We start from the raw sequence: 72,089 nt of genomic DNA on the forward strand, positions 1-72,089 counted from the left end.
AATAAGATTGGTTGATTTAATGGTCACTGTCCAATGCATACAATACATAGTGATATAAATTAATGTACTGAATATTACTTAACACTTTATTTTGTTTACTAATAATCATGTACTGACAACGATAATGGTTGTTTTAACTAATTGATAGTAACTTGTGTTGCATGCATCCTGACTAGGTATATATAAAAAGTATTAACAACAACAAACAAAAATGTTTCAGTACTTATTACTACAGAGCTTCACATTTCGTGCATACATTTAAAGAAATTTTCTCAATTTGTAGTATGTATGAATGGTTTTATTTAATAGTGACAGCACTTAGATGCCAAATGCCACAGCAAAGCTACCACAGATTACATGGTCACAACACTCTCACCACACCAAGCAAATGACAATTAAAACATTAAATGGAATCTTTGTTGCTCTGACAAATTAACTACATAGACTTTTGAATTAATAATAGCAGCAGTTTGATATATACTTATTTCATCATATTCTCATGTAACACTAATATTTACATATACAACATGTTACAACTATGGATTGGTTAGATCAGCCCAATCTCTTTTTTACAAGTTATGTTCATTGTTATACAATCACTATCAGTAATGTGTAGGTTAGTGGTGTTTCCTACTTTATTTGCACTTTATTATGTACAGGATATATATTATTATTTATTGTCAGGTTTAAAGGTTCTGTGTACACCATAAACCATACACCCTTTTTTATGAACAACGTAGTCTATTCCTTGTTAAGTTTTCCCCTTCAGTGATAATTAATGGGTGGGTCAATCTATTGCTATTTCTTGATAGGAAAATTATTGTAGTATATAGTAATTAAAAGAGGGTATTCTTACACAAACTTTTTAATATCTCATATGTTCTGATTGCAACACAAATCATAATGGATTGGTTAAAAATCAACCATTTATATTTACATTGGTTCATTGTTTATGTAAATACCTTTAGTAATGTCTGAGTTACTAGTCACATTTTCCTACTTTATACTATGTGTAGAGATTATTGTCCAGGCTTTAATATTCTTTGTATAATGTAGACAATAACACCTCTATATGAACAATGCAGTCTATTCCTTTTATGTTTGCATTGTAGTAACAAGGTAGGGTAGGGCATCTGTTGCTTTCTCTTAACAGGGAAATCTATTGCCTAATGGTTTACACCTTACACTATTATTATCTGTCAGGGCAACTGTAGTATATTAGTTGTTAACGACGAGTAGGGTGTTTTTACAAGTTTTTAATATTTCATTATTTGGTAATTTGCAGTAAGATCACAATGTATTGGTTACATCACCCAATTCATTTTACAGTGGTATTGTTATACAATAATCACAATCTTAAGGTCTATACTAACATTTACCTGACTACCTCCAAGTGCTTTTTACTCTTCCGATTGAAATAACACGATCATTCATATGAATCTTGGGCATGATTGATCACCCACTCTAGAGATGGTATTGTTCGCGACCAGTGACCAGTTTTTTTAGGATCGGAAACTATTTGATTCGCCCATGACACACAACCTCCTCTTTCAAGGATGAGGACAGTGTATCCAGCATTGGATAAATCTAGCCGCTACAATGAGCCTGCAGCTCCACCTCCGACAATTATAATAATCATAAACGACTTCACTTTCTAAAATATATCTACCAACCGATCTTTGTAGAAATAAAATAGACCGAAGAGTAGTACAATTGGAAAGAAATCACTGACAACAAATCCAGCATTTTTATACGAGGGGTCTGCAACTTCTTGGAAATGACACACACCTTGGTTGAATTATCTGATGTAATTCCGAAATCTTTAAAATCTCGAAATTGTCTTGAGAATGTAATCGGAAATCTTTATATTAGTCAAACGTTGTCGTTACTTTACGTCACAGAATCTTGCTAGCAAGCGCACTCTGAACTTTAGTCATAATTACGAAACGCAATTTGCGGCGAAAAGAGAACTACTCGCGCGCTTCCCGTTATAATTTAGAGTTGGGGTTCTAGCTGTGAATATCTTTTTACACTATGCGCGTGCGCTAATCACTAAATACGTTGTTTATATAGACTAGATCTTTCTATATATTCATCCAGGAGCCCATAAAATCGTTTTAGAGCATTGATTCGCTCTACAATAAGGGGTCATTCAAGATGCATTGTGTTTGACGTATTGATGGAGACTCTACAACTATCTGCCTTCATTTCTGTAGTAAAGAAATTTACTATAGAACACTCACTCAGCCATTGATGACAGCCCAAAAAACCCTCTAGCTGCCCCATCCGAGGGATCTCCATCTTGCAGTTTGCAGATCTTTTAGTCATTGCTTTTTTGCCAGAGATTTATTGAAACGGTGGTTCTACCACATCATGGTAGACATCTGATAAGAAGTGACCATTTGATCCATTAGATTTGTGATGATTAGAGACATTGTCTTAACCTATAACTAAGTCATTATAATGAAGGGATTGTCATAAAAAAAATATTGCAAAGAATTGAAAGGTTTTGATCAGAGTTAAGTGAGATATTTATTTTTTTTCTGCCAGTACCAATTCAATGGCCAATCTGGGTACTGCTAACCCCTTGCTGAAAAATATTAATAAATACTTCACACCCATTACAATCTTTGTAAGGGTGGTTCTGATGTTAATAGTAGTGTTGTTTAGTTTAGCTTTTTATAATTTTAGTTAGTTATATAGTTAGTTTTTCTGTAAGAGGGATTAATTTTTAGTTAGTTATAGTTAAATTTAATAAATGTATTATTAGTACTAAAGGTATTGTTTGTTTGTTTTAAGAAGTATTTCATACTCTAAGTTTGTATCTGCCAATTGGTTCTTCTACCACTTGATGCATACTCAACTTTGGAAAAAAATCTTGCGATGAGGCAGGTATAATGAGAATATCCTGAACCATATGTGCTAAAGTTGCATATAACTTTTATTTTTTACCCAAAAAATCTAATTAGGTAGTTGTCATCTGCTCACTTGCATAGTAGTAACAGCACTATCATTATTGTCTTCCTTTCTACCCTATTATACACCCAAGGTGAAAGATATACATGTGGTCTTACTGATCCTTGTTTGCTTCCCTATATATGGATGTATTGAATTTGCCCATCTTTAGTTATCCGTAACTTATCACTTACAAGTTATCATCTCATACCTTAGTTTATCTTTGTGCAGTTCTGACAGTTATTTATTGAGTACAGGTATCTGTTGTTTTAGTTCAATACTAGTTAGTTATAGTTAGTTTTTGCCATTATTGCATTAATTTTAGTTAGTTTAAGTTAGTTTTCTTGGTTTCAAAAAATTTATAGTTTGTTTTTAGTTAGTTAATTGTCAGATGAAAAGATTTATCTAGTCATAGTTAGTTAACTAAATGTCAAATAGGCTAAACTAAAAGGTTTTAGTTTTAGTATAGTTAACTAAAACGACACTAGTTAATAGTATGTTGTTTTATACTTTTAGAAAACCACAGCTGTTTAGTTGTAAAATTTATGTATAGACTCACCTATATACTGAAGTTGTATGTTACTGAATTGTGTATAGCTGCATCTAATTATCCTGTTTTAATTTATAAGCAACTCAAATGACCATGGATTGGTTGATTACTGATCTATTGGCCATTTTTAGTTGCATATAATAATAATAATAATAGTAATAATAATAATACTGGATAAGATGCTGGAATTTGTAACCATCACATGCTGTTATTGCTAAATCTACCTATAGAACTGTCATATTTAATGACGATTGTCTTATTAGTAATAGATAATGCATACAGGCTCTGTCACTATATTGTGTTGTAGTTTTGCTGTGTTTTTGTGTGCAAGGGCTTCACATTAGTATTATGCACTTTCCGTTAGCTTTGCTGTGTTTATGTGTGTAAAAAGCTTTACTATATTTATTCTTGGGTGGTAGCTTTTCTGTGTTTCTGTGTGAGGGCTGTCTTTACAATTTTTAATATATGCACTGATAAATTAAAAGTGAACATCATGCCCTGTAAATTTTGTAGGTGAAATGTTTGTCACAAGTTTTATTACTTTTCTGCAGTGAAAATCACTACTCTTAGGTTAGCCTCACTATTTCATAGAAGTAATTATCACTAATTAAATCAGCGTAACTTTGGAGGTCTAATAAAGTGATAACTTGAAACAAAGACATCATGTGCCCAATAAGTTCATCTCATTTGATCAGTTGGTTAGTTGAATTGTTAAATCAGCTATCAACTATCAGGAATTTTCGTTTGCATGAAAATTTTTGCAAACATGAAGTAAACAATTGTACATCCTTTAGGATAATGGAGATTACATGTGAAAGATCCAGAATATTTTCTTCTTGAATATTGGATACATAAGAAGACAAACTGTGCACAGTTTCATCAAACACAATATAAGGTCATTAAAGATTTATGATTAATACAGTTTTAAAACTAATTGTATATTTAATCTAATTCAATATAAATAAAAGACAACTAGAATCAATGCCTGAATGAAATATTTAGAGCATTTGTAGTTTATTTACAAATAATTGAAGAAATAAGCTATAGTGGATACTATTTTAACTGAAATATTAAAAATATTTGGCAATTAACTATGAAGACTACTTTTAGGGTGTCTATATATATATATATTGTAATTAAACTAGTTTTGGTTTTATAGTAACCAAAGTATTAGGGGTTACATTAGTTAATGTAAACTATTGTAATCACATGCTATTTGATAAATTCAACATGGCTGCCTAAATGACTGATTATCCAGTAATTAGCTGTGATATGTACATCAGTCAAATCAAGTAGTTAACAAAAATAATATTATCAAGAGATAAAAGCAATAAATAAGACCCATCATTCATCACAAAAGTGTATTTATTTTCAGGAAAACATGTCATAATAAATAAAACAGACTCTGTTAAACCATAACCATTACCAAAATATAAAAGATACATATATGATATTTTTATACTGCATATTATAAATATATTACATAAAATATATGTAAATCAATCTTTTTCTTACCATGTCTCTCCAGTGCATATACCAAGAGGAAGTGATGTCACAGGATATAGTTATATAGCATCCGGTCATCTTTGATGTGTTAATGTCGTATATGAATGTTAACACAGTACACAAAGCTTTGTATATAAGTACATGTTGTTTCCGCTTATGAATTTGTAGTTGTAAGCGCTCTAATTTATATTTTTTATAACTTTTGCTTTTTTGGTAGCAGCTGTTGCAGTTACAGTCTATTTTATATCTTTTAGAAAAGTTAGTAAACCACAAGTGGTTTGGTCATGGAGCATTACTGACTTACTACTTGAAAAATGTCCACATTTGCAGCAGAGAGATATTGGCCCACATGGTGGGCTTTCACTGGACACCTAAGACAGTGGTCAGAAATGTTGATAAACAGACACAACATGTGAAATACAAAAAGTTTGTCATTTTTTACTTACCAAATGAACTAATGAATATTTATTTAGGGAAACATATTTACAACCTCCGACAATGGAGAGAACTTGCTTTAGATTGGTACAATGCTAGTAGCACTGTGCTGATTCACAGCTAAAGGAGGTGAACCAATTTTTTGTTAATATTACAGGATATGTTTTTGTATGTTTAACTCATCATATATCTTCTATATTTATATATATAGTATATTATATATATATAAATATAGCAAATAGTGAAGGACAGTTCAATTAAATGGCTTGTACATGAGGTGTGTAACTCAAAACTATCTGACCAGTAGTGATGGAACTACAGAGGTGTTGGGGGTGTCTATTAAAGGTATTTTCTAATGATTTTTTTACTAGTTGTTTTTTGAATTATATATTTTTTTCCTGTTTCCTAGTAGACTTTTAAAACTTATTTCATAGTTGTTTGTCCACATGTTCCAATTGTTGCAGTAGGGTGTATCGTTTTGGAGGGTATGTAAATATAATATCATAAATTTGCTTATCATTATATGATGTATATATACTTCTCTTTTTAGTATGATACTGGTACAACATGTTAGTTAAAAACTCAAGAACATTGTTGGTCTACTTGCTGCAGTGACAATTCATCATCACCATGGAATCATTGTAATCTTCTGTCATGCTTAGAAAAGGTCATTATTAAATTATTTCATCTATGACCGATATTTAACTACCAATTATATATATTAAATATATATAAATGTAAGTGCTAGATACAAAGAAAATTAATGTCTGAAGTCAATATTAGTAGCTTTTGAATCAATTTCTATGGTTCTTTTTTTTTTGCCTTTTCATTGCATGATATGATCTGATATGTACAGTAAACCACACATTGTTATTGTTTGTCTAATATATTTATGTGACAGGTCATTTAAATGAATGTCAGATTTCAAAAGCATTCTATGTAATCTTTTATTAGACAATGGCCACATTCCTTTTTTAACACAATGTGTACTAATTTATTTGTATGTTTGCTTTAAAAGGAAGGGTAGGGCATCGGTTGCTTTCCTTAATATATTGAAATCTGCTATGTACTACAAGAGTTAAACTATTTGGAGGTTTAAATCATATATTATATAATATATAGTAATATATATATGTATATATATAAGCAGATATGCTAACTTTTGCCAGTATATTTAGGTATTTATTTTTTTCAGTAATAATTTGGGAAGTCTTTGCTGCAATTGGTAAGGTTTGACATTAATTTTGCAAACATATAATTGAAAAAAAAACACGTAATGTAAGTTTTGTATATAAATTTTATATATATAGCTAGGTTACTTTATAACTACTATTGCTAGAAATGATATTACTAGCTAGAATGTCTCTTTCCTTACATAGCCGTGCTGACTTACATTTTGAAAAGATTATAGTTAGCACTAATCAGATATTCATACCAGTACATGAACTTTTACCGTCTTAGTGTCTTAAGACTGATTCCAAAATAAGAGGCCTTTTCAATTGTTCTTATAACAACCCAATTGGTATAGGATTTAGATTAGTCACGCTATTTTCATATTACCTATGACCAGCAAATAATAGGTATATCTCATTCTAAAGGTATAAAATAGTGGGATATTAATATATAGATTCATTTTTTTGAGGTTTAGAGTCCTAAAGATGTCTTTATTCCTTATGGAACAATGGGTGATCACTGACAGTGACCCTGAAGATCCAAGGCTGTTCATGGTGTGTTGTTTTAATAAAAGAAGTTGTTAATTCGTTGACTCTCTCGCACCTTGTTACATTGGCGCAGTGGGTAACTACTAGTTTCTCAGAACACTATGGCAGTTGCTAAAACGGTTTATACTTCATGACACATTTAACGATGAGTTGGAATTGGGACGATTGGGCTACCCATTTTGACAACTGCTCCGAGGAAATGGTTGGGATGCACGGCAAAAGCTCAAATTCTTAAAGGTTAGACTAACAGGGCGAGCACAGTCGGTTTTCAGCGTTTACCTGATGATCAGAAAGATACTTTCGCTCACGCTACCACGGCTTTACAGAAATGGTTCGAACCCGTCTCTAAACAGCAACTGTATGCTATAGAATTATCAACAAGGAGGAAACGGCCCCAAAGAGAGTGGGGCAGACCTGGCCGACTATTTGAGGAAGTTGGCTTCAAAAGCATACCCTGATCTTGCCCGAGAAAGGCACCCGACCAACTAGCTCTCACACATTACTTGATGAGTCTTACTGATGTTCAGACGGATCTGCATGTCAAGCAACGCTCCCTGGGACGTTAGAAGAAGCTGTGAGTTGCATGTTACAAGTAGAAGTCATCTATGTCTACAGCCAGGTTGCAAGATGGCCGTGGCCAATTGCAACTACACAGGAAGAGAACTCCCAACAGCTTGTCCCGGACAGTTCACAGAATGACAAGCTTCTAGCCCTGGTTTCAGAAGAATGAAAGCTTCTAGCCCTGGTTCAGAAGTTAGACACAGAGGGCTAGGTACCCTTGTACCTGAAAACCACCTTCCATGACAAGACCCACCCAGAGGGGACCAGGGCCGCCACGTCGGCAACCAACCGAAGTCGTGTCTTTCAAGTGTAAGCAAGTGGGTCACTATGCTGTGGGGGGCTGTGCATCATTTCTCTGCTAATCAATCGGGAAAACTGAGCGACCCTCAGGTGGATCGGGGTCATCTACTTGAGGTTATACATCATGGGCCCATGTTTCAGGTAATCATAGTATCTACTATTAAAATATCTCAATTAATGCCAATGATACTTTGACTGTAGAGGTGCAACTTTTTGGTCAGATACATTTTCGTTTCTTTTGTAAATACAGGAGCTGCTGGTATCACTCATAGAGTCAGTACTAGGAAGCAGCGTGTGTCCCTGATTCACAGATTCTCGAAAACCCTCCACTCAACGTCTGGTCAGTGTTCCCAGGAGCACCTCAGGCCCAAGTAGAGGTACCACAACAATTGTGTTTGAACGTTCAGGGCAATGTCTTTAGAAGGCCAAGGTTTTGATTGTTGAGGGCCTACCAAAGATGGGATTTTGGGCCTAATTTTCTCCAGTTTCATAAATGTAGCATCAACCTCCACAAGTGATGTCTTTATTTTCAGGGGTGTGAGTAAAGAAACCAATACCACTGTCATCTCCCATATCATGTCCACTGGGGATGTTTCTGTTTCTTGCTATAGCAGTCCCATCACCACCAGTTACCCGCACATTGTGAACAAGAAAGATTTTGGTAGAGAACAAACTCAGCGGTTGACGGTACATGGTTAATGGAAACAACTTACAGAGCTGCAATTGCAGGGGGGGGTAGGAAAGAGTCTTCAAGGTCGCCGATCTTTAGTTCAAGGTGGTGGTGACAACATATATGGTGGCTTCCGTCCTCAATTTGAGTGACCAACCAATAAACCTTACCGTAAGGGTTCTAAGGTTTGCTGTACTTCATAGTGTGGAAAAGGATGACATCTATGACTCACCCGTCTCAAATCCCAAAGACACCACTAATTTGAAACCCCAGTTATTATGGGAGATGGTTTTAAGGCTGAAGGACTATCTAAAAGGAGCGCACTTCTTTGTACGATTTGATTCTCTCCTATGAAGACATTTTTGCAACCACTCCTAATGAGTTAGGCAGGACACTCTTATACAACACTCGATTGATACAGGCACTGCACAACCAAATACGACAGCAACCCCGCGATACCACCTCACTATGGGCTGCAAAAATATCGCAAGCTTTGATCAAGGGATATTTGCTTCAACGAGATATCATTCAAACATCTAGTATGCCCTTGGGCAATCGTCCTATTGTTTTGGTCAAAAAGCAAGAGGCTCCTTTCGATTTTTGTTATTTTGACTTTTTCCGAGAAGGTAAATCATATCACAAAAAAATGATGCATACCCTTGCCTCGTGTGGATGACACACTTGGATACTCTCTCAGGACTCCAAATGGTTCACTACCCTAGGACCTCTGAGTGGATATTGGCAAGTACAATGAACAAACTGATGTCAGAGAAGACAGCCTTCACCCACTCAAGAAGGGCTGTTTGTAGTTTCGGCTAATGCCATCGGGTTGTCAATGCCCCCAATTGCAAGCATTCCAACGACTTATGGATTTAGTCTTGGCAGGTTTGCCAGTGAGGGTCACATTGTTTGGTTTAGTATCGATGACAGAAATTAGGTGATTGTCTTTGGGAGACTTCCAAGAACATCTTTCCAATCTACCAGATGGTTTTTGAACTGTGATACGCTCAAGCAGGTCTTAAAATTAAACCAGCAAGTGTGACCTTTTAAAGAAAGAGGTACAAATTCCTTGGTCATATCGTTTCAGAAAAGGGATTGCAGCTGATCCAATGAAATCAGAAAAGATGTTCAAACTGGCCACTTCCGCAACCCGTTGCCAAGTTCAGCAATTCCTGGGCTGGCAAATTATTATCGTCATTTTATTTCACATTTTGCTACCATTTGTAACCAAAACCCCTTCATTATTTAACTGAAAAGAAGTCTCTTTTAAGTGGACCACAACAATGCCAGACAGCTTTTGACACTTTGTGTGAACAGCTGAGTTCTCCACCAGTCCTAGTTTTCCAGATTTTTCCAAATCTTTTATCGTAGATACAGATGCAAGTGTGGTGGGTCTTGGTGCAGTGTTATCCAGGTCCAGGATGATGGTGCTGATAGACCGTGGTGCTTACTGCTAGTAGGTGTATTGACCAAAAGAAGAGAGACAGTATAGTGTACCAGGGCGGGAAACTCCTAGCTGTTATTGTATTTCTCGACCATTTCAGACTAGTACCTCTTGGGAAAGCCTTTATTACTTAGATCTGATCATGGCTCTCTTCATTGGCTACAGAATTTTTCAAGAACCTCGAAGGCCAGTTAGTTTCCACGCTGTTTTGTTATTTGGAGAAATTACAGAGTACACGTTTACTATTCAGCATCGACCTAGTACCTAAGCATCCTCAATGCTGATGCCCTCTCTCGCCTCACCAGAGGTTGATTCAGGAGCTCTGATTTGACTTAGGTCTTCTCAGTCGCGTGTTATTAGAGAAATTTCAAATGAAGCAACTTAGATCTCTGGCAACATGAGGACACAGAATTGATTGACTCTCCAGTTATTGTCGCCAAAAAGAGTCAGATGTATGTCCTACTAAGGAGGAAGTTCGATGTCAGAGCCTTAAAAACTCACGGAACACAAATACAAATTTGGGGACCAGTTGGACCCTGCAGGAGGGATATTGCTATGAGAGAGATTTCGTGATGCTAACACTGATAGGTTTTACCAGTTACCCAATGTAGTGGTTCCTCATTGTCTTCAGAGAGAGTAGTTTCGGAGGAGCTACATGGGGGTATAGTAGTGGTCATTTAGGGTGAAAGAGAAAACACTGGGGAACTTTAATAACAAAGATTCTATTGGCCAGGCCATTATCGTGATGTACATCAATGGTGTGTGAACGTGTACTTCTTGTGAATACTTGAAAAAGTCAGACCGGCAACTCCTCTACATCAAACACCTTTGGGAAACATGACCGTTGGATAGCTTGGAAGCTAGCCCCATGCAATTTGGTTTCAGTTGATATTGTTGGTCCTTTTCCGGAGAGCCAGGAAGGCCAATAAGTATAGTTACTTGTAGCTGTTGTTGATCAGTTCACTAAAAATGGAGCGAAGCATGTCCCTATCCCGATCAGGAAGCTTCTACTGTCGCTAGTAGAGTAGAGCTGCTCCAGTCCAGAATGGTTTTTCGTTATTACTCCTCCTGAGATTCTATCCATTCTGACCAGGGTCGTCTCAATGTCGAATCACACCTGATTCAGGAATTGTGCAAAATTTTGCAGGATCTTTAAAAAGACCCACACCTCACCTGATACCATCCCAAGGTGATGCTACAGCTGAGGTGCTTCATTATGAGAAGCTCTTCTCTCAATGCTTGCAGAATTATTGAAAAAATAAATCCTTTTCAGTGAGAAGAAAGTTCATTCGACTGTTTTGTATGGTCCTACAATTTCCATTGGTATTTCTTATACCCACCACTCCACACGGATTTATCACGATTTTTTTTTTTTAATGTTTGGACCGTGAGGCCAGGCTTTCTGTAGACACTCAAATTGGAGCGGATACCACCAACACTCTTTCCCCCATGAATATGGTTTGCCAGCTCAGAGAGTCCTCTAGAGGTATGCATATGATGTCACTCGATTTCATTTGGTTGGGGTATGTCCAGCAACGGAACAAGACGTTCACTGCTATATGATCAAAAAGTCCATGGAAAGCCATTCAGTTAAGGGATGACAAAAGTTATGGTTACATACAACAGTTGTTCCTCTAATAGAGTCACAAAAATTGCATCATCCATGGATTGGAACCGTACTATTGTAGTGGAAAATTGTGCCGTGTAAACTATCGTATTAAATCAGAGACTTGATCCAGAAAATTTCACATAGTTCATTTTGAATTGATTGAAAACCGGCATACCCAACATCGCTTTTTCAACCAGCCCTCCTGGTTAGAAATCCGATTTAGTACCGATAACTCCACTTCCCCACCAAATGGGTGATGGTGCTATCTTCTTGAAGATGAGGAGAGAAATTGAACCTCCTGCTGATCACGCTGGAGCCCCTCAGTTAAATCCACGCCGGGGAGTTGACGTGAACCGGCTCGATACTTTCACCCTTATGTGAGATATGTTTATTATACTCGTAACCCTATTACTTACTTTTATTATTTTATCTTATCTTATATAATTTGTTGGTACTTTACTGTACTTTTTGTTTTGTTTTGTTTGTTTTACTTTTTGTTTTTTTTTGGATGGGGGGGGTGTTTATTAAACGTGGGTTACAATGTGAACAGTGACGGGAGATCAAAGGTGCTTCATTGGTGTGTTTTTTTTAATAAAAGAGTTGTTAAATTCGTTGACTCTATTCACTACTTGTAATTACACTATATACCTTTCTAAATTAATTATTCCTCAAAAATATGAACGTTCATAACTTATAAACAATAAGTGAGCTATTAATATTTTAACAAATTTGTGTCTCTTGCTACTAGAATACCACAATGCTTACCTTTTGCCTATATTATTGTAGTAATTAAATCAATTATTTATCCATACAAAATGATGTTTCAAAAAACAAAGATTATTATATTTATTTATCATAGTGTTCCACCGTCAGAGATGGCTTAGGTATGCTATATTTTGCTGTTCCATTGTTTGGATTACAATAGGCCTAAAGAATACTATGACGAAGACTAAAATTTAATGGAAAGATTCATTTGGTAAAAATACCACTTCTCAGTTGTCTCTGCTAATAATGGATCCTATTAGTGTCTAGAGACTGTAAGTTTATATGGATTATTATTATATACATCTTTTTCTATATGTTTAATAGTCTCTGGCCAGTTACTGCAATTTGAAGGTTAATTCTAATACAGTGCTTTATGTATTACTAATAGACGGAGGTCATATTAGTTTAAATTTGAAAGGATGGTTGTAACCTAGCAGACATAATTTGGTGTGATGATGAATTGGTTTCCATAATACCTTATGCAGCAATAGCGTTGTATCAGGAAATAGTAAATCCTTAGGGAATAAATCCATTTGATGAAGTGATTTATTATAACTCGATTAATTTGTAATTTGGCATAATGATTCCTTTATTATCTGATGAATGACTATGAGAATTTAGTTCGTTTCGCTATTCTTTTGTAGAATTTTGTGACGTTAAGTTATCTCCTCAACATTATTACACATTTCTTAAACTTTGCATTCAATTTAGCAGTAACAATTTCTCCTACTGTGGGTAAATGTCTATATAAAAACAACTAATGGTTCCTTGACATAAGGATACCCCTGATTTCTACTTGCCATCCATGTTTGGAACATATGCAACCTGAGCTTTCTCTTCCTGATTTATCTTCCTTATGTCCAACTTCGAGTCGACAGTAAGACACTGGAGCTACGAGACTTAGCGTTATTTCAAAACTACAAAGTATTGGGATGGATGATTGTAATCTTTTAATATCAAATCACCCAGATATAGTTGATAGCAGCGTCTAGGCCTTTAAAATGCTTCTGGGTTGTATCATATCATTAGTTTATGGAATAGTTTTCAATGCCACTACCACTTTGGATTCAGAGGTAGTATCATATCTGGGGTTGGTTACAACTGATACAACTAGCATAACACCTTAGAGAGGAAGGATATTAACGCCTCCAGATGTGTAAGCAAGGCAGCCAGGCACAAATAAATTCTTTTAGAACGGCAAATGAGCTTAAGGCAAACTTCATTCTTTTTATGATTGCCATGTTCGGAATCACAAGACTTAACGACTGAACCAAAGAATCCGATGGTTTCCATTCAAAAACGCCAGGAGAATTCTTTCGCCATTTGTATTATGCGGCCATAGATATAACAGCAATGAAATTCACGACGATTTGAACAGAAGAGTCTTAATGAGATAGAAAATATTTTAATACCGTCTTGCAATGGCATTCTTACAAACCCATCAAATGAGTTCACTGACATGGATTGTAGATTTGGAGAGATTGATGCCAACAGCTTCAATGCTACCGGAACTGGTAAAAGTTGCGAATAGGGTACATTTTCATATTATTACAGTCAAAGAAGTGACGGCTATGAGCACAATATGTGAATTAATGAACAGGACATCAATTGGAAAGGCTAGGCAATGTGGTTTCAAAAAATTCATTAAATTTCTTGACTGTTCCCATGACTTATGTTTTTTTTTTGTTTTTAGTCTGAGCATTACATTTTCAACCTTAAGAAGATTGAAGAACTACTTGCCACTTCAAGATAGTCACAAGAGTGTTTGAACAATGTCCTCATTTTAGTGCTTATCTCACCACAAATTGCACAAATAAGATTAACTTGGAAGAAATAGCAGATAGGAATTTTGGGTAACTTTTAATGGTCATAGACTTTCTGATTACTTTGGCATTTTTTTGATCAGGTATTAGTCATGTACTTCTGATACTTAACCTAATAAAACACTTTGATTAACTGCATGAAATTAATTTTTTTTACTTTTACATGATTTTTAGAATTTACATCCCCCCCCCACCCCCACTTTTGAATCATTCCTACCCTCTGATCAACAGACAAAAAAAAAGACCATCATCATCACAACAATGTATTATATTTATTCTGTTAGGAAAAACACGTTATAATTAAAAGGTAGACCTGTTAGATGCTTATTATATCACCATTACAAACATAAGAGATACATATCTGATATTTTTATACTACATATTTACAATTTAAAACTATATGCACAAAAAGATGTAATCTTTTTCTTCCCAGTCTACTCACTTTCCTCCAGTGTTAAAGCGTATATACGTAAAAGAATGGGTATGTCGCAGGATATAGTTTATATTTAGATCCGGGTATATTTTCTCGTATAAATGTAAACAGTACACAGAGCTGGCAATTATTTCCCGCTTGTTTGGGTTGTCAAGCGCATTATGTAATGTATTTTATAACTTTTGCTTTCTTTGTAGCAGTGTGCAGTTACAGTCTATTTTATATCTTTTAGAAAAGTTAGTAAACCACAAGTATTTGGTCATGGAGAGTTATTGAGTTACGTACTTGAGAAATGCCCACATTTGCAAACAGAGATATTGGCCCACAGTGGGCTTTCAATAGACCACCTAATGACATTGGTCATGGAAGAATTCATACAATGGAGACCACATGTGAAATACAAAACGGTTGTGTTATTTCAACTTCAAAATAACTAATAAAATAATTATTAAGGGAATTTTCACAACTCCTGGACAGTGGAGAACTTGCTTTAGATTGTTATGATACTATATTCTGTGCTGATTCACAATGAAAGAGATGAACCACTTTTGGTAATATTACCAGGACACGATCGTATGTTAACTCGTCCCCTGATATATTTTATTATTTTTTATATAATAGTCAAGTAGTTGAAGAGATTGATTATTAAATGGGCTTGTACATGATGGTTGTATCTCTCAAACTACACGCCAGTAGTAGTATGAACTACAGAGGTTGTGGGGATGTGCTGTTAAAGGTATTTTAAAGGAGATTTTATAGTATTATCTTTTAATTATATTTTTTTGTTTCCTAGTAGACCTTTTAAAAGTTATTGTGCTAACCTGATGACATAGGTCCAGTAATAAACATATTCATAGTGTTTTGTCCACATGTTCCAATTGTGTTGTAGTAGGTGTATCTTTTGGAGGGTATGTAAATATAACATCATAAATTTGTATCATAGATTAGGTAATAATACCTTCCTTTATAGTATATATTGTATAACAACATGTTAGTTAAAACTCAAGAGCAGTTGGTCTACTTGCTGCATGACATATTCCATCACCATGGAATCTTGAGTAATCTTATCTCCTGTTTTGAAAAGTCATTATTAAATAATTTCATCTAATGACCAAAATTTCCAATCCATACCATTAAATATATAGAAACGTAAGTGCTAGATAACAAATTACCCATCTGAAGTCCATTATTAGTAAACTAATCTATGGTCCGTTCATTTCTATAATACATGATAATGATTTTTGATATGTACAGTAAACAACATTGTTTTTGTTTCTAATATATTTTATACAGTTCAATTAATGAATGTCAATTTATGACATTCTATATAACCAGTCATTAGACAACCTAGTCACATTTTCCTGCCATACACCAATGTAACTAATTGTTTCCTTTTGGTATGTTTGTATTGTGTAAAAGGAAGGGTGGTGTATTTGTTCTTTTGTCTTAATATTGTAAATTGCTATGTACTACAAGAGTTTAAACTATTGCAGATTTAAATTTAAATCTATATATATGCAAAAAATGCTAACTTTGTCAGTATAATATTTAGGTACTTCTTTTTACTACTAATAAAAGGAAATGTACTAATTGCAACTATTGCCATTACATATTTTTTTTTTCTTCTAGTAATTTTTGATATCTTGCTGCAATTGGTAGATTGACAATGACGTTTGCAAAAAAATTAATTGAAAGAAACACGTAATGTGAGCTCGTATATAAATTTTACTTTATAACTAGGATTGCTTAGAAAATGATATTACTAACTAGAATGTGTTCTTTCTTTAACTGTCTGCTGATTTACATTTGAAATCGTCTTACATTTAGTAATGATCAGGGTATTCAATCCCAATACATGAATTTACCTTTTTAGTGTCTCAAGTCCAACTAGCTGACCAACTATATAAGAGGTCTTCAGTAATTAGTTTGTTTCTTATATCAACCTCAATTGCCCCTTATATATAGGATTAGATTAGTCACTCTATTTCTTATTACCTATTATAGAAATGACCACAATAATAGGCATCTTATCTACAGATATCAAACCTATAGTGATATTAATCGTGTTTTTTTCTATATAGATTCATTTTTTCTCATGTTCTAAAAGATGTCTTTATTCCTTATATACCTGCAATTATCGGCATCAAACTACAACAGTCTTACCTAATTTATAAATAGTAATGAGATATTAATATTTTACAGACTTTGTTGTCCTTTGCTACTAGAATACCCCCAATTGCTGCCTTTTACATTTAACCTTTAATATTGGAGTAATTAAATAATTATTTATACACTACAAATTGATGTTATCAACAAACAAGAAACATTATATTCTATTATCATAGTGTTCCTCAGTCAGAGAGCTTGATGCTTTAGCTGCTGTAGCCTTTTGGATACAATACCCTAAAGGAAATACTATGATGAAGCTGAAAATTAATGGAAAATTCATTTGGTAAAAATACCACACTTCTCAGTGTCTCTGCTATTATGATCCTATAGTGTCGAGAGAATGTCAGTCTTTTCCATTATTATCTATATACTTGTTTATTTTGTTTAAATAGCTCTGCCAGTTACTGAATTTCAAGCTAATTCAAATACAGTTTTTTGTAGTACTTCCAAGATATGATGTCATGTTGGTTTCATGAAAGGATGGGTTACCTATTCAAATAGACATACTTGGATTAGATGAATGGTTCAAGAATACCGAGCAGCAATAAAACTGTATCAAAATAATCAGCCTAGAGAACAAAAATATTTCTTTGAATGATTTAATAATAGCAGATGCTTAATATAATTATTATGTAATGATAAAATATTGTATAATGTTGAAATCAGACAGTTAATGTCTCAAAAACAGATATTCGAACATAGCACATTATAACCACCCACCAGTGTTTAAGGTGGAGTTGATTTGCCTATACACAATAATACTCAACCAGACTGATGAACAAGTAGTATAACTGAACCCCACCCAAATTATGTGCAGAGTTCATGGCTTATAGTGGCTAATTTTCGAGCGATAACAACTCTTGTGAGTTATCTGATCATAACAACCACATGTAATTTGGTACTAATTAGCAATTAATAATGAAGACTACTTTTCTTTATATAATATTAAATTAGGACTGGTTTAGATTTTATAGTAAGCAGTATTAGTTTTACGATAGTTGATCCAACTATTGTAATCACAGAATGCTATTACTCTGTGTTGTTAAATAAGCATGGGCTGCCTTATACATGGTGACAGTGTGCTTAACAAATGACCTGATTTCCATTTTGGTAATTAGCTGTGTATGTGTACATAAGAAGAAGCAATTAGTTAATAAAAAATATATATCCCAAGATGAAAAGCAATAATAAGACCAACCATCATCACAAACTATATATTATTCTTCAGGAAACACTGATCTTTTCATAGCTGCTGTCACTCTTGTCAAGATAATATATTACAATACCAACAATACACATCCCTACCAGTATAACTAAACTTTTCAAAAATTATTTGTAATTTCAAAAAAAATGTAACAATTGTAACATTATGTTTTTACGTTATTAATAAAATTGGGTAGAGTGCTTTGTATTAAAAGACATACCACATACAAGTATAGATAAAGCTACTTGAATGAAAATATGGCAGTCAATATGGTCTATAATTTCTAAGAAAAACTAATTTGAGCTTTCTTTAATACTTTTAAATATATATTATATATAGATATATATATATATATATATATATATAACATTAGTGTATAAAAACATGTTAGGAGAAAAATAAAGCACTACTTATTATACCCTTATCTAACACCATTACAAATGAGAGAGATACATAGAATGCATATTTAAAAAACTATATTAATTGTTATCAACCTTTTTCTTACCTCACTCTCTAGGAGTATGCACAAAGAAGTGATGTGACTGAATATATTTTATATTAACATCCGGTATGCTTCTTTCAGTCTTATAGTTATACACAGCTTGATTAAGCAGCTAATTAGTTCCGCTTCTATTGACTTTACATAATCAGAGGCCTCTAATGCTGTTCTTTATAACTTTTGCTTTCTTTGGAGCAGTGTGCAGTTACGTCTATTTTTATATCTTTGGAAAAGTTAGTAACCACAAGTATTTGGTCATGGAGTATACTGACTTAACTACTTGAGAAATGTCCACATTTACAGCAGAGATATTGGCCCACATGGTGGGGCTTTCAATGGAAACTAATGACAGTGGTCAGAGCATTGATACCACAGGCACCACATGTCAAATACCAAAGGTTTTGTGTATTTCAATTTTTAAATATTGATAAAATAAATATATGGAAATATTTACAAACCCCTGACAATGGAGAACTTGCTTTAGATTGGTATGATACTAATAGCTGGCTGATTCACAATTGAAAGAGATGAACCAATTTTGTTGATATTACCAGGATATGATTGTATGTTAACTCAACCTGATATCTCCTATTATATAGTATATGTATATATTATAGCAAATGTAGAAGAAAATTCTATTAAATGGCTTGTACATGATGGGTGTAACTGAAAAAACTATTGGCCAGTAGTGATTGATCTACAGAGGTCGTGGGGTGTGCTATTAAAGGTATTTCAAAGAAAATTTTAAATGGTATTGTCTTTAAATTATGTTTTTTTGTCTGTTTCCTAGTAGACTTTTAAAGGTTATTTGTGCTAATCTGATGACATAGGTCCATAATAGAACATATTCTAGATGTTTGTCCACATGTTCAATGTGTTGCAGTAGGGGTGTATCTTTTGGACGCGGTATGTAAATATAACATCATAAATTTGTGATGTATATAATACCTTCCTTTATAGTATAATACTGGTACAACATTAGTTAAAACTCAAGAGCAGTGGTGTCTACTTGCTGCAATGACATGTTTTCATCACTATGGAATCTTGATAAGGTTCAGTCCTGCATTGAAAAGTCATTATTAAATAATTTGATCTATAACCGAAATTTCACAATCAATATCATTAAATATATAGAAAACGTAAGTGCTAGATATGCCAAATTATACATCTAAAGTCAATTATTAGTAACTTGTGAATCATCTGTGGTCATTTCATTGCACATACAGAATGATAGGATATTACAGTAAGCACCACACTAATCTTATTACTAATATATTAATGACAAGTCATTTAGTCAGTCGATTGTCAGATTTATAATATTCTATATAACTGTTATTAGATAAATAGTCACCTTATACTGTATGTACAATGTAGTCTGTGTTTCCTTTGCAATGTTTGCACTGTATTAGGAAGGGATTCAAGAAAGGATAGGGCATCTGTTACTTTATCTTACTATATAAAATGTGTTGTGCACCTACAAGAGTTAAACTTTTGCAGGTTTAAATTTAAATGATAATATAGATGCAAATTACTACCCGATTGCTATCACCACATACATTTTTTTTTTCTAGTAATGTGAACATCTTATTGCTAGTGGCAAGGTTGACAGTTGTGTTTGCAAAAATATAGTTAAACAAGTACGTAAGGTAAGTTTCATGTATAATTTTAATTTTATGACTAATATTGTTATTGCTATACTTTTTTTTGCTATATAGATTCATTTTTTCTCATGGTCTTAAAGATATCATTATTCTTTATGTACCTGCAAACCTCACCCCTCAAACTATGACATTCACAATTTTCACAAAAAAAAATAATGACATATTAAAATTTTGAACACAAACTTTATGTGTCCCTTACTACTAGAATACCCTAATTTGCTGCCTTTACTTAACCTTTAATATTGTAGTAATTAAATAATTACTCATACCCTACTAATTGATGTTATCAAACAAATGAAAGAACATTATATTCTATCATCATAGGTGTTCCACAGTCAAGAGCTTGATGCTATTCTTGCTGTACCTGTTTTTTTTGGACTACAATAGCCTAAATGAATACTATGATGAAGTTAAACTTAATGTAAAATTCATTTGATAAAATACCACTTCTCAGTGTCTCTGCTATTAACGATCCTATAGTGTCTAGAGAATGTAAGTTCATAGATTATTATATATATATACTTGTTTTATTTTGTTTAATAGCTCTACCAGTTACTGAATTTCAAGCTAATTCAAATACAATTTTGCTGTACTCCAAGACGGAGGTCATGTTGGTTTCATAAATGGATTGTTACCTAGACATACTTGGATAGATGAATTGGTTCAAGAATACCTAGCAGCAATAAAACTGTATCAAAAATAGTCAGCCAAAAAAATACTTTTTGAATGATTCAATTATAACATATTCAATAGATTATGTAATGATATAATGCTGAAATATACAGTTAATATCTGAAAAATTGATATTGGTACATGTACCGTTACTATGGCTTACAACTTTAATACAATCAATTAGCCTCGTACACAGCGTTCACGAAAGAAAAAGAATGCCTGGTAACTACTGTTTGCGCATGCTTTAATTTCCATAGATTTCTTGGAAATGTATACTTTGGCACAACCGACAAACTCGACTAACCATGCTTTAAAATCGTGTAGTGAATGAAACATCATCAATGTAAACCCAACCCATTTATTTCGTAATTTAATTTAAAATGTTGTAATTATGATGTCACTATAATTGCATAACATTACAATAAATACGCACATGCACAAGCAGTAGTTACCAAGCTTTCTTTTCTTTTGCAAAAGCCTGGGTACAAGGCTATACAATCAATAAGAGTATAGTCAAGTGATCAAATTGAGAGAAAGGTCTCAATAATAAAGTATCAACTACATGAACATTGTATACAAAGTAGCTTATAGCTAATGTAATGTACATGTAAGTGTTACAGTGACTTTCTAACCTTTTTATATAAACAATGCCTCCTGCTGTCTGCTATGATTGTGTTAATAGTAATCAATCTCATTTGTGATCCTATAACAAACTGATAGAGATATAAAATAACACATCAATAAAATAATAACATTAATAGAGACTTAGACTATAGAAGCCAATTTGTCATAGGTAATAAAAGATTGCATTTAATTTAAGTATAGCTAGCTAACCTACTTTATTACTTATTAAAACTGTTTAGCAGCTGATATTTTAGTCATTAACCACGCCCTTACATAAAACTCTTATTATTGTATACATAATAATACATTGGTTATAATAACGTATGGCCGCTTTAGTGTAGAACTCTACCTTGCAAATACACAACATAGCATTGTACAAGCAAATATATAACAATTGCAATCTTCTAATCTTTTACATCTATTTTTTCATTCTGGTATATCCTTCGATGGTATATATTAGCCATAGTGGTAGGAAAGGGGGGAGGGGGCGGGGGGGATGAAGCCCCCCCCCCCCAACTTAAAGTCAGGAGGATTTGCACTCAAGACTATGTACACAGTAACCTCTTGACTTAAGTTTGTTATTGTGTTAATTTGTAGTACATTAACTGTGAGACAATATGTGATATGATGAATGAGACATCCATTGGTAAAATGATGTTTTCCGAAGTTCCTAACCTAATTAGACTGTACCTAGCCGTACCAAGACTTCTGCTACAGTGGAACATACTTTTTCAACCTTACACTACTAAAAATTACATATGAAGTACTATAACTCAAGAACGACTAATGCTGTTACTACACATAAGGACTGTACTGATAACATAAACTTATTAGAAATAGCTTAAGAGTTTGTTTTCTTTTAATGACAGATGAATTAATTTTTTTGGTCATTTTTGATGTTTAATAATATAATGCAACTAATATAAGGTCAGCCCCCCAACTTCATTCCTAGCCCTCTGATCCTAGCTATCACCTTTAGACACCATATACACTGACATTAACACTCATTGCATAACCATGACACCCTCAATGCTCTCCTGACACCATAAGTCTATTTGACACTCACTGTGTTGAATAACATTGAATTTTTTGCACATTACAGCCATGCCAGTTGTTTTTAAGGTGGAGGCAATTTGCACATGATCAATAATGTCATCCAGACCTGTTAACAATGGTACAACCTGAGCCCACCCAAATTTTGTGCAGACTTGTGTCTAATTTTTTGAGTGATAAACTGACTCTGAGTTATGTGTGTTACAAAAGTGGCAATTAATTATGATGACCACTTTTGTGGTTTATTGGGGTTTTACATTTATGATCAATGTAATGTAATCACAAGCTATAGCTATGTTTGCTGAATTCAACATGTCAACATGGCTACCTTATACACGTGAGTTACAGCAGTACACATACTATCAGTACATATAAATAAAAAGTTTGAAATTCTTTAATTTCTAATTAAGAATAGTCCAACAAGCAAATATATTATGTTTTACAGTTTTATTACGTTAAAATGGTAGAATGCTTTGTAATAAAAGACATACCAGCATATAAAAGTATAGATAAAGAACTACTTGATTGTAAAATATATGACAGTCAACATGCTTATAATTTCTAAAATTAATTTTGACATTTTTAATGCTTTTAATTATACACACACACACACACACACATATATATATAACATTAGTGTATAAACATGTTATAAACAAAGCACACTTGTTATACCCTGACCATTACAAACTTAGATATACAATAATGCATATTTAAAACTATATTACACAAAATAAATGTTAATCAACCTTTTCTTACCATACTCACAAGCACAACAGGAAGTGATGTAACGGAAATAGTTATATTAGCATCCGCTATGATCAGTCTTATAATATTCAAACATCGTACAAAGTTAGTAAAACCATAAATATTTGATTAATTAAGCAGCTAATTATTTCCTCTTATTGACTTGTAATTAATTAAGGGCGCTCTATGTTGTTCTTTATAACTTTTGCTTTCTTTGTAGCAGTGTGGAGTTACAGTCTATTTTATATCTTTAGAAAAGTTAGTAAGTTTTAGTATTTTACAACAAATAAAAACCGTATTACGTAAACGCGATTTAATTATAAACCGCACGAGCTATTCGTGGATTTTACGTATCAAAGGAATCATAATTATTACAGTGAAACATGCCCACTTAATGACTTCTAAGGGCCTATGTCATGTTCTATATAACTTCTGCTCTTCTTGTAGCAGTGTGCAGTTACAGTCTATTTTATATCTTTAGAAAAGTTAGTAAACCACAAAAATATTGGTCATGGAGCATTACTGACTTACCTACTTGAGAAATGTCCAACATTTGCAGCAGAGATATTGGCCACATGGTGGGCTTTCACTGGAAACCTAATGACAGTGGTCAGAGTATTGATACAACAGACACCACATGTTAAATACAAAAGGTTTGTGTATTCAATTTTAAATTAAACAAATAAAATAATTATTTAGGGAAATATTTACAACCCGGACAATGGAGAACTTGCTTTAGATTTGGTACAATACTAATAGCTGTGTTGATTCACAACTGAAAGGAAATGAACCAATTTTGTTTAATATTACCAGGACATGATTGTATGTTAACTCATCATGCTATATCTTCTATTATTTATATATATATATATATATATATGTATGTATATAGCAAATGCAGAAGAGAGTTATATTAAATGGCTTGTACATGATGGTATAAATCAAAATTATTGGCCTGTAGTAATGAATTACAGAGGTCGTGGGGGTGTGCTATTAAAGTATTTTCAAAGGAGATGTTATGGTATTATCATTTAAATTATACCATTTTTTTTCTAGTAGACCTTTAAACCTTATTGTTTTAATCCTGATGACATAGGTCCAGTAATAGAACATATTCATAGTTGTTGTCCACATGTTTCCAATTGTTGCAGTAGGTGTATCTTTTGGAGGTATGTAAATATAACATCATAAAATTTGTTATCATTATGATGTATATAAAACCTTCTTATAGTATAATACTGGTACAACATTTAGTTAAAACTCAAGAGCAGTGTGGTCTACTTGCTGCAATGACATATTCATCACCATGGAATCTTGATAATCTTCTTTATTTTTGAAAAGTCATTATTAAATAATTTGATCTATAACCAAATTTCGCGACCCAATGTCAATAAATATATGGAAACGTAAGTTCTAGATATAGAAAAGTTCTATAATTATGTACTTCATCTAAAGTCAATTGTTAGTAACTTGTGAATCAATTTATGATTGTTGTCATTACATATAATAACATGATATGATATGTACAGTAAACACCACACTGTTATTATTACTAATATATATTAATGACAAGTCATTTAATTGAATGTCAAGATTTATGATATTGTATATAATCTGTCAATTAGACATTATCCACCTTATATTGTATGCACAGTGTAGTCTTTTTTTTTTGTTATGTGTTTGCAATGTAGTAAGAAGGAAGGAGGGGGCATCTGTTGCTTTGTCTTAATGTTCAAAATCTGCTGTATTCATTAAGAGATAAAACTATTTGCAGGTTTAAATTTAAATGATAATATGCCAGCAAAAAAATATTAATTTTTACCAATATTTTTAGTTTTTTCTTTTTCTAGTAATTTTGGAAGTTCTTGCTGCAAGTGGTAAGATTGACATTACTTTTACAAAAATTTGATGGAAAAAACACGTAATGTAAGTTTTTTCATTTATAACTACTATGGTAGAAATGATATTACTATTTAGAATGTGTTATTCCTTTACACCTTTTTCAGACCTTCATTCTGAATTATCTTACATTTAGTAATGATCAGATATTCATAACCATACATGAAATTCATATTATCTTTTAGTGTCTCAAGAACCACTTAGCAACCAAACTAAGAACGTCGTTTCATTAGTTCTTATATCAACCGCATTGCTCCTTATGTATAGGATTATATTAGTCACACTATTTTCTTATTACAGATATATATAATAGCCAGCAAATCTAGTGATAGTAATTACTTTTTTTCTATATGGCATTCTTTTTTCTTATGGTACTATAGATGTTTTATATCCTTATATGCCTGCAAAATCTCCCCCTCAAACCATGACATCCGCACCTTTATAAACTATAATAAGATATTAATATGGAAAACCTTTGGAGTACCTTTTGCTCTTAAAATTTTCCATTCCTGGCTTTACATTAACCTTTAATATTGATCATAATTAAATAATCATTCATACACTACTAATTGATGTTATCAACAAGAACATTATATTCCATTATCCATAGTGTTCCACAGTCAGAGAGCGTTGATACTATTCTTGCTGTACCTGTTTTTGGATACAATAGCCTAAAGGAATACTATGATGAAGCTGAACTTAATGGTTAAAATTCATTGGTAAAAATACCACTTCTCAGTGTCTCTGCTATTAATTGATCCTATAGTGTCTAGAGAATGTAAGTCTTTTCATTATTTTATATATATACTTTTTTATTTTGTTTAATAGCTCTGCCAGGTACTGAATTTCAAGCTAATTCAAATACTATTTTTGTAGTATTTCAAGATGGAGGTCATGTTGGTTTCATCGTTACCTATTAGATATACTTGGATTGATGAATTGGTTCAAGAATACCTAGCAGCAATAAAACTGTATCAAAAAATAATCAACCTAGAAAAATCTTTTTGATCATTCAATATAACATATTTAACAGATTACATAATGATTACAGTAATGAATAATGTTGACATAGATAGTTAATATCTGCAAAAATCGAATTTTAAAACACAACACAAAAGCACATTATAGCCACGCAGGTGTTGAAGGTGGAGTCAATTTGCACATGCTCAATAATATTCATCTTGATCTGTGAATAATAGTACAACCTGAACCCCACCCAAATTCTGTGCAGAGTTCATGGCTGTGTCCAATTTTTGAGTGAAAAACCAACTCTTGTGAGTTATGTGAGAATATCACCAAGTAGTACGAGTTTGGTTTACTCCTCAAGTTAGATACAGATAAGCTAGATGATATCAAAGTAATGGATGGAGATGTTAATAGTGAAGACTTTCAAGATGTTTCAAATTTGGCTGAGTGCTAGTACTAATGGCTCAATGGAGAGAGATATTGAGACATTGAGGAAGCAAACCATTGACAAGAATACAATAGCTGATGAATATAAGAAGACATACTGACTAAAGGTGAGTGTTGCAACTTATACATAATTATTTTGTTAACTTTACAGTGGTCCAAAAAGAGCTCACAAAGGAAACACTAGAGAAACATTCTGAAAAGTCTCTCACAGTATGTTCTCCTATGGACGGTGATACAAATGTTGTATACAGAAGAAGTGATATTTGATGACTTAGACAGATCAAGAGGCTTCTTAACTGATGGTGCATTGAAGGCAATATCTAGTGTAGTTAATGAGGATTTCTAACAAATTAAGAGTACTTTGTACTATTTTACAACAATCGAAGAAACACTTTGTGTAGCAACAGATATGCTCAGAGAATATGGTAAGTGGTACATATCTATATTGATAGTGTTGTCATTTTATTTCAGATAAAAACTTACTCAAAGTACTTTTGCCATTACCTTTACCCCCCCCCCTCAAGATCATTCTGGTATGAGTAAATACATATACATAAATATTAGTTTTTTATTGTACGTCTCCACTAGCAGATAATAGTGATCTCAGCATTTCAACACTGAACACTACTCCAAGTACCACACAAAGTTAGTCTTTATAATATATATTTATTTTCTTAAATATAACATATTTATCAGCAAATATATAGATCTCTCACTTCTTCCAGCTAATGTACAAAGTTTCAAATGAAACCATTTTTGACACCCTTATTGATACCATTACACCACTTATTATTAAGAGTATTCCTTCCATCAAAGACCTTAAATGTTCTCTTCAAAGATATTTCACAGAACTTAAACCACAGTTGTCTATAGCTGAATCATTTGATGACGTTATTGATACAGTACAAAGCAAGCTTACAATAATCATGTTACTTGTTTTGAAGCTATTGTTGAGCATTATAATATTGAAGAAGCTAAATGTCACATCACAGCTTACAAGTTAGCACTCGATAAGTTCTTTGAGGAGGTCAAACTCATTGAGTTCAAAAACGAGCTATTATTTCATAAGTTCCCCTCTCTTCTCAAATGTGAGACCGTCGTGTTTGCATTAGAATGGAGAGGTAATGACTACCATTAAAGTAGGTAACATCATTTTGTGACCTGCTATGCTCCACGACATATAATGGATGTTCTTATGATAGAAGGAAGGAATAGTCTTGATGTACTGGATTAATTACGCTAACTATTAGCTATTATACTCTCTGGGATGAGTATACAGAAGATATGGTAAGAGTTAGTAGTATGTTAAAGTTTATTTGTTGATTTATAGGAAGTTAATAGTCTTGAAGAAATGGCTATTGTGCAAAGAGAAGAAGAACAAGTTAGGAGGTTTAAATCCATGATCACGTGAGCCATGTTGAATTCTGCAAACATACATGTGGTTACATTATACTAATGTAAAAACCCAATCCTGAGTTACTACAAAACCAAACTAGTCTAACTCAAAGAAACCCAAAAAAAAGTAGTCATCATAGTGAATTGCCACTTCGTAACATTGTTATATCCTCACGTAATTTGCAAAGAGTCTGTTTATCACTAAAAAAATTAGACACATGCAGCCATGAACTCAGCAAGAATTGGGTGAGGCTTAGGGTGTACCATTGTTCACATGCAGGTCCAGATGAACATTATTGATCATGTTGCTCTGCCTTATAAACTAACTGCTTGGCTATAATATGCAACTCTGTTAAAAAGCAATGTCATTCAACACAGTGAGTGTCCAATAGACTTATTGGTGTCAGGAGAGCATTAAGGGTGTTCGTGGTTATACAACGAGTGTTAAATGTCAGTGTATATGGTGTCAAAAAGGTGATAGCTAAGACATACCATCAACAAAGAATGAAAAATAGATGTAAGAGATTAGAAGATTGCAAATTGTTATTGCTTGTACAGATGCTTTGTGTGTATTGCAAGGTAGAGTTTACACTAAAAAGAGCCATAGGTCATTATAACCAATATATGCATGTATATATATGTATGTAATAATAAGTGTTATTATGTAAGGGCGTGGTTAATGACTAGAAGTTCTAATAAGTAATAAAGTAGGTAGCTACTAAGACTTAAAGTAATGCAATCTTTTATTTCCTATGACAAATTGGCTGTCTATAGTCTAAGTCTCTATTAATGTGACTATTTATTGATGTGTTACTTTATACAGTTGTTATAGGGATCACAAATGAGATTGATTACTACTTATAACAACCATAGCAGACAGCAGGAGCCATTGTTTGATATAAAAAGGTTAGAAAGTTATTGTAACACTTACATGTACATCTAAAAAAACCTTGCCAAACTTCTTCAATTTATTGTAAGATTTGGTATATAGTTAGCTAATTCATTAATCTGTTTACAATCATTGATTCCTGCATCTGCATGAAGACGCTCAGAGCCAGATTTTTTCTATTTGTAGAGCAAGACTGTTTTTTTTCTGACAAGTTAGAGTATCCCATGACATCTAATTTGCATAACATGCAACATGATTACTACTACATTTGTTGTAAAGATCAGAGAAAAGACACAAGCAGTATGACTATAGTTGATAGCTGCTTGGGTACATCTTCATCTGCAGAGTTGAATTTGAAAAAAGAATATATAGAAGATTCAAAAACTAACAGTATTATAATTTCATATAATTATAATAATTGGCATTATGTCACTATATTGTCTAGATACAATGTAATGTTTATATAAAAAGGTTCATTAAATTACAAATCACGAATCTTGCATCATTGATGTGCAACGAAAGTACCTATGAAGTATTTCTGAAAGCAGTTCTTTTCCACTTGTAGCAATCACTTTTTTTATTACCTTCAGGAGATGAGTTAACAAATGACTGATTTTCCCGTAACTAGCTGTGATATGTACATCAGAAAAAGCAATTAGTTAATAAAAACAGTATATCAACAGATGAAAGCAATAAACAAGACCATCATCATCACAGATTGTATTTATCCTTCAGGAAAAGACTGATCTTTCATAGCTGCTGTCACTCTTTTCAAGATATATATTTCCTATACCAACAATACACATACTACCAGTATATATAACTAAAATTCTTTTGTAATTTCAAAGTGCAACAAGTGATTACATTATGTTCTTAAAGCTAATTATGTTAAATTAGTAGATAGTTTGTAATACCAGCATACAAATATTGATAAAACTGCTTGATTGTAAAAATGACATGTTTTAGGGTTTAGGGTTTGTTTATAATTTCTAAGAAAATCAATTTTTGACATTTCTTACTACTTTTAAATATGTATAAACATTAGTGTATAAAAACACGTTTATAAATAAAGCACACTTGTTACATGCTTATATATGATCATTTACAACAATAGATATACATATAATGTATATTTAAAACTATATTACACAAAATAAATGTTAACCAACTTTCATGTCTACTCACTCTCTAGGATTAAAAGCTCATAGGCAAAACAGGAAGTGATGTCACTGAATATAGTTTATATTAGCATCCGCTATGCTCATTTCCAGTCTTATAGTAATACAGAGTTTATTAAGCAGCTAATTATTTCCTCTTATTGACTTGTAATAAATTAAGGGCTCTCTATGTTGTTCTTTATAACTTTTGCTTTTTTTGTAGCAGTGTGGAGTTTACAGTCTATTTGTATATCTTTAGAAAAGTTAGTAAACCACAAGTATTTGGTCATGGAGCATTACTGACTTACCTACTTGAGAAATGTCCACATTTACAGCATAGATATGGCCCACATGGTAGGCTTTCAGTGGAAAAACCTAATGACAGTGGTCAGAGCATTGATACAACCGACACCACATGGTAAATACAAAAGGTTGTGTATTTCAATTTTTAATTAACGAATAAAATAATTATTTAGGGAAATATTTACAACTCATGACAATGGAGAACTTGCTTTAGATTGGTACGATACTACTAATAGTATTGCTGACTCACAACTGAAACGAGATGAACCATTTTGGTTAATATTGCCAGGATATGATTGTACGTTAACTCATCAATATATCTTCAATTATATTTTATATATATATATATATATATATATATATATATAATATATAGTATCTATATATATATATATTATATGTATATATATATATACTATATATATATGTATATCTAATATATATCAATATATATATATATACTATATATATATATATATATATATATATATATATATAGCAAATGCAGAAGACAGTTATATTAAATGGCTTGTACATGGTTACATGATGGTATAACTCAAAATTTTCTGCCTGTAGTAATGAAATACAGAGGTCGTGGGGGTGTGCTATTAAAGGTATTTTCTAATGAGATTTTTAGTATTGTCTTTTAAAATTATGTTTCCCAGTAGATGTTTAAACCATTTTTGGTTTTAATCCTGATGGACATAGGTCCAGTGATAAAACATATTCATAGTTGTTTTCCACATGTTCCAATTATTGGCAGTAGGTATATCCTTTGGAGGGTATGTAATCATAAATTTGTTATCATTATGATGTATGTAATACCTTCCTTTATAGTATGATACTGGTACAACATTTTGTTAAAAACTCAAGATCAGTGTGGTCTAGTTGCTGCAATGACATATTCATCAGTGTGAAATCTTGATAATGCTCTTTCCCGTTTGGAAAAAATCGTTATTAAATAATATTATCTTTCACAAACATTTGACAACCAATACCATTAAATATATAGAAATGTAAGTTCTAGATATACAAACTTCTTTATGTGTACATCTGAAGCCAATTATTAGTAACTTGTGAATCAATCTTATAGTCCTTTTCATTACATGTAATACGTGATATGACATGATATGTACAGTAAGCACCACAATGTTCTTAGTACTAATATACTAATGATATAAGTCAATTTAATTGAATGTCAGATTTATGACATTCTATATAATCTGTCATTAGACAATAGCCACCTTATACTGTATGGATAATGTAGTCTATTTCCTTTGTATGTTTACACTGTAGTAAGAAGGAAGGGTAGGGTATCTGTGTTTCTTTGTCTTTATATATAGCAGGTTTATATTTATATATAGATAACTTTTCTAATGTATTTAGAAATTTCTTTTTCTAGTAATTTTGGAAGTCTTGCTGCAAGTGATAAGATTGACATAGATTTATGCAAAAAATTTCATTAAAAAAAGCAACGTAATGTAAGTTTCATATAAATTTTTCTTTATAACTACTATTGCTATAAGTAGTATTACTAACTAGAATGTGTTATTCCCTTTATACAGTCTTCTGACTTACATTCTGAATTATCTTACATTACAGATATTCATACCAGTACATGAATTAATATTTACCTTCTTATGTCTCAAGACCACTTAGCAGACCAAACTAAGAGGTCTTCATTAGTTCTTATATCAACCCCAATTGCTCCTTATGTATAGGATTAGATAGTCACACTATTTTGTTATTACCAATTATTTAAATGGCCAACAAATCTAGTAATATTAATTCCTTTTTCTATATACATTCTTATTTCTTATAGATGTTTTTGTTTCTTTTATACTTGCAAATCTCACCCTCAAACCATAACATCCTCACCTTTATAAAAAATGAGATATTAATATTTACAAACTTTGAGTATCTTTTTCCTTTAAAAATTTTCTAATTCTTGCCTTTACATGAACCTTTAATATTGTAGTAATTAAATAATAATTCATACTCTACTAATAGATGTTTATCAACAAACATTATATTCCATTTTCATAGTGTTCCACAGCCAGAGAGCTTCATGCTATTCCTGCTGTATCTGTTTTTGGATACAATAGCCTAAAGGAATACTATGGACAAAGCTAAAATTAATGGGAAGATTCATTTGGTAAAAATACCACTTCTCAGTGTCTCTGCTATTAATGATCCTATAGTGTTGAAAGAATGTAAGTTTAATGGATTATTATATTATATACTTGTTTTTTATTTTGTTTAATAGCTCTGCCAGTTAATCTGAATTTCAAGCTAAAGTTTTGCAGTACTTCAAGATGGAGGTCATGTTGGTTTATAAAAGGATTATTCCCTATCAGACATACTTGGATTGATGAATTGGTTCAAGAATACCTAGCAGCAATGAAAACTTCTTCAAAAATAATCAGCCTAGAAAAATCTTTTTGAACGTTTCAATTATAACATATTTAACAGATTACATAATGATTACAGTAATGAATAATGTTGACATAGATAGTTAATATCTGCAAAAATCGAATTTTAAAACACAGCACTTATATAGCCACGCAGGTGTTGAAGGTGGAGTCAATTGCACATGCTCAATAATATTCATCTTGATCTGTGAACAATAGTACAAACCTGAAACCCACCCAAATTCTGTGCAGAGTTCATGGCTGTGTCCAATTTTTTGAGTGAAAAAACCAACTCTTTGTGAGTTATCTGAGAATATCAACACTTGGTACTAAGTGGTACGAGTTTGGTGTACTCCTCAAGTTAGATACAGACAAGCTAGATGATATCAAAGTAATGGATGGAGATGTTAATATGAAGACTTCAAGATGTTTGAATTTTGGTGAGTGCTAGTCCCTAATGGCTCAAGAGGAGAGATTATTGAGACATTGAGGAAGCAAACCATTGATGAGAATATAATAGCTGATGAATATAAGAAGACATTGACTAAAGGTGAGTGCTGCAATTTATACATAAATATTTTGTTAACTTTACAGTGGTCCAAAAAGAGATCACAAAAGAAACACTAGAGAAACATTTTGAAAGTCTCTCACAGTATGTTCTTCCAATGGATGTGATACAAATGTTGTATACAGAAGAAGTGATCTCAAAAGAGATATTTGATGAGTTAGACAGATCAAGAGGCTTCTTAACTGATGGTGCATTGAAGGCACTGTCTAGTGTAGTATATGAGGATCCTAACAATTTAAGAGTACTTTGTACTATTTTACAACAATCAGAAGAAAACAGTTTGTGTAGCAACAGACATGCTCAGAGAATATGGTAAGTGGTACATATCTATATTGATAGTGTTGTCATTTTATTTTCAGATAAAAACTTACTCAAAGTACTTTTGCCATTACCTTTACCTCAAGATCCATTCTGGTATGAGTAAATACATATACATAAATATTAGTTTTATTGAACATCTCCATTAGCAGATAATAGTGATCTCAGCATTTCACACATGAACACTACTCCAAGTACCACACAAAGTTAGTCTATAGTATATAATTTATTTTCTTAAAATTTAACAATATTATCAGCAAATATAATAGATCTCTCACTTCTTCCAGCTAATGTACAAAGTTTCAATCAAATGAAAAGCAATTTTTAACACCCTTATTGATACCATTACACCACTTATTATTAAGAGTATTCCTTCCATCAAAGACCTTAAATGCTTCTCTTCAAAGATATTTCACAGAACTTAAACCACAGTTGTCTATAGCTGAATCATTTGATGATATTATTATTGCAGTACAAAAACAAGTTTTCAATACTCAATGTTACTTGTTTTGAAGCTATTGTTGAGCATTATAATATTGAAGAAGCTAAATGTCACATCACAGCTTACAAGTAGCACTCGATAAGTTCTTTGAGAAGGTCAAAGTCAATGAGTTCAAAAATGGACCAATTATTTCATGCTTACCCTCTCTTCTCAAATGTGAGACCATCGTGTTTGTATTAGAATGGAGAGATAATGACTACTCTCTAGAAATGATTCGTATATTATTACGTAAAGCCTTTCAAAAAATGGCTAAAAGGGTTCAAATTCGAGTCATTATAGTAGACAACGTCGTTTTTGTGACCTGCTATGCCCCACGACATATCTAATGGATGTTCTTATGATAGAAGGAAGGAAGAATCTTGATGTACTGAGGAAAATGGGATTAATTAAGCTAACTATTAGCTATTATACTCTCTGGGATGAGTATACAGAAGATATGGTAAGAGTTAGCAGTATGTTAGAGTTTATTTTTTGATTTATAGGAAGTTAATAGTCTGAAGAAATGGCTATTATGCAAAGAGAAGAAGAACAAGTTATGAGGTTTAAATCTACTCCTGAAGGAATAAAAAGGTGATTGCTGTTTCAAATATGTCTTATTTACATGTTAGTATATACAATCTTGAGAAGAATGAGCCCACAATTACAAGAAGAAAAGCTTGTCAAAGTACACTTTATCAGGTATGGACATCAATTTAGGTTTATAGTTTATAACTTTGTTTAATAGAGAAGCTAGAATTATTTGGCTAGAATGACTAAGGCAAGAACATTAGAGATTGAACACGTTGACCAGATATAAAGAAAGTGAGCTGTAATATAATGCTGTAAAATAGATAATATATTCTATAGCTACTGAGAAAGTATTACTAGTCAAGCAAGAAGAGATAGAGAAGTTAAGTCAACTTAAAGAAGGTATTAAACTATAGTTTTGTTAGTAGTACATATCACAAGTTTTAAAGCTACTGATAAAGAGTTAGCAGACAATCAAAAAGAGATTGAAAAGTTAACTAAGAGAAAGAAGGTAAACTTTAAGTACCGTTAATAGTACATACCATATATGTCATGTTTTATAGGTACTAATAAAACTATTAGTAAGAGAAACAAGAAGAGATTGTGAAGTTAACTGGCTCTAAAGATGGTCAGCTATCACTGCTGTTATAAGTATTATACATATAGATTATATGTTCTATAGCTGCTGATAAGAAATTAGCAGATATACAAATTGAGATTGAGCAATTGAGACAAGAGAAAGAAGGTGAACTATATAGCAACAATAATAATATATAACATATATGGTTATATTTCATATAGATACTGACAAAATACTAGCAGAAAAGCAGAAGAAATAGAGAAGTTGACCAGACATAAATGTGGTATGCTACAATACTACAATATTGGGATGAACTAAACATAAATGTACTGCATTTAAATGCTCAGATAATTGAGGAGTTGCCTCTTATGAAGGGTCACTAGTTATATTTATGCTTTTATTTTAATAGTAAATTTTGCTTAATGAAGTAGTCAGTAAGAAGATAGAATGTGAGATGTGTATTGACATGCACTGTTTTATCATAGGAGATACTTCACTTGTTCAGAAGAGTGAAAGTGTTACTCTTACTTCACCTACTGCAGAGCAATGCAATGATTTAACGAGTCGATTAAACAAACAACAGACACAAAATGGAAGATTACTCTTAAGTCCTCTTCACCTGAGTGTTTACTTATAGTGCTTAGAAAACATCAATAAAAGTCTTGTGAGGACACTTGATATATGGTACACCTCCATTTGATAGTCACTGCATCTCTGAATTATCTCGCGTATTGACTTCAAGCAAAACCTTGCAGATAATGCATCTTGTCTCTTCACCTATTCCATCAAACAATCTAGAAATTATAGTTAATGCCATCTCTAATAACAGTACACTTGACACATTAGAGTTGGGGGTGACGATAATATCACAGACAATGACATACCTCACATATGTCAAATGTTGTCTAAGAATACATCGTTTTGAAAGTATTACGTATTGTCAATTGTAGCCGTAACATCACTATAAGTGGGAAAAGAACTGCTTTCAGAAATACTTCATAGGAATAAAACACTACTTTCATTGCACATCAATGAGGCTAAGATTCGTGATTTGTAATTTAATGAACCTTTATATATAAACATTATATTGTATCTAGACAATATAGTGACATAATGCCAATTATTATAATTACATGAAATTATAATATTTTTTTAAATCTAAAACATCTCAATATTAACATAATGAATAGGTAGAGAAAAAACAAACTGAGATACAATTACCAGCTAGACTACAAACCATGCATTTTATAAAAATATGAATATTGATAACTACTGGTACCCAACAAGTCTGGAAGATCCAAGTTAGGTAAATTCCACTACATCAATGTAATAAACTGTATTGATTATGTACTTTGCACTATTGTATTAATTGTGTACTTTGGACTTGGACTTGTAAGTATTCATTGGATATTTAAGCAATTGTATAGATGTCCTTAATTCAGTTCTGTGCTAGTATTGAGTTGTTTTTATTTGTGTTTAATAAGAGATATAACATTTGGCGACGAGGGTGAGATGGCAGGTGTTCTGGGAAGACTACAAAGAATTTGATGCTATGCTGGAGCTGTGGGACCAGCATGAGGAAAGACTGGGTCATTCTTTGGATGCCAACGGAATCACTAATATAGACAAAAAGCGTTCTGTAGTTTTATCAGCAATGGACCAGCCCCTTACAAGCTCTTGACGAGTTTAATAAGCCCTCAGAAACCTGGAGAGAAGAGTTATGAAGAGCTAGTGACGCTCTTAACCGAACACTTTAACCCGCCACCGTCAGAGATTTGTGGAACGATACAGGTTCCACACGAGGATTAGGCACGAAGGGGAAGCTGTGAGCACATTTTGTGGCTGAACTACATTCTCTAGCTCGGTATTGCAAATTTGGTGCATCATTGAATGACTTGTTGAGAGATCGAATAGTATGTGGCATCAATGACGAAAACATTCAACGACGACTGTTGGTAGAGAAGACGCTGACCTTGGATTCAGCATTGGATATTGCTGTGGGCATGGAACGTGCAAGGAAGAACGTGACAGAGCTACAAACTCCTGTACAAAAACCGACAGAGGTTACCAAGTTACTACCACGAACTGTTACCGTTGCGGGAAACATACTCCAGATCGTTAAAGATTTCGACACGTGAAGTGCCTGACTTGTGGTAAGACTGTGTATTCAGAGGGTGTGTAGAAGTGGTCCCCCAAGGTCTGATAGACTCCTGCTGGCCAGAGAAATCTACTTCAAAGAGCAGACGAAACCACAGGCCACGACCAGTCAAGGACAGTTGACACAATTGCAAGAACAGGAGGGATTTGGCTTGAATAAAACATCTAGGCAAAAGTGAGGATGCCATAGAACTGGAGGTATACATTGAGGGGAAGCTAGTGAATATGGAGCTGGATACTGGAGCATGAGTGTGTCATTGACCTCAGAGGCCACATGGTCTAAATTATATTCTAAGAAGAAATTTGCAAAAGACGACAACAATTCTCAGGACTTATACAGGAGAGAAGATACAGCCATTGGGTAGCTGTAGTGTGGAAGTTAAATATAAGGAACATGGTGCTATTCTACCATTATTAGTCATCAAAGGAAACGGCCCAAACTTGTTTGGTCGTAACTGGCTTCAATATATACGGATCGATTGGAAGAGTATTCACATGGTCGGTAAAAGACAAGTTGCAGAATATTTTAGCAAAACATCAGAATGTTTTTGGAAAAGGTCTGGGACATCTCAGAGAATATAATGCAAAAATACATGTCGAGCAAGAGGCTGTACCAAAATTTATGAAAGCTCGCCCAGTTGCATTTGCTATGAAAGAAAAGATTGAAAAAGAACTGGACAGGTTGATGTCATTGGGTATTTTAGAACCAATACAGTTTTTCAGAATGGGCATCACCCATTGTAACCAGTTTTTAAGTGAGATGGTAGGTCAGAATTTGTGGTGATTTCAAGATCACATTAAATTCAGTGTCAAAGTTAGACTGTCATCCGATTCTGAGAGTTGAGGATCTCTTTGCCACACTCGGTGGAGGCACGCTGTTTTCGAAGTTGGACACGAGCCAAGTATATCAACAATTGGAACTTGATGAAGTCTCCAAACAGTATACAGTTATTAAGACACGCAAGGGGTTATTCCAATATAGGAGACTACCATTTGGTATTGCATCAGCCCCGGCCATTTTTCAAAGAGTTATGGAAAGTCTACTTCAGAATATTCCGGGAGTGATTGTATATATAGATGTTCTTATTTCTGGAAAGAATGATGAGACATTTGAAATCACTAGAGACAGTATTGAGGATGCAGGGATGTTGTTGAAAAGAGAAAATGTGTATTCATGGCAAAGTCTGTGTCACATCTCGGACATATTATCGACTCTCAGGGATTACACCCAATACAAGATAAAGTTGACACAATTCTAGAAGCTCCTCCTCCCAAACTCTCACCCAGTTAAAAGCTTATCTGGGTCTTTTGACATATTATGGTAGATTCCTACCTAATATCTCAAACATCTCTTTTCTCTCTATAGGTTGCTCCTGAAAAATACTAAATGGAGATGGTCAGAAGAAGAAGAGTCAAGCTTTTCAAGAATCAAAGAAACTCCTTACATCATCAAATTTACTGGTTCATTTTGATCCATCTCTTCCATTAATTTTGTCATGTGACGCCTCTATGTACGGGATTGGTGCAGTTCTCGCTCATCGTATGACAGATGGTTCAGAGAAACCAATAGGTTATGTTTCATGCACCTTAACAGAATCTGAAAAACACTATTCAAAACTTGAAAAAGAGTGAATCGAATGAAGAGTTTGGCAAGAATGTATTTTGGGGGCCTGGTTTGACAAAGGATATTGAGAAGTTGGTTAAAGAATCTGCAAAGTGTCAGGAAACCCAATCAAATCCTGCAATGGCATCATTGGAACCATGGACATGGCAACTAGACCCTAGGCCAGAGTGCATGTGGATTATGCTGGTCCCTTCATGAACTCTATGTTTTTTATAGTGACAGACGCACACTGCAAGTGGGTAGAGATCATGAAAATGTCGTCTACAACCTCTACAGCAACTATTCAAATGTTACAAACAATGTTTCGCTCGTTGTGGGTTGCCTTGTACTCTAGTATCAGATAATGGACATGTTTTACAAGTCAGGAATTTGAAGATTTTTTGAAAGATAATTGTATTTAACACATCCACACAGCTCCTTATCATCCGCAGTCTAATGGACTGCCAGAGCGAATGGTACAAAACATTCAAGAAGGGGAGAAAAGATAGCAAGTGGTACAGAGGTACAAATTAGCTCAATTTTTGTTTTCTTATAGAATAACTCCACATAGTACTACAGGTCAATCTCCGGCAGAGCTAATGTTTAGACGACAGTTAAGCACTAGATTTGATGTACTACATTCTAATGTACAGGAGAAAATTCTCAAGAAACAAGATAAACAAAAGAAGTATTTTTGATAGATCTGCTAAAGAGCAAAAATTCTCAAGAGGAGATGATGTGTACATTCGGAATTTCTCACAGGACAGTAAAGTTAAAATGGATACCTGGAATCATAGTGAACCAGATTGGTTGAGTTGTTTTTGGAGTTCGATTGCAAAATTCAACCATGATCGTTAAACAACATCAAAATCAAATTCGAGTTCGTATGTCAGATAATATTCCAGAATTAAAATGCTCTTCAGTCCAATCCACAAGTTGAATCTTCTGATTCAAGACAAGGATCGGAACCTCGAGTCAGTACAGATCCTCGTTATCCCTCAAGAGTGAGGAGACCCCTCAACGTTTTGCTGACGAGTTCTTTGATTAAGGAGGGGAGAAACTGTAATAAACTATTGATTATGTACTTTGGACTATTGTATTAATTGTGTACTTTGGACTTGTACTTGTAAGTGTTTCATTGGATATTTAAGCAATTGTATAGTTGTACTTAATTCAGTTCTGTGCTAGTATGAGTTGTTTTTCATTTGTGTTTAATAAGAGATATAACAATCAAGTTCCAAAACTTCATGAACTTCATTTTTGTTATGAAAGATTATATATTGTGGGACAATACTTATGCATGTTTATAAGAATGGTGGTCTTGTGTTAATTTTTATTGATAAATAATTTAGTCATATAGATGTAGATATGTAAAATCTATTTCTTAATAAGTATTTAATAATAATTATATACTAATTTTTTCATCAAATGTAAGAATAAAGCTTTTGAAAGTCATCTTCAATAATCTCTTCAAATTCAACTCGCAGAAAATATGTACCTAAACAGCTATCAAGTGCAGTCATACTACTTGTGTCTTTTCCTGATCTTTACAACAATGTAGTAGTGATCATGTTGCATGTTATGCACATTAGATGTCATGGATACTCTAACTTGTCAGAAATAACTGTCTTGCTCTACAAATAGAAAAATCTGGCTCTGAGCGTCTTCATGCAGATGCAGGAATCAATGATTGTAAACAGATTAATGAATTATCTAACTATATACCAAATCTTACACATAAATTGAAGAAGTTTGGCAAGGTTGTTTTAGATGTAAATGTAAGTGTTATAATAACTTTCTAACCTTTTTATATCAAACATGGCTCCTGCTGTCTGCTATGGTTGTTATAAGTAGTAATTAATCTTATTTATGATCCTATGACAGATTTAGGGTTTGTTTATAATTTCTAAGAAAATTAATTTGACATTCTTACTACTTATAAATATGTATAACATTAGTGTATAAAACAAGTTATAAATAAAGCACACTTGTTATACATTAATATATAAGACCATTACAAAACATTAGATATACATATAATGCATTTTTAAAAAAAATATTACACAAAATAAATGTTAACCTTTTTTTACCATCACTCTCTCTAGGGCATATGCACAACAGGAAGTGATGTCACTGAATATAGTTTATATTAACATCCGCTATGCTCAGTCTTATACACAGCTCATTAGGCAGCTAATTATTTCCGCTTATTCACTTGTAATCAAATTAAGGCCTCTATGCTGTTCTTTATAACTTTTGCTTTCTTTGTAGCAGTGTGCAGTTACAGTCTATTTTATAACTTTAGAAAAGTTAGTAAACCACGAGTATTTGGTCATGGAGCATTACTGACTTACCTACTTGAGAAATGTCCACATTTGCAGCAGATATATTGGCCCACATGGTGGGCTTTTCACTGGAAACCTAATGACATTGGTCAGGGTATTGATGCAACAGGCACCACATGTCAAATACAAAAGGTTTATGTATTTCAAATTTTAAATTAACGAATAAAATAATTATTTAGGGAAATATTTATAACCCCTGACAATGGAGAAACTTGCTTTAGATTGGTATGATACTAATAGCTGTGTTGATTCACAATTGAAAGGAGATGAACCAATTTTGTTAATATTACCAGGACTTGAATGTATGTTAACTCACCATAGTATTTTCTATTATTTATATATATATATATATATATATATATGTATGTATGTATGTATGTAGTATGTAGGTATGTATGTATATACATTATGTATATATCTATATAGCAAATGCAGAAGAGAGTTATATTAAATGGCTTGTACATGATGGTATAAATCAAAATTATTGGCCTGTAGTGATGAACTACAGAGGTCGTGGGGGTGTGCTATTAAAGGTATTTACAAAGGACAAAAGAGATTTTATAGTATTGTCTTTTAAATTATGTTTTTTTTCTGTTTTCCCAGTAGACCTTTAAAACTTATTGCTTTAATCCTGATGACATAGGTCCAGTGTAGACCATATTCATAACTGTCTAGATGTTCCTATTGTTGCAGTAGGTGTATCTTTTGGAGGGTATGCAAATATATATTATTATAAATTTGTTATCATTATGTATATAATACTTTCTTTTATAGTATAATATTGGTACAACATTTAGTTAAAACTCAAGAGCAGTGTGGTCTACTTGCTGCAATGACATATTCATCACCTTGGAATCTTCGTAATCTTCTGTCATGTTTTGAAAAGTCATTACTAAATAATTTGATCTATACCACCAAATTTCACGACCGATGTCATTAAATACATGGAAACGTAAGTTCTAGATATACAAAGTTCTATAATTATATATCCATCTAAAGTCAATTGTTAGTAGCTTGTGAATCAATCTATGGTTGTCATAATGATATACTACTGATATGTACAGTGAATACCAAACTAATCTTATTACTAATATACTAACATTTAATTGAATGTCAGATTTATGATATTCTATATATCTTGTCATTAGACAATAGCCACTTTATCCTGTATGCACAATGCAGTCTATTTCCTTTGTATGTTTTGCACTGTAGTAACAAAGAAGGATGGGGCATCTGTTGCTTTATCTTAATTTTAAAATCTGTTTGTGCACTACAAGAGTTTAAACTATTTGCAGGTTTAAATTTAAATGATAATATAGATGCAAATATACTAACTATTGCTATTACATTTTTTTTTTTTTTCCTTTTTCTAGTAATTGTGAACATCTTATTGCTAGTGGCAAGGTTGACATTTGTGTTTGCAAAAATATAGTTGAACAAGTACGTAATGTAAGTTGCATATATAAATTTTACTTTTTATGACTAATATTGTTAGAAAAAATATTGCTAACTGGAATGTGTTCTTTATTTAGACATTCTGCTTACATTTTGAATCATCTTACATTTTGCATTGATCATAATTATATTCATACCATGCAGTACATGAATTCATATTTACCAATACCAGTGCCTCAAAGACACTTACTCAAGAGGTCTTCATTGGTTCTTATATAAACCTCAATTGCTCCTTATGTATAGGATTGTCTTGATCACATTTATTCATATTAGCTATTATATAAATGTCTAGCAAATAATGGGCATCTTCATTTTAAAGGCATCAAATCTAGTCATATTATTTTTCTTGCTATATAGATTCATTTTTCTCGTGGTCTTAAGAAATCTGTATTCTTTATGTACCTGCAAACCTCACCCTCAAACTATGACATTCACACTCTTAAAAAATGAGATATTAAAATTTTAAACTTTGTGTGCCCTTTACTACTAGAATACCCTATTTGCTGCCTTTATATTACCTTTAATATTGTAGTAATTAAATAATTATTCATACACTACTAATTGATGTTATCAACAAACAAAGAACATTATATTCCATTATCATAGTGTTCCACAGTCAGAGAGCTTGATGCTATTCTTGCTGTACCTGTTTTTGGATACAATAGCCTAAAGGAATACTATGATGAAGCTAAACTTAATGGTAAAATTCATTTGGTAAAAGTACCACTTCTCAGTGTCTCTGCTATTAATGATCCTATAGTGTCTAGAGAATGTAAGTTTATAGATTATTATATATATACTTTTTTATTTTGTTTAATAGCTCTGCCAGTTACTGAATTTCAAGCTAATTCAAATACAGTTTTTGTAGTACTTCAAGATGGAGGTCATGTTGGTTTCATAAAAGGATTGCTACCTGTAGACATACTTGGATTGATGAATTGGTTCAAGAATACCTAGCAGCAATAAAACTGTATCAAAAATAGTCAGCCTAGAAAATACTTTTTGAATAATTCATATTTAATAGATTATGTAATGATATAATGCTGAAATAAACAGTTAATATCTGAAAAATTGATATTGGAACATAATATATATATATATATATATTCCATCACACTAGTACATGTACCCTTATATGGCTTACAACTTCAATACAATCAATTAGCCTCATACCCAGGTGTTCGCGAAAGAAAAGAATGCCTGGTAACTACTGTTTGCGCATGGTGTTTAATTTTCACAGATTTCTTGGAAAATAGTACACTTTAGGAATCCTACATCAACTATTGACGTCAAAAATTTCTTTTATCACAATGTCAAACTGTGATGGCTACTTGTAGTACTGATAGAAACTTTTCTGCTGCTCTACTCTAAGCTCTAAAGCATCTAGGAAGATTCAAAAAAGAAAAATTCTTTTTGAATGTAATGATATAATGCTGAAATAAACAGTCAATATCTGAAAAATTGATATTGGAACATAATATATATATTCCATCAAATAGTACATGTACCTTTATATGGGTTACAACTTTAATACAATCAATTAGCCTTTTACCTAGGCGTTCACGAAAAAAAGAATGCCTGGTAACTACTGTTTGCGCATGCGTTTACTGTTTTGTGCATGCATTTGCAAACAAGTTTGACGATATTTTGTTTCTACTATATCTTTGCACAACCTACAAACTCGACTAACCATGCTTTAAACTCCTGTAGTGAACAAAACGTCATCAATGTCAACCCAACCCATTTTATTTCATAAATTAATTTAAAATGTTGTAATTATAATGTCACTATATTGCATAAATAACAATAATTATGCACATACACAAGCAGTAGTTACCAGCTTTTCTTTTCTTTAGCGAAAGCCTGGGTACAAGGTCATATAATCAATAAGAGTATAGTCAAGTGATCAAATTGAGAGAAAGTTTCTCAATAATAAGTATCAACTACATGAACATTGTATACAAAGTAGCTTATAGCTAATGTATGTACATCTAAGTGTTACAATGACTTTCTAACCTTTTTATATCAAACAATGGCTCCTGCTGTCTGCTATGGTTGTTATAAGTAGTAATCATCTCATTTGTGATCCTATAACAAACTGATAGATGATATAAAATAACACATCAATAAATAATAACATTACTAGAGACTTAGACTATAAACAGTCAATTTGTCATAGGTGATAAAAGACTGCATTACTTGAGTCTTAGGTAAGTACTTACTTTATTACTTATTTAAACTTTTAGCAGCTGATATTATAGTCATTAAACCACGCCCTTACATAATAACTCTTATCATATATATATATATATATATATATTATATACACATGCATATATAATAACATATAGCTCTTTTTAGTGTAGAACTATACCTGGTAAATACACAACAAAGAATTTACACAAACAATAACAATTGCAATCTTTCTAATCACTTACATCTCTTTTTCACTAAATGGTATATCCCAGCCATAATGGTAGGAAAGATGGGGGGGGAGGAAGGGGAGAATGAAGCCCCCCCCCCCCAACTTAAAATCAGGAGGGGCTAAGCCCCCTGATTTGCACCCAAGACTATGTATACAATAACCTCTTGACTTAAGACTTCTTTTTTTAACAGTGTAGTACATTATTGCCATGCCAGTTTTAAGGTGGAGTCTATTTGCACATGATCAATAATGTTCATCCACACCAGTGAACGATGGTACAACCTGAGCCCACCAAATTCTGTGCAGACTTGTGTCTAATTTTTTGAGTGATAAACTGACTCTGAGTTATGTGTGTTACAAAGTGGCAATTAATTATGATGACAACTTAACTTGATTTAGACTAGTTTGGTTGTAGTAACTCAGGATTGGGTTTACATTTGTAGCAGCTACTTTCTGCTCGTGCTAACCACATGCATACACGTATTCAATGTCATACCACCTGTCCATCTATGAATATTATTATTTGTCTTCGCTATAAATAAAGCTCTCACCTGCCAGTTGGGGACTGTCCAGGCTATTAGTAGTTCAGTTTAATCAACTACAGCGCTACACATTTATTGATCAATGTATAATGTAATCACAAGCTATAGCTATCTTTCATGAATTCAACATGGCTGCCTTATACACATAAGGTAACAAATGACTGATTTTTCCAGTAATTAGCTCTGATATGTAGATCAAAAAAAGCAAGTAGTTAATAAAAATAATATATCAACAGATAAAAATAAAAAAAATAAGACCATTATCATCACAAACTGAATTTATTCTCAGGAAAACACTGATCTTTCATAGCTGCCGTCACTCTTTCCAAGATATATATTCCAACACCAACAATACACATACTACCAGTATATATAACTAAAATATTTTCAAATTCTTTGGTAATTTCTAAGAAAAGTGCAACAAGTGATTACATTATGCTCTTACAACTAATTATGTTAAATTGGTAGATAATTTGTAACGAAAGACATACCAGCATACAAGTATAGATAAGAACTACATTAAATGTAAAATATGACGGTCAATGTGTTTATGATTTCTAAGAAAATCAATTTTGATATTTCTTATTAAATATGTATAACATTAGTGTATAAAAACACGTAAAAAATAAAGCAGACCTGTTATACCCTTATATATGACTACTACAAACATTAGATATACATATAATGCATATTTAAAACTATATTACACAAAATAAATGTAAACCTTTTTAAACAAACTGATAGATGATATAAAATAATACATCAATAAATAGCAACATTAATAGAGACTTAGACTATAGACAGCCAATTTGTCATAGGTAATAAATAAAAGATTGCATTACTTTAAGTATTAACTAGCTACTACTTTATTACTTATTAAAACTGTTAGCAGCTGATATGATAGTCATTAAAGTACGCCCTTACATAATAACTCTTATCATATATATACATGCACATATTATTGGTTATAATAACGTATGGCTCTTTTTAGTGTAGAACTCTACTTTGCAAATACACAACAAAGCATTGTACAAGCAATAACAATTGCAATCTTCTAATCTCTTACATCTATTTTTCATTCATCAATGTATATCTTAGCTATCACCTTTTGACACCATATACACTGTCATTTAAGACTCATTGCATAACCATGACACCCTTAATGCTCTCCTGACATCAATAAGTCTGTTTGACACTCACTGTGTTGAATAACGTTACAATGTTGCACATTATAGCCATGCCAGTTTTTAAGGTGGAGTCAATTTGCACATGATCAATAATGTTCATCGGACCTGTGAACAATGGTACAACCTAAGGCTCACCCAAATTCTATGCTGAGTTCATGGCTGCATGTGTCTAATTTTTGGAGTGATTAACAGACTCTTTGTGAATTATATGAGCATATTAACAATGTTACAAAGTGGCAATTAGCTATGATGACTACTTTTTGGGTTTCTTTGAATTAGACTAGTTTGGTTTTGTAGTAACTCAGGATTGGGTTTACATTAATTGATCAAAGTATAATGTAACCACATGCTATAGCTATGTTTGCTGAATTCAACATGGCTACCTTATACATGTGAGTTAACAAATGACTGAATTTCCAGTAATTAGCTGTGATATGTACATCAGAAAAAGCACTTAGTTAATAAAAATAATATATCAACAGATGAAAATAATAAATAAGACATCTTCATCACAAACTGTATTTATTCTTCAGGAAACGCTGATCTTTCATAGCTGCTGTCATTCTTTTCAAGATATATATTCCAATACCAACAATACACATACTACCAGTATATATAACTAAAATCTTTGAAATTTCTAAGAAAAGTGCAACAAGTGATTACATTATGTTCTTACAGCTAATTATGTTAAATTAGTAGATAGTTTGTAATACCAGCATACAAATATTGATAAGAACTGCTTCAATGTATAATATGACAGATTTAGGGTTTGTTTATAATTTCTAAGAAAATTAATTTAGACCATTTCTTACTACTTTTAAATTTATGTACAACATTAGTGTATAAAACACGTTATAAACAAAGCAGACCTGTTATACATTTATATATGATCATTACAAACATTAGATATACATATAATGCTTATTTAAAACTATATTAGACAAAATACAAAGTTTTTTTTCTTACCATGTCTACTCACTCTCTAGCATATATGCAAAACAGGAAGTGATGTCACTGAATATAGTTTTATATTAACATCCGCTATGCTTCATATCCAGTCTTATAGTATCAAACATTATACACAGCTGAATAGGCAGCTAATTATTTCCGCTTATTGGCTCTATGTTGTTCTTTATAACTTTTGCTTTTTTTGCAGCAGTGTTCAGTTACAATCTATTTTTATATCTTTAGAAAAGTTAGTAAACCACAAATATTTGGTGATGGAGCATTACTGACTTTACCTACTTGAGAAATGTCCACATTTACAGCAGAGATATTGGCCACATGGTGGGCTTTCAATGGAAAGGTAATGACATTGATCAGAGCATTGGTACAACAGACACCACATGTTAAATACAAAAGGTATGTGTATTTCAATTTTTAAATTAACGAATAAAAAATAATTATTTAGGGAAATATTTACAACTCCCGACAATGGAGAACTTGCTTTAGATTGGCATGATACTAATAGCTGTGCTAACTCACAACTGAAAGGAGATGAACCAATTTGTTAATATTACCAGGATATTTTTGTATGTTAACTCATCACGATATGTTGTATTATTTATATATATATTATATATATATATATATATATAATATATATATATATATATATATATATATATATATATATATATATATATATATATATATATTATATATATATGTATATAGCAAATGCAGAAGACAGTTATATTAAATGGCTTGTACATGATGGTATAAATCAAAATTTTCGGCCTGTAGTAATGAAACTACAGAGGTTGTGGGGGTGTGCTAATAAAGGTATTTTCTAATGAGATTTTATAGTATCGTCTTTTAAATTATGTTTCCCAGTAGACCTTTAAACCTCTTGGTTTTTAATCCTGATGACATAGGTCCAGTGATAGAACATATTCATAGCTGTTGTCCACGTGTTCCAATTATTGCAGTAGGTATATCCTTTGGAGGGTATGTAATCATAAATTTGTTATCGTTATGATGTATATAATACCTTCCTTATAGTATGATACTGGTACAACATTTAGTTAAAACTCAAGAAAATTGTGGTCTAGTTGCTGCAATGACATATTCATCACTATGGAATCTTGATAATGCTCTTTCCTGTTTGGAAAAGTCATTATTAACTAATTTTATCTTTCACAAAAGTTTGATAAACCGATACCATTAAATATATAGAAACGTAAGTTCTAGATGTACAAAGTTCTTTATATATACATCTGAAGTCAATTATTAGTAACATGTGAATCAATCTATGGCCCTTTTCATTACGAATAATACATGATATGATACTGATATATACAGTAAACACAACATTGTTCTTAGTACTAAATGACAAGTCATTTTGTTGATTGTCAGATTCATGATATTCTATATAACTTGTCATTAGGCAATAGCCACCTTATACTGTATGGATAATGTAATCTATTTCCTTTGTATGTTTGCACTGTAGTAATAAGGAAGGGTAGGGCATCTGTTTGCTTTGTCTTTATATTGAAATCTGCTATGTACTACAAGAATTAAATGTATTTGCATGTTTAAATTTAAATCATATATATAAGCAAATATACTAACTTTTCTAATTTCTTTTTTTTCTAGTAATTTGGAAGTCTTGCTGCAAGTAGTAAGGTTGACATTGATGATTGCAAAAATTTCATTAAAAAAAGCACGTAATGTAAGTTTCATATAAATTTTACTTTATAACTACTATTGCTATAAATGGTATTACTAACTAGAATGTGTTATTCCCTTTATACAGTCTTCTGACTTACATTCTGAATTATCATACATTTAGTAATGATCAGATATTCAGAATACCAGTACAGAATTAATATTTACCTTGTTAGTGTCTCAAGACCACTTAGCAGACCAAACTAAGAGGTCTTCATTAGTTCTTATATCACCCAATTGCTCCTTATGTATAGGATTAGATTAGTCACACTATTTTTCTTATTACCAATTATATAAATGGCCAACAAATCTAGTGATATTAATTACTTTTTTCTATATACATTCTTATTTCTTATAGATGTTTTATTCCTTATATAACCTTTAATATTGTAGTAATGAAATAATCATTCATACACTACTAATAGATTTATCAACAAACAAAGAACATTATATTCCATTATCATAGTGTTCCACAGCCAGAGAGCTTCATGCTATTTCTGCTGTATCTGTTTTGGATACAATAGTCTAAATAAAATACTATGATGATGCTAAAATTAATGGAAAGATTCATTTGGTAAAAATACCACTTCTCAGTGTCTCTGCTATTAATGATCCTATAGTGTCTAGAGAATGTAAGTTTAATGTATTATATATTAAATACTTGTTATATTTTGTTTAATAGCTCTGCCAGTTACTGAATTTCAAGCTAATTCAAATACAGTTTTTGTAGTACTTCAAGATGGAGGTCATGTTGGTTTCATAAAAGGATTATTCCCTAATAGACATACTTGGATTGATGAATTGGTTCAAGAATACCTAGCAGCAATAAAACTTCTTCAAAAATAATTAGCCTAGAAAAATCTCTTTTGAATGTTTCAGTTATAACATATTTAATAGATTACATAATGATTACAGTAATGAATAATGTTGACATAGATAGTTAATATCTGCAAAAATCGAATTTTAAACATAGCACATTATAGCCACGCAGGTGTTGAAGGTGGAGTCAATTTTGCACATGCTCAATAATATTCATCTTGATCTGTGAATAATAGTACAACCTGAACCCCACCCAAATTGAGGTCCAAAAAGAGCTCACAAAGGAAACACTAGAGAAACATTCTGAAAGTCTCTCACAGTATGTTCTTCCTATGGAGGTGATACAATGTTGTATACAGAAGAAGTGATATTTGATGAATTAGACAGATCAAGAGGCTTCTTAACTGATGGTGCATTGAAGGCACTATCTAGTGTAGTTTTAATGAGGATTCTAACAAATTAAGAGTACTTTGTACTGTTTTATAACAATCAGAAAAACAGTTCGTGTAGCAACAGACATGCTCAAGAATATGGCAAGTGGTACAAATCTATATATTGATAGTGTTGTCATTTTTATTTCAGATAAAAACTTACTTAAAGTACTTTTGCCATTACCTTTACCTCAAGATCACTCTGGTATGAGTAAATACATATACATAAATGTTAGTTTTATTGAACATCTCCACTAGCAGATGATAGTGATCTCTGTACTTCAAAACTGAACACTACTCCAAGTACCACACAAAGTTAGTCTTTATATATATATTTATTTTCTTAAATTTAACAATATTATCAGCAATATAATAGATCTTTCACTTCTCCAGCTAACATACAAAGTTTCAAATGAAAGCAATTTTTCATCCCCTTATTGATACCATTACACCACTTATTATTAAAAGTATTCCTTCCATCAAAGACCTTAAATGTTCTCTTCAAAGATATTTCACAGAACTTAAACCACAGTTGTCTATAGCTAAATCATTTGATGACGTTATTGATACAGTACAAACAAGCTTACAATATCAATATTACTTGTTTTACTAGTCAAGCAAGAAGAGATAGAGAAGTTAAGTCAATATAAAGAAGGTATTAAACTATAGTTTTGTTAGTAGTACATATCACATGTTTTAAAGCTACTGATAAAGAGTTAGCAGATAACCAAAAAGAGATTGAGAAGTTAACTAAAGAGAAAGAAAGGTAACCTTAAGTACCACATGCCATATATGGTCATATTTTATAGCTACTGATAAACTATTAGTAGAGAAACAAGAAGAGATCGTGAAGTTAACTGTCTATAAAGAAGGTGAGCTATCACTGCTGTTATAAGTATATACATATAGTTTATATGTTCTATAGCTGCTGATAAGAGATTAGCAGACACACAAATTGAGATTGAGCAATTGAAACTAGAGAAAGAAAGTGAACTATATAGCAATAATAATAGTATATGACATATATGGTTATGTTTCATATAGCTACTGACGAAATACTAGAAGAAAAGCAAGAAGAAATAGAAAAGTTGACCAGACATAAATGTGGTATGCTACAGTACTACAATATTGGGATGACTAAACATAAATGTACTGCATTAAGTGTTCAGATAATTGAGGAGTTGCCTCTTATAAAGGGTCACTAGTTATATCTATGCTTTATTTTAATAGCAAATTAATTTTACTTAATGAAATAGTCAGTAAGATGATACAATGTGAGATTTGTATTGACATGCACTGTTTTATCATAGGAGATACTTCACTTGTTCAGAATAGTGAAAGTGTTACTCTTACCTCACATACTGCAGAGCAACGCAATGATTTAATAAGTCGATTAAACAAACAACAAGACACAAAACGGAAGATTACTCTTAAGTCCTCTTCACCTGACTGTTTACCTTATAGTGCTTAGAAACATCGATAAAAGTCTTGTGAGGACACTTGTTATATGGCACACTCCATTTGATAGTCAATGCATCTCTGAATTGTCTTGCGTATTGACTTCGAGCAAAACCTTGCAGATAATGCATCTTGTCTCCTCTCCCCTTCCATCAAATAATCTAGAAATTATAGTTAATGCCATCTCTAATAACAGTACACTTGACACATTAGAGTTGTGGGGTGACGATAATATCACAGACAATGACATACCTCACATATGTCAAATGTTGTCTAAGAATACATCTTTGAAAGTATTACGTATTGTCAATTGTTGTAACATCACTATAAGTGGAAAAAAAAACTGCTTTCAGAAATACTTCATAGGAATAAAACACTACTTTCGTTGCACATCAATGATGCTAAGATTCGTGATTTGTAATTTAATGAACCTTTATATATAAACATTATATTGTATCTAGACAATATAGTGACATAATGCCAATTATTATAATTACATGAAATTATAATATTTTTGTTTTTGAATCTAAAACATCTCAATATTAACATAATGAATAGGTAGAGAAAAAAACAAACTGAGATACAATTACCAGCTAAGAACCATTCATTTTATAAAAATATGAATATTAATAGTTCCTGGTACCCAACAAGTCTGGAAAGATTCAGATTAGGTAAACCCACTGCATCCAAAACTTGATGCACTTCATTTGTGTTATGAAAGACTATAAATTGTGGACAATGCTTATGCATGTTTATAAGAATGGTAGTCTTACGTTAATTTTTCTTGACAATAATTTAGTCATATAGATTCAGATATGTAAAATCTATTTCTTTATAAGTATTTAATAATGATTATATACTAATGTTTTCATCAAATGTAAGAATAAAGTTTTAAAAGTCATCTTCAATAATCTTCTCTTCAAATTCAACTCTGCAGACAAAGATGTACCCAAACAGCTATCAACTGTAGTCATACTACTTGTGTCTTTTCCTTGATCTTTACAACAATGTAGTAGTGATCATGTTGCATGTTATGCAAATTAGATGTCATGGATACTCTAACTTGTCAGAAAAAAGAAACTGTCTTGTTCTATAAATATAAAATCTGGCTCTGAGTGTCTTCATTTGCAGGAATCAATGATTGTAGGTTAATGAATTATAGCTAACTATATACCAAATCTTACGCATAATTAAAGAGGTTTGGGAAGGTTGTTGTTTGATGATTAATGGAAACTAAATTACTCAAATATATACATCAGGTTTAGTTGCAACTATAATGTCATTCTGATTTTATTAAGTGTTGCGATATAAGTATTTACTAACAGAGCTAGGCCATCCATAGCAACAGTAGAGTAAATAAAAATGAAATCTGTTCACTTTTTATAACTTATTTTTGATGATGAATTTTATTATTGACTTCTTAATCAGTCTTAATAATGATTATGTACTAAATGCACAGTGGTAGATCTACTCCTCACAGAAATTAATGAATATTGAGATACACAACTCAAATTATCAAATTATCCTTAATATTATATCTTCATTCAGAATCATCAGGTTTAAGATGCTAAGCAATAATTGCCTTTAGTCTATATGTTATAATTAAGTACTCGAAAGAGTGTGGAAACAAAAGTAAATGATACTATTGGATGATATACCAATGATACCTTAAACATGCTTCTGTTTTATAGTTTGAGAATACATATATACATAATTATGGTTCTTTCAACCAATATGATAAATCAATTCATTGCTTCATTGTTACTTCTCTTCGATAGGAGTTTTAAAATGAACATGTGCATCTCTATTAGTATTATTATATGCCATGAAAGCCAAAAATACTAATGGAATATGCAATGTTAATCTCAAATTACCTATTATAGCAGATACATGAATTACACATGATGTACCTTTAGTGGTTCAGAATATTAAATCTTGAATGTTCCTAGGCAATAAAATCATGATTGATATATCTCAGTGAAGGGTTAGCATTAGATTATAGTGTTCTTGACACTAGCAAAGAATAAAGAGATGCTACATATATATTCTGTATGGGTGGAATCACTGTTGTCGTCAGGTCATACATAGTGATAGAGGGCGCCTATCCGACATATTGTACATTCATGGTGATAATGCAAAATATACAAATACCACAATGATAGTTTATAAATGTTGTAATCGTCATAGCTACCACAAGAGCATCATTGGCCATTATTGTTATTGACTAAGACAACTGCTTCTCCTTGGTTGTTTAACTACTAGCACTTCTTCCTAGCATGTCCTGCTTTATCCAACTAAAGCATCATTTATTAATATAGTTCATTCAAAACAATTTTACTTAATGTTACCCATTTAATCACAAATGGAAATATCTACAATATGCCTTGAGGGATGACTGTGCACTTTAGGAGTTTAGGGTTAATGCAGCAACCTGCTCTTGGAGATCAGAAATTTGATCCTTCATGCAGTTCTTTAATGGAAGTGATTCATTCCTTACTGTTGCTGCATGCTGTTGTTCACCAATGTCATTAATAATCATAGTCACAGGCAAATAGGTTGGTTGAAGTGACAAAAGCTATAAAGATTTAGGAAAGCTTATACATGTTACTTTGCAGCCATTCTATGCTAACCACCTTAACTTTATAAGAAAATGATAAGAAATAGTAATGACAAGAAAAATCATAAAAATGGTTCTAGTCAATCAAATTAAGATAATACATGATAATAATAATGATAATAATCAAAAAATGTCATACATGTAATCTTCTTGTCTTTTGCAGGTTTACATTTTGTCAAATTAATACATTTATATAAACTATTAAAACAGCAATAGCTAAAACATTCAATAACTTGCCTTGTTTTGCTTCAGATCAGATTCTAATGAAAATTTATGTGCTGTTACTATTTTAATTGTTGTTTCTTGTACTGTAATTCCATAACTGTTTTTTGTTCCCTTTATGTGACTCTTATTTACAACCTTCTCTTTATGGGGCGCCGTTTGTGTTAAAATTCAAAAATTATCATGATATAATAAATAAGTCATTATTTATCAAATTATAGTTGATTTACTTCTTATTTATGGAGCGCCGTTTGTGTCAAAATTAAATTCATTCAATTGTACATTTAATATGTTATTATTTACTTTTTTATTGTTACTTAATAAAACGCGGAGCGCGAGTATACGAGCCGTCTCCTAGAATCGAGCGTCAGCGAGATGTTTTCATGGGTGCCTGACTTTGGCTGTTATTGTAGGTCGGAAATTTCCGTATAACCCCGTATATTGAAATTGGAATGTCCGTCTGAGGCTTCCGTATGCTTTAATAAATAATGTCTTATTTATTATAATTATTATGAAAATTTTCCAATTTTGACACAAACGGCGCCCCATATTTCTTGTCTTCTTTCTGTTGTTTCTGTTTTCTAAACATTTAACTCCCAAGTTTCCTCTCTTTTCTCTAAACACCTTTCATCTTATATTTGTTTAGTCTTCTCATTGTTAAACCAGTACCGCTATCTGCTAGTCGTCATAATAATAACTTGGGATCTATTAACATATTATAGTATACGATAATGTACGTACATCCTCGGTTAACCCTCGGAAGCGGTCAGACTGACACTAAAGGATCAGAAATGGTTACAATGCATATGACTGGAGATGTTATGCTGAGAAGTATTTTAGTATTGACGTTGAATGTGTTGCTACAGGGTATACGACATGATGCTCGATCAGTAGCTCTTGTTGCTGTCGTTGATAAGTATGAGAGACAAAATTTTTAAGAAAAAAGTGAAAGTCCATAAACACATTGTCTCATACCTTACACCACTTACTGGACTATGCCCTGGTGAACTAGACAATGGTGAAGATCTTGCTGATGTGATAAGAGATGTGAAGGCCATTTTGAGCTCAGATGCTGTTATCATTGGCCAAAGAATTCAGAGTGACATAACATGGTTAGAACTAAAAGAAGGAATTGATTTTTTAAATTTGGTGTTGATCTTGGTCAAATTTTTAAGACTTACAATCCACGTTCTGGAAACTATACCTACTTTTCACTACGTCATGAGGCGACCACACTTCTTGGAAAAGGTAGTGTAAATAGTACCTTAATACATATGACGTCAATGATGTAGACATACATACCACTATAATTTGTAGCTGACAAGCGTGGATTACTATGGATCTAGAGAGTTCTTGAATTACTCACTATATAATTTGTTGTTTTGTAAAAGTACAAATACCAACAAATTACATAATAATTAACAAGAAGTCTATATTCCATAGTAATCCATTCATGTAAGCTACAAATTAGTTGTTAAATTACACGTTATTTTTTACAGTGGCATACATACGTACACATCTATACAACATATACATTATATATATAAATAATGTACTACAAAATTTTCAATGCATTTGTACCATAACAGTTGATATTGGTGATTATCATGATCCATGTCAAGATGCTTTGGACAGTATTCAGCTCTTTAAGAAGTACTATACTAATCCTGTATTAAAAGCTAAAGATCAGAACGTCTACTGAGGGCACGGCAAGTCCATCCTGGGTAAAACGTAACAACTATTGTTGTGAAGGTGTCTGTATGGCAGCCTTCATGCCTGAAAAATGCTTTTGTGGAGCCCCAACATTGTTCACCAATTAAATTGAACTGCAACAGAAAGATCTTTGACTAATAATATAATTAAGGGATACTAGTCTGCTGTCTATGCAATATGCATGATCATCTAGTTTTTCTTTTAAAAAAAGATAATTATTTTTACTACAACTTATAATACTGTGATAAATATTAGACCTTATTAATATGTATTTTGTAGTGTGAACCCATACAACATAGTTTGTACTTAAATAGCTGTTGTGGTATGTTAGCTCAGTAGTTGTAATGGTAATTGTTGTTGTTTTGCTCAAAGTCTATAGTTCCTTGTTGGTATATTTTTATATATAGTTGTGATGCCTCAGCTAGGTTACAACAAATGTAATTCTTTTATCAGTAATTCATGTATGTATATCACTTATAACTAATAACTTTAAAGATTAACTGATACACTTTCAGTTCAGACTGTAAAAATTGATTACTTGATTTAACTAACTTATACTTTATACAGGTTGGATGTATAGTAAACATCATACTATATTATATATAGTAAAATGTTGTATACATGCAGTGCTGCTATAGATTTGTCAGCAGTATATACAGCTATGATTGTATATATGTCCTTGTTGTAATGTATTTGCTTTGAAGAGATAGAATTAACAAACATCTAAATCCCAATGAATAGTATAATTGTGTAAGGCCTTCTCCACATCTAGCAGATATATACAAGATTGTAAATGACATTGAAAGAGTTTGTCATATGTGGGTTGAGAAGTTAGATGATGAGGATCCACACATTCCCTAAACATATAAAATGTAGAAACTCCTGCAAAGCAAAGTAGGTGGCAATGTCCAGACTGGGAGCTTGTCAGTATTCATACATATTCTGAGTTCTTATTAGGTAATTGAAGACTTTTATCTCTGTGAATGTCTGTGGATAAAAACACAAGAAATAGATTGTGGGATCACTAAATAACTAACCTTAATTCAATGTTGAATCATTTTGTTGGTCCAAATTGTCTCATGATATCAACTGTATGCAAAATCAGATGCACTTTAGATCTCTTTGAATTCTCAGTCCTATACTCTAATGTTGAATGTAGATAATACTGACAAATCTATTAGTATTCATCTGTTTTTACTATCAGTGTTTCTGTTTTTTAATAGTTTTTAATAAAACTACAATTGGATAAATCACAGTCACATTAATACAATTTTGTGACAGAACACTAAACTGTCCACCTTTGTGCAGGTCTGAATTTTATCTAAAATATATAATGTATTTGACATTAAACAGCATTGTCTATGTAACATGACAAATAAAGGACATCTATTCACAGTGTGAAAATCTATCGTATTCCTTGTAGGTGTTCATAACCCTCTGATCTGCATTCGCGTCAACATTTGAGTTGACTTTTAAATGTTGATTGTTGTATGTTATGACATATATTAATAATAGCTGTGTATGAGTCATATGATTATCACATGCAGGCTCCTAGATCATGACAGAAAATTTGATATACTGTGATTACTTTAAACATCTCACTAATTTTAACTTAGCATATCTATGTAGTGAGGAAGCTACTAATGACAAGTCATGTAGTTTATTGTCAGAGCTTTGTGAGTTTTTGTAATGTCCTAATTAGTTAGGTAATATATCAAACATAGTCTAGTTTCTATTTTGGACTTCAATTATAAAAGGTGTGATGTTTATTACTATACTGTATTATGTGTACTAAAAATGACCATGGATTAATTTATCAAACTATTTTTTTGTGATATATTAACAACGCTATTTTATATTTCAAGGTTTCTGTATTTTTCAAAGTATACTATATATGTACAGATTGCAATGCAAACTCTTTTTGTTGAAGAATAAGCATAAACTGTTGTTATTATTAATGTATTACTGCTTGTGTAACTACCAAAACCTTCCGTATGTATTCAACAGTACTGTTAACATTTTCATTCCTATAACATTAAATATACAGTCAGATTGACTAAACAATCAATATCTGATAGTATAATATAATAGCCTGTTAGGAAAGAAACACTCTGCTGTTTACTTCAGTTTGTGTCAAATAACTTGCTACATACATTCAAATCTGCATAATCATAATTATGGTTGAATCAACGTCTCAATTTACGTCATCAGCTCGTCTCGACGTAAAATTACGGAGATTAAGGCGTAAATATCTTATATTGCCATGGCTGTATAATTAAAGGACACTCCTAACAGCATGGACTATAATAATTTACGATGGGTCTGTATGGTAATAAAAAATCGCTGTTGAGAAAGTGAATTGCCATCGTTTCGTTTATCAAAGTGGAGAAAAAAACCAGCAAATTTTACATACACAGAATGACTTTTAGATTGTATCAACCTGCATAAGGTCTCTTGCAAAACTTATCTATATTGCAGGTTGGTTGACAAACTGTTGAACTATAAGCAATATTTCATGATTAAGTGGCAGTGAGGTCAAAAAGTTCGACCTGCTAATGAATCAACATTATATTTCAATGAAAATGAAAAGCACTAAACCGCAAAACCCTCACAAATTTTCTATGGCTGACCTTCACTAAGAAAAAGGGGTGGCATTGCCATAGTAGACCCCTTGCTACAGTTTCTGTAGTGATTTTTAGTTTACCTGAAATCTCGACAATTTGTAAGACTCTGTTTTTTTGCTTACTTGGCTTATTTAGTAGAGTTAAAACTAGTCTTTTGTAACATTTATCAGTATAACATAAACAAAATAAGTGAATCTGTTGTTGTAGCTCAGACTTGATATCTGTAAATAACAACATTAACCTGCAGTTAGAGTTGATATTCAAGATACTGTTTATAGCTAATAATATTTGCTAAACAATAAATTTGACTAGAACTAGTCATAGATATTGAGTTTGTTCACAGGTATTAGCTAATTCCGTGGACCCCAGCCGGTGGTTTTAAATAGTGAGCTGTGCTTATTATAACTTAAATCTAAAAATAGAATTACTCTTATAGCTAACCACGGCATTGGTCATTGATCTATAGAGTATATAAAATGGCAGTTATGGGTACAGCTTCTCGATCTTTCAATTGGCGTGGCTTAATTTGCAAATCTTGTCTGTCTGAATTCTACTCTATCCTGTCATATTATCTTGTCTAATTCCTACTGTAAATGTTGTCTACAAAAGGTCAGCTCACAAACTGAAGGGGGAGACTATCTTCTTTGCCCTACTTTTGAAGAGAACGTCAATCTATCAAATAATAATATGAGACTTTGTTAGTAATGTATGGCTTGCTCATCAGGTTGAGATCACTTCCTGTAAAAAAAAATAAGAGCAGGAGAATCAGTGTCATGTGGTTATTGTAGTAATTAGCCGACAGCTTCTGTGAGATGTGTTAGAGTGTGAGCAAGATCACCAATGTTGTTATGACACTAAAATACACTCACACCATACACTCATATCACTTAGTGAAGTAGTGATCTTACCTTAACACACAAAACCATGGAATGTTCAAAACACACTAAGAAGACTGAAACTGTACTGTTAATCTTGTGATATGATCAATATTGATCATATTTGTCATGACTGCACCATAATAATCATTAACCTCCACAATATACATCTCATCAATGATATTGTCAAGCACGAAAGAGATGTAACTAAAGAGAGTCATCTAACTTGCAGAAACATTGCGTAAAACTGATGACACTATCTTTGCAGTAAAAAAAAAAAACATTCAAAAAGTCAACTTAAAATGAACGAGATGAACTTGTAAAGAAATATGTCAAATTTTTGAAAAAAATGCAACTGATTTTTAGCTCAAAAAGAAAAAGGTATTATTGAAGGAGGGTAACAAAGCTGTCGTTGCTAAGATTACTACTATGGAAATATATGTTGAGCAACTTGAAAAAATACAAAAAGAACGAACTACATTGCTCACAAAGCAATGTCTACAATAACTTATATAGTAGGCACTATTAGCTCTACAAGCAATCTTTGTTGGAGCTATCTCCATGCTGACCAAGTCACTCAGTCATCTTCCACTTACTCCTGCTGTTGATGGTGAGCTAATTAACTGCAGAATTGAGGAAGCTATTAGTATAGTGGTGGTGTATTTTGCTCCAGTGATCCAGGGCATGTGTGTGGATAAACACAGGTTATAGTCATTCCATTTGATCTGGGAATTAAGAAGTTAAAAAATATTGTAGATTTTATCTTATATGGTCAAATTAGACAACAATATTGCTCAAAACAAAAAGTTATAAATGATTAATTATATTAATGACACTCATCAGGGTAATATTAAATGTTAAGTCTATATTACTATGTTATAACACAAATAAAAGATAATGTATGCATTAATAGTAGCAAAGAAAAAACATATTTAGTTCAGGAGGAGTCCAGAACTAATGCCCATGAAGTTTCGATATTCATCTGATTGTTTCATAAATCGTTCATAATGTTCATCAACTATCTGGTATACATTTAGTATCATTGTCTCTCACTCGTAACTTGTAACGTTTAGCCAGGAAAATGAACATCACAAGTATGATAAAAATAAGAACAGTTTTACTTAAAAAAAATAATAAAAGCCACAACCAAGAGGAGCTGAATCTATATACTCAAATGGAATCTTAAAAAACATACTCATCAGTACAGCTAAGCCTATGACAGCAATATCTAATCCCAACCATAAAGCCTCTCATTGATTTTGGTGACTGTGCAACTGTGAACTCCAGAATATATTGTTAAAACCAGAAAGTATGCTATGCACAGATAACTCTGGTTACAACAACCAATGGTAATCTATAGGCATTTCAAATGATGAGTTTATTGGTGGGTCCTTTAAAACACATACAGCTGAGCTGTTTTGACTTGTCCCCAACTAAAGCATAATCCTATAGGGATGAAGTCGAGAACAGAAAACATAGAATAAGTCCCAAACCTATTTCTCTTCAACCAACTTGGTATATATTTATGGGAAACATGGATAAATAAGAAACTGATCAGAGAAGAACAATCAAACTAAGAGAATAAAACTCCCAGTATAGTAGATGGTCTGATAATACACATACCATATGAGTGGCGGTTCACAATAACATTAGATAGGAAATCAGGAAGTGATATTAGTTCCCATGCTAAAAAAAAATCCAAATATGCCAAATATACAAAGGAATCATACGCAGAACAGTCTTAACATCTTCTACCTCCTCATCTGAGAATGGTCCACCATATTTTCTCTTTTTTTTTTACCTAAATCAATCGAAATGGATATTGTTCCTCACAGTAGTGAAGGCACTACGATTCTTGGGGTATTGTTCTTCCTAGCATAGTTGAGTAACTTTTGCAAATAAAGTTTTTATTGGGTTACTCTTTTGATGAGTACTGTCTAGCCAATGTTTTAAAAAATATATGACTCAAAATGATAACAGTTATTACAAGACCCATAGAGGAAATGTGTTAATTTTATAGACACTGTTTTGTTGACCCAACACTCGAGGATACTTTAATGTATATTCCCATACTAAGACCAAAAGCATGCCAATATATAATAGTACTGAGGTCCTCTCATGAGGCTCCTACAAGCTGATCCAATATTAAAAGGAATCAGATTCGTTTGAATTAAAGTAATACTTCCAAAATTCATTACCATTAAAAAATCAACCAAAGTTGCTACGATTAAAGGATGGACATAGAAAGAAAAGAGCAATCCAGCACTAGCTCCTAGTATCCACATAAAACAATGTCTGTATATACCAGCCACTATAATTTTATATCGACCTATCCAAATATCAGCAACAAGGCCACCTAAAGGAGCTATAAAATACAGGAAGTGTAGACTATATATACAAACTGAGACTTTGAGTAAAGAATTACCATGAGACCAAAGACAATATTCTTACAAAATCGACCAAACAGAGCAACATCATATCCCAAAACAGCACCAATATAGCACCCTTTGATGAAGTAAATCGTAAACGATAATATTTTCTACATGACCCATTTCTTTTGCTTATTTCTGAAGAATTTCCAAGTAATGACTGATGCTCTGCCATGTTGTCAGCCTGAACAATATCTTAGACAAATAATGTATAGATAAGTAACAGTAGTTAAATTGAAGTCGACCTAAATTTTAATTTAGTTTGACAACAGTAATTGAAGATCATGTTATCACCATGAATGACACAATACTCACAATTGACACACTTTCGGCAAACAGTTTTGTTTAATTTTCACTCACTTTATATTTTACTAAGAACACAATAACTTACAGTCCACAATGATAATAAGATAAGGTAAACTGTTTTGTTTCGTATATATTTTACAAATATTATAATAATACAACAAAAGCTAGGGCTACATTTCAGTCTTATATAAGATAATAAGCAATGAGAGCACATGCAAAATATGTGACAATACAATAGGGTGTGATGATATCAAGTCAGACAATGATGACACCACAATAAGTCAGAGTATTGTATTATATGTTAAAATAGGCCTATACATGCATGTACATATAATTTCTCATATAATTCAATAAAAAGCTCAGGAACAAAATAGCATATGGTAATATATTATCACAAATACATGTACATGTAATAAACATGGCCTAAAAGTTTTGGTATCTTGCATATTATTATAATATGATGAGATAATGTCATTATTATCATTAACATCTAATTCTTGTACAATTGATTCTACATAACATCAAAGAATTTACATGTTTACAGTTATGTAAGGTATATGTAAATTTCTAACTATTAGGATTGTAAAAACATTACTACATCTATCATTCAAGACATAAGATAGTGGTACCCTTTCATACAAATAATATTATGCATACAAACAATATGCCCAAACAGAGCTGTCTTTACGTACTAAATTGCTAAGTTGTTCTTTAAGCACTTTACACATTCGTCCATCATTGACAAGAGTGTTTACTAACAGATACCAAGTGACGAGTGGATGAAGTTTGAATGAACATGGTCTTGCTTTTAGTTACTATCTTAATGCTTGTAAAATAGGTTGCTGGTAAAGGAGGAAATATCAGAGAAGGTAAATGTGTTCTTAGAGTCCAAGGATGGTTTCCTTTAATTATGATGTCAGAAATGTTCTAGGAGTTCAATGAATCTTTTATAGCTAGTCAAACTTCATTGAAGATAGAAAATTTGATACTTGATTGTTAAACTCTGTACGTCAGTTACCTTCCTAATCTGGTAATTTCAGTGATAAAATTATGTTGGCAATGTTAGCAGCAAATAAAGCTATTTATACTGGATCTTATAGGAAAATAAATCAATGACTTTGAACAGTTCTATTAGATAAGGAGGGGTATATTTACATTGCTTTTTAGTTAGTTTAAGTAATTCTCATATTTTAAAGTACTAAATCAATAACATTCACTAAAATATTTTAATATTATGTAACCAGATTTGAAACAAGAGACCACTTCAGGCAAAAACATTTGTGACCTAATTTGTGAAAGGGACCACTATTAAAAATCTCAGCACACAAATTTGTATCTACATACAGTTGCCATATCTACACAACTATTCATGGTTTTGTATGTATGAATACAATGCTGTTTTTTGAAGTGTGTTTCAACAGTGGTCCTTTGACAAACATAAGGTCACAAATGTTTTGACAAAGTAAGTCCCTTATTGCAAACAGGTCCTTATTGATCCTTGATGAAGCTTTTCTTTGACTATTAAAAAAATAATCATGATCAGTTGTGTGAAGTGTAAACTAGTGCATCAAATGGAGATTTACATGAGAAATCATACATTGTTTTAAGTATACAGTAGTTTTTTTATAGATAACTGTTTTAATGTTTGCATTTATTCAGTTAACAATCTATATACCTAGTAATTATCATTAATTCTTACAGATTTAGACATTAAGAATGCAATTCCTTTGTATCTGCATTTATAACAGTCAGGTAAATGGGTGTGTGATCATGTACTCAGTTATTTGAACAGTTATAACAGATTGTCAACACATTAACATTTTATAAAATTGCAGTGCTTAAATTGTGTATATCTATCAGTGTTTGTGAAGACTTTTTCCCTTGGAAGAAATAAAACGAATAGTAAATAAAATTATTCAAAATAACATTTTGTATTATGTATTCCGTAACATCTACATAATAACCATCAGAAACTATTCTCAAGTGGCTAAAAAACACACAGTAAGAAATAATACAAAAAATAAGATGTAGTTCATACTTTAAAGGTAATCATTACAAAGTCACACATAGAAATTTAACCTAGGCCATGTGATAATTATGACGTCAGTAAATATAAACACACTTCCCTAGTTTGGCTAACAATAAGACTGTTATATATATACAGACAGTATTACTGACATAATTTTGTTATCATGAAAGATAATTAAAGAATCATGTTCTAAAACATAATAGAAGTCATATAGTTTGCTCTAACCTATAAATTCACGAAGACATTCAGTGTGCTTTAGACAAGGGACACATCAGCATTAGTCTAGAATATACCTTCACTGTTTATGATTATAACAAATACCATTAGTAGGTTTGCATGATTTTACCTTATTGGTCAAATTAGAGAGCAATAATACTCAAACAAAAAGTTATGTAAATGATTAATTATATCAATGTCATCAGCATGGTAATATTAAAAGTTAATTATAAACACCATAAAAGATAATGAATGCGTTAATAGTAGCAAAACATACTTGTTCAAGGAGTAGTCAGAACTAACAACTGTGGATTTCCAAAATTCATCCTGAATTGCCTCAAAAATCGTTCAAAATGTTCATCAACTCTCTGGATACATAGTATCATTGTCTCTCACTCGTAACTTGTAACGTTTAGCCAGTAAAATGAACATCACTAGTATGATAAAAATAAGAACAGGTTTTTATTAAGAAATAATAAAAAGCCACAACAAGAGGAGCTGAATCTAAATATTTGAATGGAGTCTGACAAAAAAACATGCCACCATTACAGCGAGGCCTACAGAGCAATCTAATCCAACCATTAAGCCTCATTGATTTTTGGTGACTGTGCAACTGTGAACTCCAGACTTATTGTTAAAACCAGAAAGAAGTATACCACAGATAACCTCTGGTACAATAACCCAATGGTAATCTATAGGCCATTCAAATGATGAGTTTATCGGTGGGTCCTTCACAACACATACAGCTGAATTGTTTTTGACTTGACCAAATAAAGCAATAATCATATAGAGAATGAAGTCAGAAAACATAGAATAAGTCCCAAACCTATTCTCTTTAACATACTTGGTATATATTTATGGAAAACATGGATAAATAAGAAAATGATAGAGAAGAACAAACACACCAAGAGTAATCAAACTTATAGTAGATGGTCTGATAATACACATACCATATGAGTGGCTGTCCACAATAGCATTAGATAGGAAATCAGGAAGTGATATTAGTTCCCATGCTAAATAAAATCCAAATATGCAAATATACAAAGGAATCATACGCAGAACAGTCTTAACAATCCTCTACCTCCTCATCTGAGAATGGTCCACCATATTTCATTTTACCTAAATCAATTCGAGAGTGGATACGGTGTTCCTCAGTAAGTGAAAGCACTACGATTTCTTGGGATATTTGTTCTTCCTAGCATAGTTGAGTACTTTTGAGTAAGTTTTATTGGGTTACTCTTTTGATGAGTAATGTTAGCCAATGTTTAAAAAATATATGACTCAAAATGATAACAGTTATTACAAGCCCCTAGAGGAAAATGTGTTAATTCCATAGACACTGTTTTGTTGACCCAACACTGCAAGGACTACTTTAATGTATATTCCCCAAATAATACCAAAACTATGCCAATATATAATAGTACTAGGAGACCTCTCCTGAGGTCCTACAAGCTGATCAATATTAAATGGGATCAGATTTGTGCGAACTGAAATGATACTTCCAAAATTCATTACCATTGAAAAAATCAACAAAGTTGGCTACGATTAAAGGATGGACATAGGAGAAAAGAGCATCAGCACTACCTCCTAGTATCCACATTAACAGTGTCATGTATATTACCAGCCACTATAAGGTTATATCGACCTATCCAAATATCAGCAACAAGACCACCTAAAGGAGCTATAAAGTACAGTGAGTCATAGACTATAAATACCAGTTGAGACTTTGGTAAAGAATTGACCATGAGATCAAAGATAATACTCTTACAAAATCGACCAAACACATACAGCTGATATCCAAAACAGCACCCAATATAGCACCTTTTGATGAAGTAAATCGTAAACGATAGTTACTTTCCACATGACCACTTCTTGTGATTTTTTCTGAAGTATTGTTCAGTAATGACTGCTGCTCTGCCATGTTGCAGCCTGCAAACAATGTCTTAGAGGAATGATGCAGCAGATAAGTGACAGTAGTTTTATTTTGAGTTATGCTATGAAACCTTACTTTCACTTTGTTTTGACAACAGCAATTGAAAATCACTTTTTTTTACATTCATGAATGACACATACTAACAATTGGACACATTTTTATGCAGTCTTATTTCACTCTCATATCATGTAGTATAACAACACAACTACATACAATCATAACTGACAAATACTTATAGTCACAACTGATACAACTTGAGGTAAACAGTTTGTTTCTGTTTTCATTTACAAATATTATAATAATACCACAAAAGGCAGGCTAAATTGAACAATAAGATAATAAACAATGAAAAAACATGCAAATGTGTGGTAAAACATTTATTGATGATGTAATATCAAGTCAGAAAATCATGACACCACAATCAGTCAGAGATTGCATTACATATTAAAAATATGTCTGTACATTATAATTTCTTGATATCAATCCGATGAAAGGCACATGTACAGGAAAAATTGCAAAAATGGTAATATATTGACTGTCGGTCACAACATACATGTACATTTAACAGTACATAGGCCGTCTAAGTAGATTTGGTATCTTTAATATTTTTTAACTGATGAGATATAATGCCATACTATCATTAACATCAAAATAGTATATGTTTGTTTACAGTGATTTTGTAAGATATATGTACATTGATTATTAAGACAGTATACACATTATTATAGTTAGATAAGTCAAACGCACATGTACCTCTTTCACACAAACAGTTATTATGCATTTAAACAACCTGGGCAAACGAGATTGTCCTTTACTCACTACACCAATAAACAAGTTCCTATTCAAAATATTCTCCATGTTGTCCATGGTTGGGTGGATTGATTGCTAATATATAACTGCAAGTAATGGACTATGGTCCTGCTTTAGTTACTATCCTAAATCTTTGCAAGACATAGTTGTGTGGTAAAGCAGGGAAATAAACAGAGAAAAGCAAGTGTGTCTCTTTGAGTCTACAGATGTTTTCATTCTTTCTGATGGTAGAAATGTTCTAGGCTGTTCCATTAGTTTACTGAATCTTTTTACTGTTAATGAGTTTCATTTAATTTAATACTTGGATTACTAAACTTTATTCTTTCAGATAATGTGAGAGACTAACCCTCACAGATGTACATTGCTTTTATTCACGGTGCTTGACAGAGGATGGACTACCTTTGCAGACCTTTCACAATATCAATGGATCTTTTTAGATCTCTTGAAGATAGGCAATAATCCAGATTACTTCCATCTTAAGTGTAAGGATGCTCTGAGTCACATCAACAAAGACAGCTTATCCCATCTTAATCGTCTAGGAGGTAGGGGTCTCATTGATCGTGCCAGTTCTCTGTGGTTCAATATAGATAATTTTGCTAATTGGATGCTCCTCTAGTGTTCCATCAAGATGAGTTTTCCAATTGATGCTCAGATAGCAGCGAACATTCCCAATGAAAGGGGACCTCTTTTTTGTGTTTCAGCTCAGCTCCTTTAGAAACATGGCTTCGATCTCACAAAAGGAGCCTTAGAAACATGATGTGTATTCACTATGGTTGGCATTCTCCCCTTCTTCCAGCTAATGTGTAATGTGGGAATTCATATAGAGCATGTTTAAGTTGTACCTTTGGTGATTTTAAAAGTCATAACAAAACACAGAATTTACAGCTAAAGCTCAAGGACATAGCAGTAATGTTACTATTAAACCGCCACTTTGCACCTTTGTCAGGTGAACACTATGAAATCAGTCAGCTAACATCAAAGATGCAGCCAGACTGTATATGCTGCAAAGCGAGACAAGCTAGAATTACAACAACTGTGGGCTCTAAAATTGCCATTAAGCACAAGTGCAAATAATAGTCTAACACAAACATTGCATCCCCCACCAAGTTTTGAAATTGGATGAATAAGCCGAAACAGAGACATAACAAACACACATATATCTCCAGGAATAACACAACAAGTTCACTAGTTCAACTAAATCTCATAGTTCTTCCATTCCATGCCATTTGTCAGGAGGCTTCATCTCAACCTTCTTTTCACACCACTTCATCCCCAATTAGTACTAAAGTACAGTCCCTCCTGACTCCACCTATACAGGGAAACACAGATAAAGTAGTAGTTATATTTCATACGACAATCATATAAAGTCACACATAGATTTATCAGTTACATATTAGACATTACTGAATTATTTAACAAAAACATGCATCATGTTCAGTATTCAATACATAAAGACATTCCTATCGTGATAGTCTGTGGATAGTTTAGAAAGGTGGTGTTAAAACCCCAATGAAAAAAATAAAAACATAAAGGCATGTGCATAATGATGTTGGCTTAACAATAGATCCATACACTTATCCCTATATATTATATGGAACTGCTAAGTTTTAAGCATAAGACACCCAGTCTGTAGTTTCTCAAACACTTGTCGCTTAGTTTAATGTATATTTAAATCTTTGAATCATAAGTTAAAAATAAATTAGGAAGACTACTGACTGTGTTTAAGCAGTCCTGGTTCAAGGTCTAGGGATAAGTGTATAGATTACAGCTAAATCAAAATTGCTATTTCATATTTCAACAATAATGTTGTTCATTTAAGCATTATTACTTAAAATAAAGGTCTTATAATGAGAACGCTTGATTTTTCTGTTTTTTGTTGTCCTAATTTGTTCATTTCCTTATTCTTTTTGTTCCTGGTATCATAAGCACATCTTAAAATCATTAGGACAGTACTAGCTAGTGTTTAGACTGTTTACATAGCAACAAGCTTAAATGGACTATAAAGTTTCTTACCATTATGTTATCATAGACATGATTAAAAACATTAAATGACTTCATCGCACGGCCACTCTTAGGGACATAGTTAGAGTCAATAGGAATAAATAAGGCATAAAAAAGTGAAGTTTTATGTACAACTTACTTTTAGTTGTAAAGATTGTAAAGTTTATGATTATAAGAGAAAAACTCATAAGTTGAAAAGTGTCCCCTCTATTTTGATTTCTCGTTTACAGAGGCTACTTCCAAGCCCTAACAAACCATTACTTTCATTGTTAAATCCTTGAACACAAGACTTCTAAAAGTGGTGGATACCTCATGTGAAAATATACCTTTCTGTGTAAAATTAGTCTTTATAAGACTTCTACTATTGTTAATTATCATGATGTAAAAGAAGATAGAAGATTATGTCCCATCCCTACTGTCTGCCTGATAAATTAATGAGCTCTTTGACTATTATACAGAGACACCAATGAGTACTATTTAAATAATGTACTAAACTCACAAAAAGATTTTCATGCTGCTCCGAACATCCTTTCGTTTGCCTCCAGAATATATCTGTTGAATAACTTGTTTAGAGCAGCCTCCCTTCGGGTTTCTCATTTTTTCTTGCTTTTTAATATCGTTTACAATCTTTGTCCCCAATTACGATGTAGTGACTGGACAAAGGATACTTGTGTACTGGTGCAATCCACTGACCTTAATCTAAATACAGCAGACATAAAATATAAGATATTTATACAAATTGAAAGTGAATGAATATTTTCTATAAATACGCCTATACAAGCAAGTAGTACTCATAACAAAGTATCATTACATAATGATTATTACACATTTCATATGTGCACATGTATCAAAATAGGACAATGTAGTGAACACAACTTTGAAATTACTTCAATCATGTGTGCCTGTTTTAAGAAATTGATAATAAATTTTTGTGTGGGGTGTTAAAAATCTGTCAAATTTGTCTAAATGGACCACAATTATATACCAAAACTTGGTAAAGATATATGTCACTAGCTACATGTAACATATATCATTACATCAAGCATGAGCCGAATAGTTTTTGCGAAAATGCGGAATCGAAGAAAACGAGGCTCCCACACAACAGTTTTCGGACTGCGTCAATAATAGTTGTCCTCCGTAAACCACAAACATTGAAATGTCTAGGTTTCCCACAGTCATTTAATGTGTGTCATATTTAGACACCACATTTCTAGTAAGAACTGAAAAAAGAAAGACTGCTGTGCCTGAGTCTAATAGATTTTATCTCATTGTGCAGGTTCAACTACGCCTTAAATACGTGTAATCAATAGTGGAAAACAAACAGGATACGGTAACAGAAATGTAAATAACATTTTAAAAATATGTTTCTTTAGATAGTGCCATGTATATGCTGGCTGGGCTGTGTCTGTAGCACGATATATTGTATTTAACATAAAAGTGGAAGGAAACTTTCCTGTTAGCTAATGTGGGCTATCTAAAAATAGCAATAGACTAGTTTGGAAAAGTGAGTATACTGGTTTCAATTACTTTGCGGAGAGGTTCATGGATACCTAGGTTCTTCTGACATTATACTCTATATTAAATATACATAACTTTATTGTATGTTCTACTGGTGTGTTACATGATCTGTTATATAACATTACTGACTGAGGTTGTTTAAGTTTTGGGTGTTCGCGGTTGTTCTTTCTAATGTTTTCCATTGACCTCCTTCTTTTTTTCTCATCTTTACCTCAATCTACAATGTACAAGGTAAAAAATATACAGATTAAGTACATTATTGTTGTAGATTTAAAGATAAAAGATTGTTAAACAATCTAACCAATCATTGTCGTTCTCTTGAGATCTGCCAAATATAATCAGCTTTTATTTAGGCAACGAT

This window comes from Gigantopelta aegis, unplaced genomic scaffold, assembly GCF_016097555.1.
Source record: "Gigantopelta aegis isolate Gae_Host unplaced genomic scaffold, Gae_host_genome ctg1003_pilon_pilon:::debris, whole genome shotgun sequence".
Lineage (NCBI taxonomy): Eukaryota > Metazoa > Mollusca > Gastropoda > Neomphalida > Peltospiridae > Gigantopelta > Gigantopelta aegis.